Source organism: Hordeum vulgare, chromosome 6H, assembly GCF_904849725.1.
Source record: "Hordeum vulgare subsp. vulgare chromosome 6H, MorexV3_pseudomolecules_assembly, whole genome shotgun sequence".
NCBI classification, from domain to species: domain Eukaryota; kingdom Viridiplantae; phylum Streptophyta; class Magnoliopsida; order Poales; family Poaceae; genus Hordeum; species Hordeum vulgare.
The window spans coordinates 519538346-519610434 of record NC_058523.1 but is presented as its reverse complement, the minus strand read 5'-3'; the positions used below and the strand labels follow the sequence as shown (position 1 = coordinate 519610434).

The 72089-nt window shown below is 42.0% G+C and overlaps 1 protein-coding gene across 1 annotated transcript; it reads right to left on the bottom strand.

The window, feature by feature from the left end:
• Window positions 1–18753: 18753 nt before the first annotated feature.
• On the bottom strand, window positions 18754–49759 carry LOC123405733 (achilleol B synthase-like). The gene is made up of 18 exons (XM_045099311.1): window positions 49562–49759; window positions 32969–33154; window positions 32382–32471; window positions 32083–32268; window positions 31424–31508; window positions 30432–30598; window positions 29686–29874; window positions 28847–28960; window positions 25220–25342; window positions 25002–25121; window positions 24635–24733; window positions 23417–23473; window positions 23070–23116; window positions 22827–22970; window positions 22565–22742; window positions 19409–19483; window positions 19225–19308; window positions 18754–18894 (listed from the first exon to the last, which is right to left on the bottom strand). Exons 1-18 carry the CDS (start codon window positions 49757–49759, stop codon window positions 18754–18756), a joined length of 2283 nt encoding a protein of 760 aa, XP_044955246.1.
• Window positions 49760–72089: the final 22330 nt, after the last annotated feature.

Here is a 72089-nt window from a genome sequence, read left to right as displayed (position 1 = left end):
CCTAGAAGCGGGAAGTCTGGCCGTTGGACAAATTTTCCCAGATAAGAAATCTGCTAAACAAGCAATACATAGCTATGCAATTGCTATACACAGGCAACATAGAGTGAAGCAGTTTGATAAAAAGGAGTTGAAGCTCATATGCATCCATCGCAAAGCGGGTTGCCGCGGAAGAGTTATTGCTCGCCAGAAGCCCGGGGTATGTCAGCCATGGCATGTCACCAAAATAGAGCAACATGGCTGTGAGCAAACCGGCACTCTTTCAGAGCACCGCAATGTGACTGCAGAATATGTGTCACAGGTCATGCAAACCATTGTGCAGCAAAGTCTTAATATTAGTATTAGGGCTTTGCGTGAAACTGCATCTGATCTGATTGGTTTCCCTGTCAGCTACAGCAAGGCTCGTCATGCAAAGGAAAAGATATTTCAGAGGCTGTATGGAACCTATGAGGAGGCGTACTCTTTTGCCCCCAGAATGCTGCATCAGATTTCAGTTGCTAACAGGGGGACTCAAGTTTTCTAGAAAGAACGTCCAAATCCATTGAACCCGGACGAGCAAATCCTAGACCGCTTATTCTGGGCATTCGCCCAGATTATACAAGCATTCAAGCATTGTCGTCCGGTTGTATCAATTGATGGTACATTTCTCACTGGAAAGTACAAGGGCACACTCTTAGTGGCGATGGCAGCTGATGCAAACAATCAACTTGTTCCTATTGCCTATGCACTAGTGGAGAGCGAAAACAAACATAGTTGGCTATGGTTCCTGTGTTGCCTGAAGATGGGGGTCATCAAAGATCGGGAAGGGGTTTGCATCATCTCTGATTGCAATACCGGACTATTAAGCGCGCTCGAGATAATTAAGGCTTCACAAGATCCAGATTGGGGGTGGCCCGGTCTGGAGACAAGGTGGTGCATGAGGCATTTGGCAGCTAATTTTTATTCGAAATTCAAAAACAAAGATTTGTTCAAGCTATTCAAGAGGATGTGCATGCAGAAAACTGCAGAAAAAATGAATGCTATCTGGGCAGGTATCAATGGTGAGATCGAGCGCGCATCCCTCCCGGCGAGAGAAGACCAGAGGGGTCGTTAGACAACAATAAATTTGAGCCAGTGGATTAGTGAGAATTGTCCCAATTTGTACAAGTAGGCGCAGTCTCACGACACCGGCGCTAGATACGGTATAATGACAAGCAACATATCCGAGGTGTACAATGGTGTTCTTAAAGAGGTGAGGGCACTACCTATTACAGCACTAATTGATGAAACTTGGAACTGGACTGTGTCATACTTTGCAGACAGTCACCTTCGCCAAGGCACTAGTTGATTTAACAAGCCCTGGTCTGAGAAGATGCAAAGACACCTTGATGAGAAAGCAAAGAAGTCGCAAAGACATGGGTGCAGGAAGGTAGATGCACTTAGGAATAAATGGGAAGTTAGTGTGCGAGCAAAGTTTGTTAAGGGTCACTACAGGGGAGCAAAAAACAAGCTGTGACGCTTGGCACAACCTCGTGTGAGTGCACTTGCAACAAGCCCAAGCTTCTGGGATACCCTTGCAGTCACGTATTGTGGGCAGCTGCAGATCAAAAAATTAGTGTCGAGCCATACGAATCACCGTACTTCAACATGCACAATTTGTACAACACTTGGAACGGTGAGTTTTGGCATGGGGCATTGATATGAACTACAAGCAATTATGGCCAGAAGGGACCACATGGGTTCCAGATCCCGCATTGATGCGAACCACCAAGGGACGACGTCAGTCTAGGCGTCATCGCAATGACATGGACCACAGCCAGTTGGGAGAGCCAAGGCGATGCCACGTTTGTAGGTGTGCTGGTCACTCGCGTAGGGAGTGTCCGTATAGTAACAACAACACTGCATGATATGTAATCATGCTATGTATTTTAATTTCATTTCATCTTGATGTAATATTCGGAATATTTAATTTCATTTCGTCGTGATGTAATCTTCGGAATATTTAATTTCATTTCGTCGTGATGTAATATTCCGAATATTTAATATCATTTCATCGTGATGTAATCTCCGGAATATTTAATTTCATTTCGTCGTGATTGGAGGTTATGGCTGAAATGCCCCAGCTTTTGCATGGTTATCACGACAACCACCACCGTTGCCAGCTTTTCTTAAATCCAAATCATGAAAATCCTCCTCAGACCTTCCGGCTTCGAACCGTAAAGACGCCCTGGTCAATACATAGTCGTTTCCTTGAACACCTTGAGGCTTATGGACTCCTTCGTTTTGCAAACCTCGCAGCTCGTCCAGGTAGTTTTACTGCCGACCCATCCCTTTTGACATCCCTCGTTGATAGCTGGAGACCGGAGACCCACACATTTCACTTTCTCTGTGGAGAGCTTGCACCTACTCTAAAAGATGTGTCAATGATCACAGCTTTACCAATTAGAGGTGTGCCAGTGGTACATCCACAAGTTTCTCCTACTTGGCCAGCAGATGTCTCGGGCCGTCTGAGGCTCGAAATGCCCATATCAGATTGTTCTGGTCCGCCTCAAGGTGTCCCACTCAGCTGGCTTCGTACTAACTTCGAAATTTTATCTACCTATGTTGATCCTGAGACAACGAAGAGACACTTGTTTGCATATTTGTTGTGGCTATTTGGTGTGATGTTTCCTCATTCTCATGGGGAGGTAGTTTTGCCTGGTCTCATCTATTTTGCCGCAAAGATAGTGGACGAACCATTACCCCAAAATCCACCATATAGCTTTGGTTCTGCTATGCTTTCTCACACATACCGAGGGTTGTGTGATGCCAGTCAAAAAACTTCATTCACATCTAAAGCTCCATTACTTTGTGTCTCCTACGAGTTTCTACAGTTGTGGTCCTGGGAATACTTACCTGTAGGACGACCCCAGATAGTAGAACCGGCAACCCCATACGACTATGGTGCGGGCGTTGTAACTATGTCCCGCCGGTGGCTGCTGGGTCAAAAAAATGGTCTACTAAAATTGTAAAAAATTGTTACCCCATATACCATGATGAGTTTGAGCTTCTTAACGACTCACTAATAACATGGAACCCGTGGACTAAGGCACACATTGATATGGTATTTGGTTCGCAACGCATCCCAGTGGAATGCGTGAGAGATAGTGCCTTCTGGATGACTCGCTGCAATTTACTCTATCTGTAGTTTGTGGAACCGTACAATCCTGGCCGTGTCATGAGACAGTTAGGTCTACATCAAGATATTCCACCACCGGTTCCAAGATGTATCGACGAAGAAACTCATAAGTAAGTAAGATGTGACCTAGCTAAATAGATATTCCATCCCCGGTTCTTGAATTTTGTTTTGTTATCTAAATTTCAGGATGAGCAATATGGGCAGATCTGGTGTCGACTGGAATGCAGAAAACATTCAATGGATAAACCAGTGGAATAATGAAGCTCTACCAAATATAGTGCCTCAGCAACGGTAACTTTACTCATGTTAATTTAATTATGTACTTATAAAATACAGAATGTGATGTAATTATTTATTTATGCAGACCGTACGATGCAACTACGACAGAAGCGTACTATAATTGGTATCGCATGAGCACGCATACTAGACTGACGAGTTAACCACCTACGATGCCAACACATCCCACGCATATGGAACAGTTGTAGAGACGGATAGACATATCATCAGCTTACTATCGTGACTCCACGGTAATCATCAACATCTTGCTATTTAGGTCGATCATTTCATGAACAATTCAACCAACCAACAACGATTTTTTTCAGATTGATATTTGCACCCAAGTACAAGCGATGGCGAGGGAAGGAATGCGACCCCATGGAATTGATCCTAAAGGCAGGTCCTTCTTTAAAAGAATTAGCGAATTTGTCAGCACAAGGATTACGAGATGCGGTATAGAGAACGACGTTGCAACTGGAGCGTACAACATTCCGGAACCGAGGTCAGCTAGACTGAGTGCGGCGCCGTCGTCGTCCATGCGGTGGGGAGAGGGTCCTAGTACTACACCGACACTTCCACGACATGACTCGTCTCTACCACTACATGGGCAGACATCACAGGTACATGCTCCAGATTTAGGTTCGACGCCCGAACAGACTCATTTCGTGGAGCAGGATGCATATACAGCATATGACGCACACACTCAAGGATCTCAGCCATATCCGCTCACGCGAGGGATTAGGATGCCCGAGGAGAATCGTTGGGCTGATACAAGCGAGGCAGCACAAAGCTACAACAGCGGTCAGGTATGTACAATTATAATAAGCAATTACATAACTTCTATTTACAAATAATTTTTCATCTTACATAACTTTTTTTACACACAATTTTTCGATGCAGGAAATTAATGATCCATCATGGGAAGATGAACATACCCAGCGTGGCGTACACAAAGAAATACTCACAGAAACCCATGATACTCAATGCATGCTCCCAGGAATGCTAAATGATTTTTTCGGGGAGGACGTTATTGGTCCATCTTATATCAATTCTAAGTCACAGCCATTCACCTACAATTTAGAATCATCATCTCAATATGGATTTCAGACTCCACCACCTATGCATGAGTCACAGACACAGGAACACGAGGGACAGTATGGTCGTGGTCTTCGTGAACACAGACCCCCTGAACGCTTGTCACCCTCCGGTCGTCGGGCAAGGCCAGCTGGTCGTCGTCGCATAGGGTGATTCGTCTATCTATGTGTGCGAACTATTGTATCTCTCTATGTCAGTTTCAAACTTTCAGATGTACGTACAAGACATCTATGTAGTTTGATGAAATAAAAGTTCTCAATATATTTCGACGCATTTTTTCAATTTAAAGTTGCTTGCATAAAATAACATACATAAAATAAGATACATAAAATAACATACATAAAATAAGATACATTAAGATGTAGAGTTCATAAAAAACTACATAAAGTCGTCGTCATCCTTCGACGATGCAGAGCTCTCGCCCTTTGACGAAGCTATACTCTTGGCCTTCGTCGATGATGCACTCTTGTCCTTCGTCGATGATGCGCTTTTGGCCTTGGTACTCGGCATGAAGATATCGCCTTCGTCCTCACTATCGTCAATCCATAAAAAGGGATGTTTAACTCCACCTCCACCGCGTATGTGTTGGCCTTTCTTCTTCCATCTTTCATTCAACCGCAGAAGTTTTTTCCGAATCTCCTCATATGTCCTTGCAGGCCACCCCTTCCTAGCTACTGCATGGGCAACCTCATTCAGTAGCGTGTCACTACTGATGAGTTCGTCCCATGAAACTATTCTATTATCTATCTTGAAATTGCTAGCTAAGCGCAGAAGACACTCGTACATACCACTGTGAAAACTACGATCGAAAGGATAATGAGACATTTTGAGGACACTCCTTACCCACCTTGGTCTGGAGGGGGTTTTATAGGTGCAGCAGAGCGAGACGAATAACTAATGGCTGGAAAGAAATGGCGGGAAAGCGAGGCGGGAACAAAAAGGCGGGAAAGCAAGGCGTGAAATAAATGGCGGGAAAGCGAGGCGGGAACAAAGTAAGTCATCCCCTCATCGCCCCATAACATATGATTTCTTAGATTTCGATCGTTCTTTTTTTTCTAACATTCCGTGTTTTGTGCAGTGACACACATTGCACACTAATCCTATTAATCCCGAAATATTCCATGGCCACGTATTTCGACTCGGGCCGTCAGTCAAAGAAAGACTACACAAATATCAAGAAAGTTCTTGATGATGTCCTCCCCGGCTACGCCAAATCTGGAGGCACCTTTAGGAGGCCAATTCTTAGGTATGGCAAGCACGTGTTCACCCACGTAACGACGTTCCCCTGCGTCAAGCAGCCGCTTGGCAGTCAAAAGGATGCCTACTACGCCCTCCATCACATGCGGGCGATCGTACGGGACCAGCATCACCGTATGCTACCAAATGATCTCAAAGAATAGGCCGCACGCTTGTCGGCAATCTAGGACGAAGACATCAGACAAGAATTCTTTTGCATCCAGTCGGAGTTGGCGGAAATCATCTATCAAGATGTCCTTGCTAGATTGGGGCAGTTCTACCTAAACTGTCAACCGTCCAATAGTGAAATTGACACAATGCTACAAATGCAGGCTGACAACGACGACACATTCATGACCATCACGAAAGACGGCGGCTTCATCCACGCTCCGGTCCCTGAGTCGTGTTGAAAGTACTGATGCTATGTTGTAATTAAACTTTAATGAACTTGTATGTCTCTTTAGTTTGGACAGTCGTTCAACTTATATGTGTAGTCGATGCTATTTATTAGTAGGACCATGAATCGTGCTATTAATGTGTTGCTTTTCTCTTCCAATCCTTTGGTTGCATACTTATATATTGCTTATATATTATCTGTGAATTTCTACTGACGTTTTTTTGTCTAGTGCATAGAGATGCCGTCGTATGTCGTGTACAAGGGTGAGGTTCCCGGAGTCTACGACGACCGGGAGGAGTGTCATAGACAGGTTCACCATTTCAGCGGTAACAGTTACAAAAGGTACACCACTAGGGCGGAGGCGGAAGCTAGATAAGCGCGCTATCTAGCGGGAGAGAGGGAGCGGAGGAGGAACCGGATGAAGATCAGTTTCATCGCGATGATGCTCATCGTGACCGCAACCCTCTTCTATGTGATGGTAGTTTAGATATCGACTTCTAATGTGAAGACAAACTCGCTACTCGCAGTCTCGAGACTTGTAATGTTCTAACTTTGTTCGTTATTTTGAATTCGGAGACTAATATTATGAATTGTATTCATAGACTAATCTTCTATTGTATTCGATAAATCTGTTGTTTATATGTTGTGTTGTTTATATTCTGTTCTATAATGTATTTTGTAACCTGTACAAATATCAGAAAAGAAACAAATCCTAATATTCATAGTAGTGGCGCACCAAGTTGCACTCACGTGGTGCGCCATTAGTGTCTGGGATAGTAATGACGCACCAGGGGTGCGCCATTACTATTTATTAGTAGTGCCGTGATAATAATGGCGCACCTATAGTGCGTCATTAGTAGACAAAGTAGGTGCGTCACTAATAGTCCTTTTTCTAGTAGTGCTAAGAGAGTTTTCATTTTCTATGGACGAAAATTCCATTTTCCATTTTTTTAAAGGCCAAAATTAGTTTTTTTGTGAAGCACCTACCATATATTTGTTACAAAATTGGACAGAATAAATATTCTCAAATACCAGGACATATTTAGTGTACAATTTACCAAATGGTTGGGTGCCAAAAACTTTGAACCACCTCTCGTGAAAAAGACAAATTTCCACCGATTCAATTGGAAGGGGGTCAAATTTGAACTACAACCGCCTCATAGTTTGCTCTTTTTTTTCAAAAATCATTTTTAGGTACACAAGTATCTATTTCATCATAGAAACAAAAAAAGTCATTATTTTTCACACCTAGATAAGAATGGTTATACCAGCGAACTTGACGCATTTTGAAACTCACATAAGAAATTTAGAAAAAAATCAAAAAAATTGCAAACCTTCGCATTGTGTCATTATATATGACCTAGTATCCAGGAAAAATAACAATATTGGACTACGACAAATGTCTTAAAAAGTCTTCTCAGAAATGAGCTATCATGTGTGAAGATCCATGGCTTTCAAGGCAAATGACCACTATTATGGCAACATTCGTGGCATAGTTTCTTCAAGTGATATCATATTTTGCACAAAGGTGCATCTTGGAATGGAAAACAATGTTGCCTAAGAAAGTTTTCATTTTCTATGGATGAAAATTTTATTTTCCATTTTTTGAAAGGCCAAAATGAGTTTTTTTAAGGACCTACCATATATTTGTTGCAAAATTGGACAAAATAAATTTTCTAAAATACCAGGACATATTTAATGTACAATTTACCAAATGGTTTGGTGTCAAAAGCTTTGAACCACCTCTCGTGAAAAAGACAAATTTCCGCCCATTCAATTGGAAGCGGGTCAAATTTGAACTGCAAGCGCCTCATAGTTTGCTCTTTATTTTTTCCAAAAATCATTTTTAGGTACACAACTATCAATTTCATCATAGAAACAACAAAATATTCACAATTTTCCACACCTAGATAAGAACGGTCATATCGGCGAACTTGGACGCATTTTGAAACTGACATAAGAAATTTAGAAGAAAAAAAAAATTGCAAACCTTCGCATTGTGTCATTATATTTGACCTATATCCCAGAAAAAGAAACGACAAATGTCTTTAAAAAGTCTCCGCATAAATGAGCTATCATGTATGAAGATCCATGGCTTTGATGGCAAATGACCACTATTATGGCACCATTCATGGCATAGTTTCTTTAGATGATATCATATTTTGCAAAAAGGTGCATATTGGAATGGAAAACAATGTTGCCTAAGAATTTTTCATTTTCTATGGACGAAAATTTCATTTTCCATTTTTCGAAAGGCCAAAATGAGTTTTTTTAAGGACCTACCATATATTGGTTGCAAAATTGTAGAAAATCAATTTTCTAAAATACTAGGAAATATTTAATGTACAATTAAACAAATGGTTGGGTGTCAAAATCTTTTAACCAACTCTTGTAAAAAAAGACAAATTTCCACCGATTCAGTTGGCAACGGGTCAAATTTGAACTGCAGCTACCTCATAATTTGCTCTTTATTTTTCCTGAAAATCATTTTAGGTACATAAGTATATAATTCGTAATAGATACATAGTGTGGTGGAGATATATCATGGTTGGGATGGTTGTCGAGGGCCCCAACTCCAAAGCGCGTAAACTAGCATGTCAGTCGTGTGGTCACCGCATGATCGTGGCGTTGCCACGCGTTGTGGGTGGCTTAGGCATGTCTGATAGATTTGTCACTCCCCCGGTAGGTGTTAGGAAGAATAATACAACAGAAGAATATCACGAGGAGACTGGACTAAGCTCAAACATGAATTAGCGGCCAAATGTTTGATTAGTCCCGGAGGAAATGCACATGGCAAATGGACCTGATTTTTGGTTGAGGATTATCATATACTATGTAGACTGTCTTGGCAAATTTTCAACTCAAATGGAGGAGCCTAGGTGTCACTTGCTTTGCAAAGTACCATACTAGACAGAAATATGGGTGTTGAAGCTAGGCTCAAATGAATTAATGGATTGAGCTGAAATTTTGTGGAGGATAGTCATTTTGGCATAGGAAAGCACTATAAAAAAATGGATACCATTTGGACATGCTAAAGTGGTACTTACTTCACAATGCTCTTCTTTGGACAGAAACTTGAAAACATTACTGAGAGCAATTGGCTGAATGAAATGAGCTCAAATTTGTTGGAGGAAAGTTATATATGTACAAACATCCCTTGATAAAGTTTCAACAATAGTTAAGTGATATAAAATATAGTTGCTTCACAAACTGAAAATATGACCAGAATAAAATATTGTATGATGAGCTCACATGGATTGCTGTATAAAGCTCACATTTTGTGGGGAGTGATTAATTGAGCATATGAAAGATTTGAAAAAAATCTAAGATCAGTGAGATAACCCTAGATAGTACTTCCTTCAAAAAGCTTGTGTGTGGATAGAAACTTTGAAAATTTGCTGAGGAAGATTTACTAGGCAAATGGATCTGAATATTGTCATGTGGTAATGATTTGGATATGTAAGAGTTCCCAAAAAGTTTGAGGGCAATATGAGGGGTCTAGATAGCACTTGCTTTGCAACATGCCAATCTGGCCAGAAAATAGAAATTGAAGCTAGGCTCACATAGGTTATTGGATTGATTTGTAATTTTGATGCGGATGATAAATTGGCAATATGAAAGCACTATAAAATTTGCATAGCATTTGGATAAATAAAAATGGTGATTCCTTCACAATGCTCTCCATTGAACCAAAAAATGGGAAAAATATTGAGGGAAATAGGATACATTACAATGAGGTAAAATTTGGTGGAGGGAGGTTTTATGGGAAGTGCCATGCCTTGGTAAGTTTTCAGAAATTATAAAGAAATATAAAATATAGTTGCTTCAAAAAATGAAAATACTAAAGGAAACAAATATTGGATTGTGAGCTTAGATGGATTGTTAGATGGGGACCAAAATTTGTGGAGAGCTATGATTTGGGCATATAGAATATGTGGCAAAAATTCAGCCTATTAGGAGATGCCTAGCTAGTAGTTCCTTCACAAAGCTTCGAGCTGAACAAAAACTTTGGAAATTTGCTGAGGACGATTTAATAGGCAAATAGAGGTGATTTTTTCATGAGGCAATTATTTGTGTAGGAAAGATGCCCAAAAATATTGAGGGCAATCAAGAAATTATAATTCTGAACTTTCAACGTACTTATACTTTGTGGCCTTGTCAACACCTATATATACAAGACACGTAAGTGAAATTGTCGAGTTCTCTGCCTAGTCACCTATATTTAATCCTATGACCTTCTTAATTTTGTCATGGAGGACCTACAATGCGGGCATAAATAGAGCTACACATGCCGGTGACCATTTTGTGCAATGGGATTATGACCTTCTTGATAGAGATGGTCAAAATTTTCTAGGGTTTGGACCCTCTTAGACACCTCATGACCTTTTTGTATATTTTAGTCATAGATCTATGACCAATAAAACCACCGTCATTTTTTAGTCATAAACAAGCTTATTTCTTGTAGTGGATTAGATGCAATCATCCACACAAGATTGAACAAAATAATAGGTTTTAAAAGTTTGTTCATGAAGCACTTTTGCAATGGAGATATAGGCACTTAGATGATTCCTATAATTTGTGCAAATGATGCCATCATGTAGAGCATGAAGAGTATATCAATTTTCATACATAACACTTCTGACAATGATGCACGGTTTGAAAACTACATGCGGTTTAAAATGGTAACATGATGTTTAAACACACGGTTTCAAAACTTGGTCATCTCGTTCTGTTCGTTGCATAGGCTAGCTGGCGAACGGTTCACACAATACTCAAAAGTGCACGTTCACAGAACAGAATAAAGCAGTAAATGGGCGCACGATAGTGGTCTGCTCACCAACGAGACTTGGTTCGCTCGCGAGGATCGAGTTGGCTGGGCCCTGCTGGCGCTGCCCTCGCGGGCGATGGTTTTGGGCGACCTGCTCGTCCACCCAAGTGAGTCAGCATCCATGGCGGTGTTGTAGGGCGCAGCGATGGCGTCGATCCAGCAAGGGCGGCGACACTATAGGCGAGGGGAGGTCTCGGACGGGTGAATCTGGGTGCGGCTCATCAGATTTGGTGACCGGTTGGTTTGCCATCGGCAGGGCGAGCTTCACAATGGCTAAGGCGGGTCCTGCAATGGGAGGGAGAGAGAGCTTACTGGGAGAGGGAGAGAATAGAGAAGAAGGAGGGCAGGTGTTGCGGCGGGGTCAATTCATTGGTTGCCAGCGGTGGCTCATTGAAGTTGGGCCACGGCAGGGAATCGTGCAACGAGGCGACGCGTGCAGGAGCACTCGGGAGGAGGAGGAGCTTGGTCGACGCTGGTTGGCTCATGCGTAGGCTCACAGTAGCGGTTGCTCGGCCTAGACCAGACCCAGGGGCTGGATCTGGGCCCGGCGGGCCTGTGGCGGCTGGGGGCTGAGATGAGGTGGCGCGCGCTGATTAGAGGGTTGTAGCGACTTAGATGGCGGCTGGTGTGCGGCGGCACGCCACGTGGCAACCCTAAGTAGGGGGCGCACGGAATCCAAGGCTGGAGGTTAGGGAAAGGTCATTTTAGGCATGGGAGGAGGTGCTATTTATAGGCAGGGGCTAGCGTTTAAGGTTTTTTTTGCCTGATTTGAGTCGTTATTTTTCGCTCGGATGGCTTCAAACACAGGATAGTGTAGGCTGGACTAGGTGGGCTATGCAGGGAGGTTGGTCCAAGAAAGGAGGTAAGAATTGTGTCATGTGACAAGTTTTATGAAACCAAAATCGTCTGTGAACTAAACAGGTTGTGGTGCCGCTATAAGTTTAACGGTACGGGTATCAAACGACCTCCGAATGCGATGAAGTTTGGCACGTGTTCTACATACACTATATTAATACCGCATGCCAACTTTTGACCCATTCAGAGAATATTTTTCTTCACTTTTAAAATCAATATTCTAACAATGTCGAGGGCACGTGCGTGTGTGGGTTGTCTCGAAAAGGTCAACAAAGGAAACACAGAGAACGGAAATTATGAAAGGATGCAAGTTTGAAAAATGATGGTGACATATTGCTGGTGCGATGTGAATGATGCAGATGATGCGATGATGAGTGCGACAACTAGATAGATCACACGTGATAACGAAGTAAAAAACGAAATTTTCTGGAGCGTCGTTCTTGGGCTGTTAGGACTCTCCTCCACTAACAAGAGATCTTGTCCCGAGATCTTAGAATGAGATGAGAAATAGAAGAGGAAAGAAAGAGGTAAAACTTAGTCCTTCTCTGGAAAATGAGTGAAATCAACCAAGCTTGAAATTTGCAAAGAGATGAAGACTGACGCGAGGAACAAGCAAGAATTCAAAAGAAATTTGGAAGACACTTTGATTGAAAAGAGAAGCACAACTTGATAAGAGGGAAAGAAATTTAAGAGGGGACACAACACTCTGGTTAACTAGATAATCAAGGAAAGAACATGATCTTGATAAAGATATGATGATCGCAAGAGAGGAAGGTTCAAAGAATAAGATTATGACCTTCCACGATTTATATGAATCTTCGCGGTGAGATACTTGAGAAAACATGGAGCTCCAGAAAAGAAAAGATAAAGAACAACTTAGAATCGAGAATTTGACATCATGAATTATGTTATGCTTATCCTTCATCAAATTAAATTGATGACAAGCAATGGATTGAGCATGCCACTTATTCCTCTTGAAAGATTGTATAGAGATAAGAGAATAAACTTTAGATGTCTTCAACGAAACACCGGTGAAAATTCACAAATGAATGAGGATACCAAGAATGAATTGAGATACATGAGAACAAAGAGACCAAGATCCGCCTAGAGATATATTAAACAAAGCACCAGCATAATTGTGATACGAACGAATAGACAACAATTGAGAAGATTTTAGAATGAAAGCTAAAAGCTAAGAGGGAGGAAATCTTCAGAAATAATCGCCTTCAGAGGATCAAGAAATGAAACAACTCTGGAATGCACCAGATAGATATGGATAGAATTTCTCATGATCGAAAACAATTTAAGAGGATCACAACAAGCTCACATGATGAATCTTCAAAAGAATGAAAAAGGTTTAAGAGGAACTCTTCTTCAGTCTTCAATGCATAGAATGATGGCAAGAATCACCATGAAGAATCACTGAGACACTCCGAAATAATGAATAAAGAATGGTTGAGACAATGAAGGAAATAATTCATATCAATCTTGGAGAAGGAATATGACTAATCGAATCCATACTTACATCCCACTTGAAAAGATTTAGACATCTCCGAAAAACATTAGAAGAGCCAAGTAAGATCCTAGGAAAAACTTGTGGGTTATGGGCCCACTCATAGAAAACACCGTTGAATCGATTTCTTAGAAGAGAGATTGCACTGGTACACATGAAAACTTGGTGACGTGAGAACCTCAAAATAATGTGAAAGGATTTTCAATGAAAACACGAGTTTTTTAAGACATCTTCAGCACTCCGGATAGAAAAGAGATTTAAATAAAAGAGAGAGGCTTGGATAAGAATTTACAACACGCGAAAGCATTGAATGAATGAAAAGGATATGATGAGCACCGAAAGCTTGGATTGAATCCACTGGAGAAGAAAACAAGAATGAAGAATGGTCAACTTATCACTTGAGCATCTCCATAATGAATCGCCACAAAATACGGAAGTGAATATAATGGAAGAATCAATCAAAAAATACACTTGGATGAGAATTTATTCATTGAAGAAAAGGGCGGGATGTTGGGGGAAAATAAAGACAACTTGGGACACATGAGACGAACTCCAAAATGAAATATAAGGATGGATCTTGCAAATATTGAAAATGATTACATTAACTTGAAGAAAAGCACACCGGTTGAAAAGAATTGATATGAAAACTTGATTGAGCAAAGGATTAGCACTCCCATAGAAATATGAGAACACCTCTTAGTAAAGATATGAAATTAACACTTGACATCGAAGCAACTCGAATTACCATAATTCAACAAAGACAAAGGATGAGGCTTGCAGATAAACCCAGAAACAAATACATAACCCATTATGCATTTGTCGGAAGGACATCCTAGGTAACTACTTGAATTCCCACCTGAGAACTCCTGAAATCTTCCGATTATGCAATCGGGTCACGGATACAAGGAGCAAAACCTCACACAACTCTTAACATGATACTACGCTCCAATGTAACACATCCGTCAACACATAACCAGAGGTCTCGGAAACTCGTTTACCTAAGACCCTCGTAATCATAATGATACTAAACATGGTAGTACATCTGGACGCTCTCCCCAATACTGGGTGACGCAAAAATCCTCTCGCCACAATAGTATTGAAGCAATTTCATACATCTCCGTCCTGAGATACTAACGAAACTAAGCAATAGTGTTGTGTCAAGAACCCCCTCGAGCTCTACTCCTCAGAAATAGGAGGCTTCAAGTACAGAATTTTGTCACATCGACATCATAGAGATTCCAAAATACCCGCTTGATCCTGAAAAAATTGAGTGAGAAGAGGGATAGAATTAAAATTCTTACGTCAAGATTCCTCACCGGCTAGCATAGAAGAGGGGTAAAAATAATCCTACTCTCCATATATAACTAGACTCAAAATATATTTTACTAGACTCAACACGGCCAAGTTCGATCAATAAAGGGGGCTCCTAGGTCTGTATTGCTGTGATACCAACTTGTAACGCCAAAGTTGCGGTCCTATCCTTATTTTGTCTTGATGGCCTCGTCAACGATAGAAGCGCATCTCATCGTTTTGCAAGAATGGATATCGTTACAAGTACATGTAAAGAAGAGATGAGTATATGGAATTGGATTACACTCTCCATAAGCATCACTTTACTTGTACCTACAACTATTGTTGTAGTAATATGTGAGCCACACAAACTCAATAATCTCATTTCCAAGGGTATAAAGACTAGCAAATATTAACGAGTGAGGTATGGTTATGTGGTGAGGCTGCACCAAGCACTAAGAATTTATTTGAGTGGCTAACTTACGAGTACTAGAATAAGAAGAGTGATCTAGACATAATGGAGGTGAACTAGTAATGATCAAGAGGTGATCCTGAACATCTACTGACGAGTCAAACATAACCCCACCATTGGCCATTCTTGGTTCAAACCTCACAATAAGAAACGGTCACAGTTACACACATGGTTGGTGTATTTTATTGAGTTTACTTCAGGTTTACTATGACCAGATGTTAAACAAATTTCCAAGTTGCCATATAACCGTAGGCACGGATTTCTGAAGGATTTAACCTGGCACGGGTGCTCCAACTCATCCATCACAAACTAGCCACAAGTTGTGTGGAAAACCTCAACCACGGAATAGGCCGTAGTCTCCTCGGAATCCCAATTGAAATAAATCAACCTCGAGATAACCGAGGTATCTTTGGAATCCCGGTGCACAAGACAATCGAGGAAGGTAATACAAATCCAGCAAGGTCGCTCGATGTGTTGACAAACCCGATAGGAGTCGCGTATCTCGTTCTCAGGACATGACCGGATGGGACTAGCTACGAAGAAAACCAAACCCCGAGTTTCTTCGAGGCGGCCCCGTAGGCAACCCATTTGGCAACAACATCATCAGCACTTGCCCCCTGTATTATGTTGAATTAATCCACGGGTGCATGACACCTGACGCATTACTAACGGTGTTCAGTATTAGTATGTTGAGCAAATATAGTATCAATGTTGGGCCTTGTGAGAAGAGTTTTATCTCAAAAATAATAATCAATGGGTCCCCATAACAACCCCAAGAATGTTAGGAGCACTCGGTATGGGACACAATGCTGGTACACAAGTAACTAGGGAGACAAAGGTGGAACAAAACACTGAGAAAAAGGCCAAGCGTTCCAGCTTTTACCAAGTATACATGTGCATTAAATTAAATAGCAATAATATTGTGACAACCCCAGATATCCATGTTGTCACATGGAACCAACTACACCTCCAGCTAACAACGCTATAAGAAGGACTGAGCAAGCGGTAACATAGCCAAACAATGGTTTGCTGGGAAGGTGGATGTTAGAGGCTTATCATGGAATGTTGGAAGGCTTGACAAACAAGTGGTGGGTAGCGAGACATAGCAATTGAAACGAGACAACTAGCATGGCTTTGATAGTAGTGGTATCGATGAAAATGGTCATCTTGTGTGAGATCCCACTTGGAACAAGAACGAATCCATGAAGTAGACGAACGGAACATGGTCGAACGAATCCTTACACTCTGAACGCGTTCGGAACTCTATCGAGAAGAAGCAATCCAGAAACAAAGAATCAACACACACTAAACACCACAACATATTCATGATATGATGCGCAAAGAAATATGATGCATGTCTATTTAATTATGCATAACATGGCAAAGCACAATAATCAACTTCTACACATATAGACGAAGCTCCATATTTGAATTACCTATTTCACTCTTGTTTAGGTATACGACAATTTTAGATGTTATTAAACATGAAAAGATGTGAAGCATAAATAAACTATCTATCTAGGCATTTTAAATAAGGTCAGAAACAACTTATAGTATTCCCAAAACAATCACATATGTTAATTTCAAAATTGGTCTAGATCTACCTAAAACATACTTTAGATTTATAAAACTGGAAAAAAATGCATCAAGTGATAATACAGGTCATTCTACGCGATTTACATATATAGATCACTCAAAACGGAGTTACGGTCTAAAAGATATGACCAACACAAGATAATATGTCATGAATGCAAAATGTATGCAAATGAAAACCACAAACATTCCAAATCATGGATGCAGCAAGATATTATGAAACTACATGAAATTCTAGGCAAGTTTAATATTTGTCATGATCAGCACGGAGCAACGGTTCAACAACTACAACCAACACAAGTTATAGTAATAATCTGTCTAAAACAACAATATGGTTTTTTGCGCAGCCCAAAACAACAAGCTACAGGAATCTTAAATGCACAAACAAGACATGAGGTGGTAGTTTACATGATGCACAATAATTTATCTCATAGCAACAAATGGAATAGAAGCATGGATGAATAGGTAATGAACTCACAAGATGGCTACTTGAACACAGTTTCGGACCTCGTGAAAATACTAGTTTTAACATAGCAGCTTTATTCTGAAGGCATATTGGCAGCAAGAAAAATATATACTATAGGACTTATAATGTCATTAAAATATATAGCATGGTAGTAGGCATGATGCATTTCATTTCATTCCGTACTAGCATGGTCTAATTATGCACACTATCATAGGTAGCATCAACACAACATGGCATTCTGGAATAACCATATTATCGGAATTAGAAAAATTAACATGGTGCAAGAAACAAATGTTTTATCAGTTTGATATGCTTGACATCAAGATTAACTTGGATGCAAAACCTATACTTGGATACTAATGGCCCAAACTAATAGAGGGATACCATGCATTACAATTCACTCCATTGGACCAACCACAAAGGGGTTGTAAATTTATGGCAATTCACATGGAAACATAGCAACTAAATAGCAGATCGGGCCGAGCGGGTTGGATATGGGCCCGGCGGGCTCCGGCGGATGAGGGGCTAGGGTGAGGTGGCGCACACTGATTGGATGGGTGTGGTGGTGCAGATGGTGGCTCGCGAGCGGCGACGCATCAAGTGGCAACCTTGGGTAGAGGGCGCATGGAATCCATGGCTGGAGGTTAGAGAAAGGTCATTTTAGGAAGGGGAGGAGCTGATATTTAAAGGTAGGGGCCAGGGTTTGAGGGTTTTTTGCGTGATTCGAGCCGTTCGATCTCGATCGAATGGCTTCGAATGCGGGGTAGTGTAGGATGGGCTAGGTGGGCTGTGCAGGAAGGTTGGCCTAAGAAAAGAGGGAAGAATTGTGGCCCGTGATAAGATTTTTGGAACCGAAATCGTTCGTGAATTAAACCGGCTACATTGCCGCTATATGTTTAATGGTTTGGGTATCAAACGACCTCCGAAAGAGACGACATTTGGCAGGCAGTCTACCTACACTAGATTAAGACTGTACGCCAACTTTCGACCCATTCTAAGAATAATTTTATATACTTCTAGAATCAATATTTTAACGATGTCGTGGGCGCGTGCGTGTTTAGTTGGTTTCGAAACGGTCAATGAAGGAAACGGAGAGAACCGGCAATTACAAATGGATGCAAGTTTGAAAAATGATGGCGACGGAGTGCCGATAAGATGCGAATGATGTAGATAATACGATGATGAGTGGAAATAACATATAGATCACACGTGATAACAAAATAAAAATGGAATCTTCTGGAGCGTCGATCTCGGGGTGTTAGAGCCTAGCAATAGGTTTCACAATAAGATCGAATACTGAGTTTGTGACTGCCCAGTTACGGAGTAGCATTTGATTATCGTGAATAGGTCGATTCACACATGAGAATAAATGATGACCTCAAGTCTACGAAATGACATATACATGGATATATTTTTATCTATGTATCATTGGCATAAGTGTTATTGCAGTATGTCTTACATAATTCTAGTTTGGTTCTAAGTGCTATTGCCATGTTGGCTTAAGTGTTATTAACATATATATTACATAAATGTACTTTGTACAATATATTTTCTATGATAGGCACAATAAACCTAAACCTAAGAGATTGAAGTATTTCCCTCAATTTTCTCTGACGCAAGTAGGCGACAACGAAACTCTCCAAGAGCCCAAATGGGATATAAGTTGCAATAGTTGCCGTAATTGAAGTATATGGAGCAGTTGAAGCATCCAACATGTTCCTGGAATCAAATGTGAAAGTTGAAATTGTTTTAGGACAACAAAAATGATTTACAAAATATACGAATAACTACAACATGATACTAAAGTAAATGTAATAGTACATTAGGTGCACCACGGATGGAGGCGAAGAGGTTTAAGCTTCTTTTTTAATGCCAAGGGTTAATGAAAGATTTGATAATATCATGGTAGTGTTTGGGTCATGAAAATGTTTATTCTAAAGATTGTACGATTCACCCATTAGTTCAGAAGTACTATACTAGCTACACTGGAACTTTATGTAAACTATTGGTAATATAATACTTCTAGAGGCCCAAATTATCAATACTTACTTGCTGGGGAAACTCTCCAGTCTCTAGTTGCATATTCATAACCTCTTTTGCAGCATGATACAGTGGTGTGGGATCTCGTTCAACCTAAACAGAATGATAATGATAAGTAAAAATGTGAATTAGAATAATTTGAACTGATATTATGTTCATAGAGTCAAATCAAATGAATGTGGAATAAACATACCTGCCCTGCAAAAATCAAAGCCAACATTGCCCAAGCAGTGTTCACCGCATGAGGACTAATGGCTTCCACATAAGCCTGTTCAATATCAATAAAATTTTATAACAATTTTCACTAAATTTAACTCTCCAAAGAAGCTTTCATCCCAATTTATATAAAAATCATCATAGCCAACCGATACAAGGTGACCCTCTTACAAAGCAGATAAAAGTTAAAACAAGAATACATGCATGAGTAGACACACCCCACAAAAAGCAACGGAGATTACTAAGTAGATATGAAACCCCGCATCCTTGGAAAAATGTTGGATATTACACACAACAAGTTTCCACTAAAGAGCGTCGCTTGCCCTCGTGCTCTAGACCATAAAGAACCAATCCTGGATGCGAACAACAAGGATCGAGGGAGGTGGCCACAAGGACAGATATATACATCAGGAGCCTAGTGAGATAGCCCCAGGCCATAGCCAGGGAAGCTTCAAGGTAGGATCCAAGCTGGCCCACCGATAAAAGTGTTGCATGATTGTAAGGTTAATGAACTCCATGATGTTGGCCCTAGGAGGATGATGATACAATATGCACCACCACTAATACTGAAGAAAAGGTCAAGGATTTTCACCTGGAGTCCTAGCGCATCGAGGGGGACAACAGCGACACCCCAAGATAGATGTGGCACACGTGAGCATTGCGACCGCTGGCTATGGAGCTATGAGATCTCACCGGAGTCCCACCTGGACCAGATCAAGTTACCACGATAGCCTGCTCGGGAATAGGGTAGGTTTGCCGCCGCCAAAAGAGTCCTCCCGGAGCATGATATGGCAGCCCCGATTACAGAAGCACCATCAACATCAGTTCCACCGACCGCTACATCCCTCGCCACCCACACGACCAAATAATGGAACCACTGCCCGAAGCTCGACGAAGAGACAACCACATACACCGCCAAGCGGGACTGCCTCCTCAGCGTCTAGGACTCCAACCTCTCCCCCACACACCGCGAAAAATGTTTTAAACTATGGGCTATGCTCTTTAGCGGCAGCTCGGCCAGAAGCTATGAAAAAATATAAAGGAGCTATAGGGAAGTTAAGTCCCATTTAGTGTTTTTCTTAAATAATGAAATATTGTAAAAATGAATATACAATTAGGCATCATATATGATATATTGCATATACTTGACATACACACATATTTGCGCATCAAAACCCGAGCATCAATCAAGTATCCTCATTAAATAACCAAGCTTAGTAGCAATGCATCATATATATCAAAAACAAGAACAAAAATAATGCACAAGGATTCTTTTATATAGCAACTTAGGAGACTAAATGACTCCAAATTTAGTGCTATGGAGGAAAATAGCGAGCTATTAGCGTCATTTTTAATTTAGCACTAAAAATGCATAGCTTTAGGAAAAGAGCTCTCAAAGGCTATTGCGGATATTTAAAATATTGCCGAGTGGACTAGGATGAAGGAGAAGTTCGGGCCATGAGAGAGGTGAGAGAAGGGAAGATGTAGCACAAGCCCCGCCACTACTTTCCTTGGGGTCCGAATAGCCTTTGCCACCAGCGTCGTGTGGTTATCACAAGTAGGATGGAGGAGGAAGGGGAGAAGAGCCGGCAGTAGGAGTTGGACGACACCATAGTATAAAATAGGGTGTTATGTCTATTAGCGATGCATCTCTTCTAAACGCTATAGCGCGCTATTTAAAATGTTTTTAATGTGTTTGGACAAAAGTCCCTTAGCACAGGACCTCTTCTAAGTGTTATTGTGTGCTATAGTGCGCTATTTAAAACCATGATCGACGCCCGTGTTGTCCCATATGTGAAGTGATGCGGGAGCTTTGAAGATGCCAGGATGGCAAATCTTGAAGTTTTTTCTCATTACCAAATTGGACTTTGTGGGACAATATATTGATGGTTAATATAATAACATTTAATAACTGAGCGTTACAGTAATTCTAGTGGACAACCATTTCCTGATCAACCATACAATCTAATTACTCATGTTGGTATCTTCTATAGAATATGTGATTTACAGTGGAACATTCACCCCGGTAAGTTCAGTGCCATATTATCGACTAACAAACAAGAATACACCTTTTTTCACCATTCCCTATCTTTATGCCATCACATCCAATGTCATGACTTAATTTTTAGTCCGTGTGAAAACATCATTGCAAGTTGATTATAGACGAAGAGTGAGTAAGAATATTATATGTGGAAACTGCATTTATCTGAGACCATAGGATCTATGGAGTGCTCGAGTTGGTCTTATAGCCATATACAGCTAGTACCTAGCTATGAGTAAGCACACATAAACGGACAAACCATGATGACAAATGAGGTAGGGTTCATGTGGCAGGTTATCGGGTGTACCACAACGGACATTGGTTCCAGTCCCACGTAATGTTTCTTAGATGTAATTTAAATAGGACTTGAAAAGAAATGTGGCTAAGCAGAAAAGTGGATAGTTACAATGAAGGAAATAGTAACCGTCAAGGTTTTTCTAGTTCCATTTTCTAAATCTACACTGAAATAATTCCCTCCCTTGGAGAGCATGCTATTGATTAATATATATTTTTTTCATTTGTACATTACGAGACATATATTGACCATAATTTAGCCAACTACACTAAGAACTAGGCGCATCCAATTAATTTTTGGTTCCAAAATGGAAATAAATAACTACGCAAATACTTCTGAATACTAGTTTGATGGCATGAATAAACTGAAATAAGGTGGACCACCCAAGCTCTCTCTTGCCGTATAGCTGGCCTTGCGTTTATAATGTACTCCCTCCATTTCAAAATAAGTGTCTTTAAACTTGTTATAACTTTATACTAGAGCTAGTATAAAGTTAAGACAGTTATTTTTTGACACAAGAAGTATATAGAACTGGAACAAGTAGCAGGCCCAAGAGTTCCACCGCACACCTTTTCGCAATTCAGTTCCAATGAAGGGGTCAAAATTGGGAACTCTATGGATTTTGGGTAGGATAATACCAGGAGAGTGATAATATGACGATGAGGTTGATATCTTTCTCGGGCATATGGATAAGATTGAGTATCTGGCATATGAATCTAACAAGTACTCAAACCAAGTTTGACCTTACCAAACCCTAAATAAAGTGTGTGTTAAATAAATAAAGGAATAAGAATTACCTCATTTTCACTGGAAAGATAAGTTTCTCCCCATCCGCCTGTGCTTAGTTGCTTTGACAATAGAAAATTGCATGCTTTCCTTATAGAAGAACTATTTTCATAAGTTCTTCCAGAAGCAATTAATCCTTGTACAGCAAAGAATGTTCCATAAGTGAAACATATACCCCAAGTACCAAACCTGGTTGACAATAAATATTATAGTTATTGCTTGCAAATATTTAAAGTGCAAATAATTAACTACCAAAAAGATAAATTTAGATACCATGAGCCATCCTTTCGCTGTTTATCCTCAATAAACTTGGAGGCATTTTTAATACATTTTCCTATCTCTTCCTTGCGGTACCCCGGGTAAAGCTCTTTGAACAATATTAGAGCCTGAAGAACGGATGATGTACATTCGACAGATCTATCAATTGGTTAAAGAACATGAATTAGAATTCCAAGTTTATTAAAGAAACAAAATCAGTAATATTTTCTACATGAAAGGAGATATTTTCATCCTTACGGATAATCGACGATAATGTTTAGAAAATTTTCAGAAGGGTTTAAAACCTGTTGCCAAAAATAGTTCAGGTTAGTTCATGTATAATCATGCATAACCTAATAAAACAATAGTATCGACATTCTCAATTGATATATGAGAAAGAAGAGAGGAATAACCAATGAGGAGTTAAGTCAAAATTCAAACAAAATGAATCATCTACATTCATATTTGCAAACTAGAACTATTTGTCCTGGCTGTAAGATTATATTGTGTACACATGGTTTTCAAAATTTATCACACTTAGAGCTCCCAAATAATTGGTGTACATGGTTTTCCACAAAATTGAGGTAGACCCGTGTAATACTCACCTCTAGTAAAGGTGTAGTTCTCTTGCACTCATAAGTTGAAAATGTGCCATCTTTATTCTTCATAGGAGAAAAATATATGATCAGCAATAATATTTATGTGAAGTGAATATTAAGTAACGGAAATAATTTGATACCCATGATGGTAGCTATGCACTGCCCCAATTTTTATCTCAAATTATTGTGTACTATAAAAATAACTCTATAATTAAAATATCGTGACTTTGAACCAGCGAGCTAAGCAAACACGCAATTATGCCAAAAAGGCAAGCAAAAATAACTCTATAATTAAAATACGATGACTTTGAACTAGCGTAATGCATTCTTATAGTCTATTGGACTTTAAAATTGTTGTTCAACATCAATATGCACCTCACGTTAGTTCAATTGACAAAGATGCCCTCGCCAACAAACACTGGAAATTCTATTGTATGTCGTAAGCAATATGGTTGCAACATTGCCTTAAGCGGTCCAAGTTAGACCGACACTTATTTTCCTTTGTTTTTGTTTATTGCTTATTTATTTATTTACATGTAGTTTCTCTCCACTATCCTTCTTTTTCTTCTGTTTTTCTCATTTTCTTTATTTCAACATTCTTCTGTTTACATTGTTCTTTTTGTTTCTTTACTTTCATTCACGCTTGGGGTGGGAGCGAGGGGGATGCACAAACGTTTGTTCGAATGTATGGGACTATATTTACTTCTGCATGAACATTGTTTCTTGTAAACATAAGGAACACATTTTTTTGAACACATGAATATTTTTTGTACAAGTTTATAGACATTTTATCCCTCGATATTTTAAAATCTGGTTATTACTAGTATTTATTTAGAACCCGGTTAAAAAATTTACTTGAAATAGAAAACATAAAATTGTTTCTCTTTGTTAGGGCACACCCATATGGGCGTTATGGTGACTCATAGTCTGTTGGCACATATTTATTGGTCATGTGTGATCAATATAACTGAAGGTACAAATTTGCTGCAATTTACTTTTTTTCATACATAAAAGATTTTTCTCATGTTATCTTCAATCCAAATGCACCTTTATGTTCATTTCCAAAAATTGACCTCTAGGCATGAGTCACAACTATGCAAGAGCTTATCATTTCAATGTTATGAAGATATGAACTAAATGGATTACATCAAGTATCAACCATACATAGTAACTCATGAATTTGATAAAAGTAAATGATTAGAATGATTGAAATTAGAGTCATACCATAAAAGAAAGTAAGCAATCCACTGCATCATGCAACCTTTCTCCTTTTATGGGATCCCCAACAAGATGAGGAGAGATCTTTGACAACATAAGTAATGCCTAAAGAAGTAAGAGTTTCCACACATTACAACCAATATTTTTCATGTATACGAGCATTGGCTTCTTCCTTTCACATGTGTAAACATGAATGGGTGAAAAATGCAGCTAATTATTATTTAAATTAATGTTCTGATTGCACTCAATAAATAATAATTATTACAACGCACATATTAAAAATTACTATGCTTGACATATTGATTTTAAAAAATCAAAATACGATTTACCACATTTCCAGATTAAAATAAAATCATAAGCAACTTATCTCGACCTTAAGTGCTTCCGCAGTACAATCTGATACAGACCACCCATTATCCCTTGTTGAGAGTGTCCATGAACCTTTTGATCTATGGCGATAAAAAAATTCGCTGTCGGGATGGTTCTCTAGAATCTACGTGAAGTAAAAATCCCGTCTCAAAACTTAGTATACAAAGAAATATCATTTTGTTTACAATAATGTACAAGGCTATGAGTTAAAGAAAATTGAACCTGTGAATTTTTAATGAACTCGTGGGATTTTCGTAGTGTTGGACCAAACTCATTAGCAAGGCCAGTTGAGCAATATGCTTGAACAATAAAAGCTAGCTCCCAGCTTGGACAACCATCGTACACCTAGTGTAAAGAATTTAGGCGATAAAGGTGTCTATAATACATATGTTTTTTTACCAAGAACTCGGATACTTGATGCTTCTTCAAGTTTAATAATAAACACATGCATTACATGTGTTTGTAATGTGATGCTCTTATGAAATATATGGAAAATATGACCAAAGCATAAGAACATAAAAATAAGATAAATGAGCACAAGAAAACGTCGGCAAGTCGTTATCAAAAAGTAGTGTCATGTCTTTCTATTTTGAAACGTAGGAATATATAGTTTTCACTATGCAAGTTTTATTTATTTTATGTGAGGAAGGTTATTGTGTAAGTCAAAATATATTATGAATACAAACATAGGTGTATGCAAGAAACATAAAAGACATGGTCATGGTTCTTACTTCTAAGTGCATCTCATGGTACTAAAGAACATGCAAATCATCATAGGCATATGCATGTTGATCAATCCAACATAGCTAACAAACGTATTGCTACATAGCTTTGTGGAGTAGACAATCCAAATTCCAGTTGTAATAATGGTTTGATGTCCGCATTCCCTATATGGCTACATATGATTATGTGTTCCTTTTTCAAAAAAAATAGTTCATCTAATTGTTTCACTTTTTTCCAAAGATTCATGTACTGGTAATTTTTTATTATAATTTCCATATATATATATATATATATATATATATATATATATATATATTTAGTTACACTTTGTTCCATTAGTCACCATTAGTTTTTTATAGAAAGACGATACAAGAAAGCCTGGTGGTTGGAGTAGTGCCCGGCAACTCCACGACCGCAGCAAGAGGTGGTACTCCTAGACACCATCAATTGGTCTATACTAATTGTAGCTTTTGTTCTACTATTTTCCATGAATAAATACATGAACACTTTGCCTCAATCATTCATTTATTTCTCTAAGAGTCATGATTCCTTGGATGAACACTTTAGCTCCACTCATTTATGCTTTTTCATTTGTTGTCATGAATCATTTTAATTTATTTCATGCAGTGTTGGTTTTTGTTCCGGTAGCATTCATGAATAGTTCCACAAGCACTATGGTTGCTCCAACTATTGATAATTATTTGTTCCGCTTGAGGTATTCATATGTTTCAGAACCAATTCCATTATATTTTGTCTTCCACTAGAAGCCATGAATTGTTCCACAAGTACTTCAATTATACAGATTAATTTATAATTCATTATTCCACCCATATCAATGAATTTTTCCAATAGGAATTTATTTATTTATGAACTAATAATTTATGACCCACTAATAGTTATATATTTTTGTTAGTCAGCACACTAGAAGATTTTTCAATACCATGTTCGATCAACATGACTATTTGTTCTGGACTAAAAGATCATACAGTTGCATCTGACACAAAGTAGTATTCCGGTTGGTGCAATAATTTGTTCGGGGAACATCAAAAAAATTGAGCAAAAATTTGCATTTTCCAGCATAGAGATTAGAGGACCCCTGAAGCCAATGAAACTATATCTAGTGGTTGCTCCGTGGAGTACATATCTTGGTAGCAACGAACATCATCACATGGCGATGGATGTGCAACGGCTAGGAAAACCAATATGTTGTTAGATGGTTAGAAAGACGGTGTTATCTTCAACCCACTAGGATTCAAATCATGGTGCTTGCATTATTCCTGAATTCATTACAGGATTTCTGGTGATACGTTTTTAATGGAAGTAAACGTTTTCCTCGACGACGAGGCACCTACGGTGACTTCATAAGTCTCAAGATGATATGACGGCTCAGTCTCTCGGAGGTGTTCATAGAGATAGACCGGGTGTGCATGTGTGCTCTTATAGGAATGAGTGTATGCGTGTGTATATGAGCGCTTGTGTTTGTACTGTGTTAAAAAAGTTGTACAATGGCTAGTATAGTTCTAAGACATGCTACAATGCTCTCCTCGAGGGGGCAACTGATTCGAGGCCTTGGACGCTACAACGCTCTCTTTTAACGGTTAAGTTCTCTGTATGGCTTGCTTCGTAGTATATTATTATATTACTAGCAAAAGGGCCCATGCGTTGCAACGGGAGAAAGAAATACCACATGGCACATGCTCTTAATTTATAAAAAATGTCTATAATTTAAGAATTTATAGTTACGATACAAATAAAGATGGTTTTATCCTACAAAAATGCAGTTCAAAATTTCACAGGTCTTCTATTTTAACACGGCTTGCATGTAGATTTAATACGTACAAAGAATCAGTCAAGTGACCTTCAGTTTCATCTCTAATCCTGATTTTTGTTGACGTGTTCATTCCCAACCCGGATGAGTACCGGTAAGAAAGAAAGACGAATAATGACTTATTTATTAAGATTGCACCCTAGATAGTATTTTTATTAAACGTTTAACAGATAAAATAATATCATATTTAAATTCTACATATTTTTCTAATCAAATTCCATGTATAATATGTTAAATTTGGAGTTACGGTTTAAAAGATATGAGTATTTTAAAAAATATTTAATATATACTATGAATTTATTGTCATAAACAGTAAGGGCTTTTTTGTAAAATCACCTCGGTGGGTTTTCCGACGAAAGCGATAGCCTCTTTATTATTAGGTAAAGATGTACCAGCTTGCAAGGTTGTGGGATATAGCACACGCTATGTGACCAATCCAAGAAGACGATGGGTCATCTCCTCACCGAGTATTCCCTTTAATGAAGAATTTGGGACGAGGTTTTTTCATATACTCCTTCCGTCCTAAAATTCTTGTCTTAGATTTTTTTAAATATGGATGTATCTAGTCACGTTTTAGTATTAGATATATTCATATCTAGATAAATCTTAGACAAGAATTTTAGGACGAAGGTAGTATCTTATACACAGTTTATGCCCTTCCTCTCTTACGGAAAACTTTGTGGATTGCTGACAGCATGTCGTCCCCTCCACAACACTTCCTCGAGAAACGCCACCTCTTTTGTGATCATCACGACATGGTGGATCTAGAAATAACATAATGCGGTCATCTTTGAAGAGGTCCAACATAACATCACTATCCTTCTCTGCATGATCGCAGTCGAGGCCTGGATGTGTGTATGAACATGCAATGCCCCTAGCTAGTACTTAATGGCGTGACACTGTAAATTTGGGTGTGCCCCACACCGAGTCATGTACATAACTATCCATTTCTATCAATGCATCAAGACACAAAGCTTAGTGTTTTTCCGAAAAAAAATGAATTAAAATGAGTCTATCTCATGTAAAAGCTACAACAGGGAAACTAAGTACATCCTTATAATTATTTAAAGTACTAATATCATGTGACATTCCTTTCTCATAATTCACTTCCACTCGTAATCAAACATTCAAGGGACAACAAGATCATAAATAGATAACCTACGGGTGGTAGGGATATCCACAAATGAAAGTGGGGATGTTTAGTTAAAGCTTTCTGAAAAATGGTCCTCGACAACTCCGAACCGCAAACAAGCAGGTGAAGAATAAGTAGTGGAGTAGATAAGGAAGAATGGTGATACCTGTGCTTTCATGCCATCTTCTGCAAGCCAAAAATAATCATAGATCCTTGGAATATGCAACTTCAGTGCATCTGAATTTGGATCCTCAACCCAACAACAAATCATATCTAGTGCCTAGCAATCAACAAATGAATCGGGTTGTGAGATTGATTGGTAGCTACTGGATATAAAATATGAAAATTTCAGTCTATTATTTTGATTGTAAAAATACAAATAGGGATGTTATAACATCCAAAGAAATTTATTAGAAGTTAATTTTTAAATAATATTCCACTTTCCAGAAAGGAATTCTAACTTGACATAGGAAGGAATAAGAAACAAATGCAGTTAGTTTGGGTTTCAAGGGTAGAATCATAAAGACCACTTGACTTGTCCGATACGAAAAATACATTGCTAAATAACACTACATTTGTCATTGTGCTCTTCATTTTGTATGCAAAATTTAATACAATAAATTTACTATGGTTATTGTGCTATATAATTTCAAAACGACTATGGAATTTTTTTATTGTTGTGAGTGTTCTTGTCTATATAGGTGCCTCCGAGAACCCGTGGAGTCAAATAGGAGTGAGTATGAGGATTTTTTTTCAATGATATTGTGTACTTTTGCAAAACATAAATTAGGGCGAAATGCTACATGGATGGACAAATCCTTCAACACAATGCATGATCTCGAAAAATACAGTCCTATTTAGCTAAGGTCTAAGCCAAATATAAAGGTTGGTCCTTTGGAAAACAAATAGGTCTGTACCAAAATAATTTTCCTTGCAAACATCATGTATGCCATCCACTTTTTGGTGATACAACAAGAAGTAAGACACTACACTTGCTTCCATTACCTTGTTTATCGGACATGCACCAATGTATTTAGTACTTTCATCTTCATAATGTATATGTTTCATGAGGTTCTTCAACGCCATATCTCTTAACTTGTTAATGGGCCAACAATTCAGTATTGGTTCTACAAATTTATTAAGACAAGTCCAAATAATATTTTGCAACAATGATCGTGGATAGCGAAGGTCTTCCTGCATGTAGCAGAACATAACAGACAATCAAGCAGTAAAACGAATATATATGACAAAGAATTTAAGAAAATTGGGATTTAAATTAGATTAGTAGTTATTGTGTCCAAAGTTTTATAAGCAGTTTCACCAGCTATGTAGTGATTCTTCAACATTGTTTACACATAGTTATATTTCTTGAAAGGTAATTGTCGTTTTGTTTTTCAAAAAAAAATGCTACAAGGAACAGGAGTAAAAAATTTGACTCAAAATGAACTAAAACATGTTGCGTATATATACAAATAATTTCAAATCCAAACTAAGAAAATATAATGAGGTCACAAGAGATATATAATGTTATTTTAATTTTGTAATGAACTAGCTTACACATAACTATAAGCTATTACATACACTGTGATTATACGCTAAGTGTGAGATGTCAGCCATCAAAAAGCTAATGATGTAGCCGGTTTGCACTCTGTAGTATGATACATACATTTCAACAAAAAATATGTACTATCCATTATATGCTTCTAAAACAAGTGTTGGTTTTAATGATATAAGAGTCTTGCTGAACGAACCTTAGCACATGTATCACGTGCTTTGTTCCAATCAATGTCACGGTATGGTACACTATAGAGCTCATCTCTTATTGCTAGTATCTTTGGTGTAATTGGCCCAACGAACTTCTTTCCATAAAGGTAAGCCATTGGCATATAAACCAACCGAGTAAGGCACCAGAATCGTCCTGTAAAAAATAAATTTCAGTTGGATAAGGAAGATGATCATAAAAAACTAGACCAACCTCGGACTAGGAGCCAATGGTGTAATTTAAAAGAAGTATTACCAAACACGAGTCATTAGACAACACGGAATAAATTATGGCTCATGCGGGAGTAGAATCCTACTATGCTCTATTTTCAAATCATTATTGAAATAACAATTCAAATGCATTTTCCTTGATCATAATTATTGAACTCCTTTTATTTCACTACTTTCTAGGCACTCAAACAATACCTCCTAGCACCAAAATTATAGTTTCATTGCTATGTTACTTGTTAGCTCAGAATCATCATCAGCCTATCCATGTTATTAACTTATATAATATCCATAATGTTGCATACACTAATAAAGTAGTCTTGAATAATTGAGGAAATTTCATGAAATTACAATTGTTGTGTCAAGGATAGAAAAATACCAAAAGAATTTAGCATTTGATACCTTTTGTTTCCTCTTTAACAGTTAGTATACCACCAATCAGTGTTACTAACAAATGGACGCAATAGGTGTGACTACTAAAACGTTTATGAAACATATATGTCGTTTACGAAAATGCAAATTTCACAATCAAAATTAAATAAGTGGTTAATGGTCAATACGTGTACAAATGAAAATGTCAATGTGCTCACGTACTGTGTTAACAAATCATGCATTTAGTGTAGATTTGATAAGGAGAAAACCAAATAGTTACATGGTAAGATAAAAAAGTGGCAACCAATGTGCATTTTTGTCATGAGGATCATTACACATGCCAATGACTTGACATTATTTACCCGAAAAAGGACGCAAGTACCTGGATGAATTGGAAGAAAATGTGGCACAAGCCATAACTCGGGAATGATTGAATTGTTTCCTGGCCATTCATATAAACCAACCACCTTCAATTAAAAAAATATAGATTGTATAAATTTCTAGACAAAATAAACATCTGCAACTAGAATTTTGGAAACCAACAGCTAATAATTGCAAGTTTTGAAATTCATACCAAACAACCCTATAAATTGTGAAGCTATTTATATTACCCAGGATTACTTACACTATATTGAAGCATAAATAATATTCCCGAATCAGTTTTAGTCACTGAAATAGAAACAACAAGTAGTCGAAAATTCACTTCAATGTGGAAGGAAATATTAGCTGAGTAAATACCATTCGAAATTAAATATTTTACTAAAAAATGTTCATGATATGGTTCTTTAACAATCTAGGCATACAAATAAAAAATTCATATAAACAAGAATTAACTTTAAACTTCACAAAGAATTGTTCAAGCTAGTTACGGAAATGGTTGTTAACACGTTGAGGTTCGACAGAGAATCCATGCACGATACCTATAAATTTATAAAATTAAGGTCAAAGAATACATGGCAAAGGACCCCCCCCCTCTCCTTTAACACACATGCAAGCATACACATGTTATATTTAATAATTGTTTACGTCTCAATGGCATACCGAGAGCCATATCTTTCCCCATTGTGGTATAGCGGTTGCACTTCCACGTGATAGAATCCAAGCACGCCCGTTGATCAATGCATCATTATCCACCTCCTCAAGAAGCCTTAAGGTAACATAGTTTAAGCAGGATCCAAACATGGTGCTCTGTCCCAATACTTGTGTTCCCCAACCGCCATCTTCATTCTACAAACATTCCATTGCATACAAATTTTACATCATTTTATATACCTTCGGTTAGTAATGCACATTTAAGAGATGAATACTATTGCAAGTAGCAGGACTCGAAAGTTGCATGCCTGGTGGTTGTAAATATAACGACAAATCTCACGTCGATGTTCTCTTGATAGCACAATATTTAGTGTTCCGGTAACATGTAGAGAAAATATCTGCAAGAATCACCAAATATTGTCTATACACCAACTATGGTATGCAACTTGTGATAAAGTCCATGACTATGTATAAACAAAGATCAATATGAACTTTGGAACATTTGGAACCATTAGATTAGCCTCGTAAAAATCCAGTTGCATCTTAGGTATGGAGTAGCATAGGTTGCCTATTTTAGATAGTTCTAAGCACTTCAAAAACTTAGTCAAATGACAAAGCTTCATAGCATAGGTACATCAACTTTTAGTACATAATTTAATATGTCACTAAGACCATGTATGGAAGCTACATAAAGACAGTGTACACAATACCAACTTGATGGTAAAACTTCAGTAAAAATTCAATTAACTACAAACAAAAATTTGGCAAACAATCTGATTCATCATCTATTGAGGCTTATGGTTTCTCCTGGCAATATCCACCTATTGACTATAAAATATACTCGAGGAAGTAAAGTCAATCAAATATAGTGTGTCATAAGTAATAAATTGTATACCAGGATAGGCATAATGAACATAATTCCACTAAAGTCGCCAACCCAATGCCCATCGTGTGCTTGCAAAGCAGAGTGATGACAAAGTGATCGCCTCAATGATGTTAATAAAGTCTGTTCCGTGACTTGTGCACTATCTACAAGCTTGAGAGCTTGAAGATCCACCTGAAGATGCTTTTTTTCTCCATACTGCAACACACAATAGCCTAAGTGAGAGTTTTATGTGGGATGCTATAATTATTGAAGCCCATATTTTATATTTAAATGAAAAATTGTAGAACAGTAAACCAAAAGTTAGCTAGAGCCTAAGTAATTAAGCATTCTGAAGATTGTCCATTATCTTATATGCCTATAGAAAAGAAACATTCGCCTCACACTAACTTTCACGGACTTGGGGATCTATGCATATGGAAAACAAACTAGTGCTTGGTTTGGTTTGGTCAATATTTTTATACTCGTCAGCCGAATCACGAAATGGTTCCATCGACGAGTTTCCAGTCTAAGTTTATTTTCTGAAAGATCCAGCATCGTTCACATTCATTGATAATAGCAGGAAGCAACGAAAAAAAACAAAGTGATGAAGGTCCTAGGACCAAAAGATTCGAAGATTAAAGAAAAAGAAAAATAGCAGCTCTAAAAGTTGCATCACAACACTTCATACAAACCAAACTAGACAGCGCAGCTCCGACTCCGACGGTGAACTATAAAGGAAATTAGGCAAGGTTGGCGTCACGGAGTGTGATACCCCGGTAGTTAAGCTAGAGTAATCACACGCTAATGATGCCACGTCATCAAGATTAACTAAGCCAAATTGCCACTTGATAAAAAATCCAAAATTAAATTCAAAATTAAAATAAATTCAAATAAATTATTTCTTCAAAGTATATAATAAAAATCTTGGTTGGGTTCTAAATATTCTTGAAGTGTTAGTGAAAATTGAAACCAACATTTTAGTGAGTATCTAAGTGCCTCAAAAGAATTAAAACAAAGGCCTAAATAATATTTTGAATGCTTTTGAATTATATAAATTCCAAAGCACTTCAATTAGATCACAAACTTTTTCTCGCATTGTGTATTAATGCATTATAATTATTGGTGAAAGTTATATATTTTATAAAACTAAAATACTCTTGTTTTATAAAAGAAAACAAAAAAAGAAAAGAGAAGGGAAACTTTATAAAAGAAAAAGGATAACCACCACCACCCCCACTTGGCCTCGGCCCAGCTGGCCAATAGGCCGGGCCGACCGGCCCACCCCGGGGTCCACTCCCACTGACACCCCACCCCTATCGCCCCACTCCCCCACTCTCCTCTTGCCCCCCATCCCCCTCGTCCCGATTGGATCGGGACAACGTCCGGTGCCGTCGACATTCCTCATCGGCCATTGCGCCCCTCTGCCGGATCCTTCTCGCCACCGGCCTCCCCCGCCTCTCCCTCGAGCCTTCTTCCACTCCCCTCCAAATGGGGGTGAGATGTTCCCCCTTCCTTCCCCACTTCTCCCCCCTTGGTCCAGCCGTCGCGCCGTCGTGCGTGCCCCACCCTTCGGCACCACTCTGGTGGCCCCTCCCCCTCGCCGCACCTAACCCTCCATCGCGAGCCCGCCCGCCTTCGCCCCAACGTAGAATGCTGCTCCCCGTGACGTCCACTGCGCCGCCCGCCACGCGCCCCGTCGCTGGCCCCGCGCCCCGCACCCCACCCTCCTCGGCGGCTGCTAGTCCTGCTGCCGGCCATAGCCAAAGCCATGGTTAAGGCTGCCGAGCACGCGAGCTAGTGTGTGCGCGTTGTGTGAATGTGTGGCCGGTGCCACTGCGAGGTGGGTCAACACTTGTTTAGATTAAGACTACTTTAGTGTAGACTAATTAAAACACTTTAGTTAATTAGACCGGGGCACTCATTGGTGGCCCCACCTAATTAACCTACTAATTTAATTAACTAATTTAATTAGTTTAAATTTAATGACCCACTCATAGGTGGGGCCCTATTAGTTAATTAGATGTTTTAATTAAATCAAACTCTGGGTTAACAGTATGTCTATGATAAATGGGCCCCATAGGTCAGTTTGACCACTAAGCAGTCTTGTTGACTGCTAACGTCATAATGAGTCATTATAGTATTTTCTAACTAAATTAAATATGTTAAATCCTAAAAATAGTAAAACATTAAAAAATAATATAAAATAGTCCTTAATCCGTATGAAAAAAATTTGTACACGAAAGTTGATCAAAAAACGAGAAGAACCCCGATACGTTGTCCGTCCGTGTGTCACGCGTCTCTAGCATAGCGAACATGGAACTTTTCCCTCATTTTCGCATGTCCAATAGTAGCGAGAGACCCGGGAAATATCGTCAGATATTTTTCCGATCCGTCTATAACGTGTAGTACTACGTTAGCTCATACCTAGCGCTGCATATAGCCATGTCATGTTGTGTGATGCATTTGATTGCTCTATTATTTATTGTGTTTCCCCTATGTTACTTTCTTTCCGATAGACCCTGAGGTCGATGATGATCCGGTGATCGATTATTTCCAGTTGAGGATCCGTTTTTGTCTGCAGAGCAACCAGGCAAGCAAACCCCCCTTATCATTTCTATATTGCTTATTCTTTCTCCCTCATGCTTGCATTAGATTTTGCCACTATTGTCGATAGCTCCTATTCTGATATATAGCATGTTTTTTATGAACTCTTACTTTACTCTACCGCACTTTAACCGTTTAGTATAGGTGGGGCAGTGATCCCCTTTGACCCCTTAGTCCAGTTGCCCCACTTTATCACCAAGTCTCAATCTTCTGATCGACGAGTCAAGACCCGTCACATTACTCACACCCCCTTAGTTGTATGACTCTGCGGGGCTACTATCGAGTAATGAGGGTGACACCACGTTACGTACTACGATGTTAGCGTTGTAGTGTAGTTGACCGGCGGTGGTTCGCGGAGGGTGATTCCTCCTTGACGACCCCCGATAACGACTCTGTCATACAACCCATCAAGCATGGTCCATCGAGGGTGATTCCTCCCTGGCCACCTCGACGATTACATTGTTCGGAATCCATCGAGGGTGATACCTCGGATCCCTCTCATGTTACAGCTGCATAGTTAAAATGACCTTGCTACTTGGGTTCATGAGGTGTGTTGCGGGTGGATTCCCGCGTGGTTGTGACGACGCATGGCCGAGCATTCTTGGCCCTTGCCACAAATCCTCGAGACGGGGTGACAGGACGACATATCGTGGATTCTTGATCGTCGCCGTAGTGTTAATTAAAATGCTACTGGGATTAGGGTATTTGATTTGAGTTGGTTGGGAGACCTTTTCGCACTAACCTTCACGTGCGAGAAGTTATGGGTATTCGACGTCATGGTATCAGTCGAAGCTCTTCAGACGTGAGCAATGGAGCGGCGCGCGCCTGAGTGGTCCGCGTAAGCATCGTTCTTGTATAAGAGGTGCCAGGACTGACCTCGGCCTCCCATGCATGGTGTAGGAGCACAAAGGGTGATCGGGCCATGACCCCTGCGCGCTTAGGATTTAGACTGGCGAGCTGACCTCTCTATTTAGCCTAGGTAGGGTCGCGACGTGTTGATGTTTCGAGGCCGAGCATGACCCATGAAAGTGTGCCCGCCAGAGTTTATCAAGTGTGTTGGGTACTGTGGTGCACCCCGTGTAGGGATGAAAATTAACTATTCGAATAGTTGTGTCCAAGGTTACAGGACGACTTGGAGTTGTGCCCCGATATAATACAACTACAACTGTTACTTAACTGGAATGTTTGCTCCGAGATTGCTTTCTCGCAGGGAGTCGAGGAAGAATCTCTAGGCATGACCTTAATTAAATTTGCTCCAACAATATGACTATATATTTGTGTTACTTTCTCTACTCTCGTCTATTGCTACAAGACCCTGAAGATGCTAGTCTTCGATAGGACTAGGCCCTTCTCTCTATTCTCGCATTACAGCAGTCAGTCCACATATAACCCCGTTCCCTTGATTTTGATGCATACTTAGCATAGTTCTGATGTCAGTCTTGCGAGTACTTTGGATGAGTACTCACCGTTGCTTTGCTCCCCCTTTTTCTCCTTGATGTGATTGCTACAACCAGATGATGGAGCCTAGGAGATGGTGTATCCCGCCGATGACGTCTACTACCCCGACAATGCCTACTACTACCTGAAGACCGCTGACGACCAGGAGTAGTTTAGGAGGTTCCCATACAGGAGGCCTCGCCTCGTTAGATCTATGTTTTCTTTTATGCTAGCCTTCTCTAAGACATCATCTTGTTTTATGTGTGTACTCACACATATGTTGATTTCGCTGACTCGTGTGTTTCTCGAGTTTCTGTATTCGAGCCCTCGAGGCCCCTGGCTTGTAATATGAAGCTTGTATGTTTTTATTTGTGTCTAGAGTTGTGTTGTGATATCTTCCCGTTAGTTCTTAATATTGGTCGTACACATTGCGTGTATGATTAGCGTACAATCAAATCGAGGACGTCACACGGAGATTCACCGGACGAACCACTGTCATGCGTCATCGTATACCATCGGCACCCCCACGATGGCTTCGACATCGCAGCAACAAACGGTAGAGGCACACCCACGGACCCGTCGGAGAAGAAGAGCCGACTACCACAACCAAGACACCCCATCATTGGTGATTTTTTGCTGCAACCGTTGGTGATCTTGCTACATTTTGTCCACTAAAAAGGTTCCATATACGTTTAGTTGCAACCCGAGCTCGTTCGATTTTTTTGCTACAACCGGTATCACTTTTTGCTACAACCGTTCACGAAAAAAAGCTGCATGCACGTTCGTGAAAGTTGCAACCCGAGTTCATCGGATTGTTTTGCTACAACCCATATTTTGTTTTGCTGCCACACATCATCAACATCGCTTTTTTGCTACGACCACGTTGATATTTTTTGCTACAGCCATATTTTTGCTGCATCCATGCCCGAAATTTGCTACATCGTTGCTTATGTTTGCGACGGTCGAGGATTTTTGCTGCATGGACAGATATGACGGTTAAACGGGATTCAATCTGACGGATCACGCCGCTCTCGTACGGTCGACCGAAAGTTTCGACCGACGCGCCGGCGTAGACCAGCACCCTATTAATAAATTATGGAGCATTTTCGCCCATCCATCATATGTCTTATAAAAAAGGAAAACCCTATTTGACGCGAGTTCCGGCAAATTGTCGTGGCTTCGCGCACATAAACTTGAGCGAGGGATGATCTGGGCCGGTCCATTAACAGTTGCAGGGATGCCAGTTTTGGGAAACTTCTAGACTTTCCCAAACGGGTTTTTTTGGTTTTAGGAACTTTCTAGAACATTCCCGGAACCGGTTTTTTCTTTTTTTTCATTTCCCTTTTCCTTTGTTCTTTTCTATTTTTTCTGTTTATGTTTAAAAAACATTCCGAATTTTCAAAAAATGATCTGGATTTTCAAAAAACGTTCGGGATTTTCAAATTTTCTTCTTCAAATTCGAAAAATGTTTTTGTGTTTCAGAAAAATGTTTTGAATTTTGAAAAAATGTACTGGGTCTTAAGAAAATGTTCTCCAAATTCAGAAAATGATTGTGCTTTCTTTAAAAAAAATGTTAGGGATTTCCAAAAAATGTACTTCAAAGTCAAAAATGTTTCTGTTTTTTAATAATAATATTCTGGATTTTCAAAAAATGTTTGGGATTTACAAAATTTATTCTTCAAATTTGACAATTTGTTTTGTACTTTACAAAAATGTTTTGGATTTTTAAAATATACACTAGGTTTTCAAAAAATGTTCTTCAAATTCCGAAAATGTTCCTGCTTTTTTTAAACAAATGTTCCAGATTTTCAAAAAACGTTCTGGATTTCAAAAAATGTTAGCGATTTTCAAAATATGTTCTTCAAAGTCAGAAAATGTCTTTGTTTTTCAGAGTACGGTTTTAGATTTTTTTAAATGTTCTCAAACTTCACGATTTTCAAAAAATGTTCTGGATTTTCACAAAAAAGTACTTGGTTTTCAAAAAATGGTCTTCAAATTCGGAAAATGTTTCGGCTCTCTTTCAAAAAAATGTTCTAGATTTTCAAAAAATGTTATGTATTTTCAAAAAATGTTCGGGATTTAAAAAAATTATTCTTCAAATTCTAAAAATACTTTTACTTTTTACAAAATTGTTCTGGATTTAAAACAATGTTCCAGAATATGAAACAGTGTTCTTGATTTTGACAAAATGTTCGGGATTTTTGAAAGTTGTTCTTCAAATTCGTAAAATGTTTTTGTTTATTCGAAAGCTGTTCTCAATTTCCAAAAAACAAATTGGGTTTTCAAAAAATGTTCTTCAAATTTTATTTCTCCTTTTTTTCCAAAAAAATGTTCAGTATTAAAACATTCTGCATTTCGGAAAAAAAAATTGATTTTCCAAAAATGTACAGGATTTTCAGAAGATGTTGTTGATTTTCAAAACATTTACTGAGTTTACAAAAAATGTTCTTCAAGGTTTATTCCTGTTTTTTTTCAAAAAAATGTTCTGAATTTTTAGAAAAATTTCTTGATTTTCCAAAAAATATACTGGGTTGTCAAAATTCAAGTTTTTCTGTTTTGATAAAAAATAAAAAAATAAAACGGGAAGAAAAAGTTCTTAAAAAAAACAGAAAAAAAAGCTACAGTTTTGCGTGACTGTGCGTGGGACCAACTAGTTAGCGAGGGCTCCCTTGCGAGCCTTAAAGCAATCGCTCCCGCGCGCCGCCACTTGGCGCGTTTCCAGCCGTCGCCACATGTCGCGCTCTGAGTGTTTCCTTCGGCTTATTTATTTCTTTATTTTTTTCACGCATTTTCGCCTTTTTTGAATGTTTTTTTAAAAAAATTTGTGTGTTATGGTTTTTCATCGGACTTTTGTAACTTTTGGACAAAAAATATCATTTTTTTCGCGAAAAAACGTGTTATATTTTTTTTACGCGGAAAAACTCGTTTTCTGTTTTTTTGCGAGAGGGAAGGTTTTGCTTCAGCAAGAGGCACAATTTTACCTTCGCGTGCCTCTCGGAAAAGAAAAAAAAACGTGTTTTTATTTTTTTGCAAGAGGCACGGTTTTGCTTTCACGAAGACACAGTTTTGCCTTCGCAAGAGGCATGCCCGTGTCTTTCGTAAAGGAAAAAAACGTGTTTTTTGTTTTTTACGAGAGGCACGGTTTTGCTTCCGCGAAAGACATGGTTTTGTCTTCGCGAGAGGCACGCCCGTGCCTCTCCCGAAAAGGAAAAAACGTGTTTTCTGTTTTTTTTTCGAGAGGCTTGGTTTTACCTTTGCGAGAGGCACGCCCGTGTCTCTTCCGAAGAAGGAAAAAACATGTTTTTTGCTCTCTTTTTTTCCGCGAGAGGCACGATTTTGCCTTCGCGAGAGGGCTCTCTTTTTTTCCGCGAGAGGCACGATTTTGCCTTCGCGAGAGGCACGACCCGTGTCTCTCAGAAAGGGAAAAAACCGCGTTTTCCATTTTTTATCGCGTGAGGCACGGTTTTTTCGTCCGATTTTTTTCATAAAAAAAAAGATCATCAGAACTTATCAACATGGGATCTAGTTTTGAAGATCTCGACGCGAACGATAAAAACGGTTCAAGATTTGAAAGCACGGTTTAGAAGATAAAACATTTTTAAAATATGGATATACGAAAAAAGGGAAACTCCCAGGTTGCGACAAGTGACATGCATTGAGTGCGTCATTTGTTACAACCTGTGAAGGTAGGAGTAATCGTTAAAAAGTGTATTCGTTAATTAGTGATTTCGGAAGAATTCCCTGCCGCAGTGAATGGCAGGTAGGAGTTCCCATAAAAAAGCCCTTGATTTTTTCTTTAAGTAATCCGCCATCCAACATTAAGTGCCAACTACGGTAACCCCTATCTCATGCGCCGGGACGTTGGTTGGTATTACTGTGTTCAGCTGCAGTGCACTAGGCCCAATTCGTTATGTTTTCAGCCCGTTTAGGTTTCTGAATTTTATTATTTACAGAGAATATGTTAGACATGATCATGTTATAACTTTGCAACCGTAACTCGGATTAAAATATTTTATATAAAAAAAATTATTACAAAAATGCGTAGTTTCCAAGGATGCTATTTTTTACCTGTGAGCCACTTTAAAATGATGTTTGTGGCATAAAATTAATTAACCTAATTAATTGCTATGTTGTGTTTTGGAAAATGCTAATACACAACATGACATTTGTATATAAAATGATGTTAGGAGGGTCTACATATATGGGTCGGAGGGAGTGTAAAGTATAAGTTTTAATGGGCATATAGGTGTAATAAAGGAATAAGAGAATAAGGTATGTGAGCCATTTTTTATTAATCTTCAAGCGTATGCAGAGATGACCCAAAACACATTTAATAGAATCCTTTTACAGAGATTTTTTCTCATGACTTGGTAAAAAATTCGAGCACTGCTTCAACTTACAAATAATACCTTGATTTTTTTTAAAAAAATAGCCTCTTTAAGGCCAGATTAGTCACACAAAAATTGTGCCAAAAGTATTGTATGCATGCTTGTTAATATACTATCGATGCAAATTTGTGCTAGTGGTCAGTGTGCGCGTCTCTGCTGTGGCCAGGAATTGGCCAAGAACAATTCGAATGTTATTGGCTCAAGGTGATGGTAAGTTGACACGTCAATTGTCTCTCCCATTGCAACGCATGCGCATATGTGCTAGTCTTTACCTACTAATACAGAGGCTAAAGCTTTTGCCCGTTCGTCACACAATTTTACAAAAAAAACCATAACTTTTTAATAATTAAATGCGGTGCACCCTTTAGTACACAAAAAACAATTTGTTTTCCTTATTTTTTAGAAAACCCCCTCCCTTTCCTGCTAATAAACCTGTAGTACATCTTTAAGTGTGAAAACAAATTGTTATTTATGCTTTTGGGAAAACAATTTCCATTCTAGACAATTAACCCGTAGTCCACCTAGAGCAAATACTACTCTTCTTAAAATATTCATATCTTTTAGATCATAACTTCAATTTAAACATATTATGTGAAATTTAATTAGAAAAGTATGTTGAATCTGAATCGTATGTTATTTTACATGTTAACTATTTAAACAAAAATATTTAGGATGCAACATTAATCAATGGTGCACAATATGTCATCCGTTCTTATCGACACCGGTTTGGATTGCAAACGAACACCTTAGCAAAGTCAGATTGGAGACCAAAGAAACCACCGATAACCAAGCATGCACTCCTCGGCAAAAGCTTGCATGAAAAAGAAAGATTTCTAAGCCAAAGACGACATAGAAACGCCTCGGCAAGGTTATTGGGTCTTAAATCATGGTTATACAGTTAGGGCGTGAGGTATTTTTTCTGTTGGAACGTACTCGCTCTTTTTGTAGTAATCTTATAAGACTAGAAGGGTTTGATGCGCTTTGCGCGTATTTGGTGTCGTTGGTTTTCTGAAAAAATAATCACTCTGTTTTAAAATATAATATAAATTATTTTCCAAAAGGTAAACATTTTAAGTTTATCAAATTTCTAGTCAAATATATCAAAATTCGTAATATCAAATCGGTATTTCTTAGACTCGTTCTTAAATGAATTTCCGTACTTTTTTTATTAATATTGGGATGTCGATGTTTCTGCTTTTAACTTGGGAGAATTAGGGAACCTAGTGAATTAAAAGAATTGAATGGCCGGATAACCCAATTTTAAATTGAATACCTCAATTAATTATAAAGATTTATAAATTTAAAAGTATAGTGCATAGTATATAAAAGAATTGAATGAAAGGGCTTTAAGAAATTATGAACTCGATCAGCTGCGTACCCAGGATCAACTGACGACCCGGGCCAACATCACGATGTAGTAATGAAAGTTGGCAAATAGTTGTTGCAGTATCAATAGTTAGGGTGTGTTTGTTTTTAGAAACTTTTTGGTGTAGGAATTAAAAAAGTCTTATTTAGTCCTATGTGAAACAAACATGAGGAACTTTTAGGTACTAAAAGGGAGTATTTGAGACTAAAGGAAGAAGTCCCTATGGGAGGGTCTTTTTATACTTTTTTGACACTTTTCAACAGTATCCCTACTTTTAGCATGTCATTTAATATCTTTTAGTACATTATTAGGGGTAACATGGTCTTTTGCATGTCATTTAATGACCTCTAGTCCCTGTTAATTCATGAAAACAAACGAATTAGGGATAGGAACTAGGGACTTTTTAGTTAAATCAATTTTCTTTTTTGAAACTTCTAAAGCAAACAGGGTCTTAATAAAGGAACTTGCTGTCACGTCCCGGGCCATGGCCAGTGTTGCCTGGGGCCTGGCTACACCTCAGAACTCGATCAAAATCAGATTGTCAAATTCTCATTAAAGATCTTAGTTGAAATTAAGTGATGTGATGGCCTGCCGGTTTGTCACCTACGGCTGGTTGTAATGAAGAGTATCATATACTAGTACTCCCTCCGGTCCTTTTTAGTCTGCATATTAGTTTTGTCTGAAGTCAAAGTATCTTCACTTTGACCAAACTTATAGAAAAAATCATCAACATTCACCATGCCAAATCAATATTGTTAAATTCTTTATTAAATGTAGTTTCATAATGTATATATTTGGTATTGTAGATATTGATATTTTTTAATATAAATTTGGTCAAACTTAACAAAGTTTGACTTGACCGAAATCTAATATGCAGAGTAAAAAGGACCGGAGGGAGTATCATGCATATAATATTAATGTATGATACTACACCCGTAATATATAGTATCATATGTTAGTATCATAGAATATGTTATTTATTAGCATGCATGACACATAGTAACACAATATTTAATATAATACTGTATCATGATATGATACTCAACCATCTCTTTCTTCATTTAATTCTATGTCATCTCATCGAAATTGTCTACGTAGTTGGCATGCATGATACTATTTATGATACGTACTCCTATTACGACCAGCCTACTACCAAATGAAATTAAGTGATGTGATGGCCCGCTGAACCTTGCACACGCATGCAATTAAGGAAATTTATGGGGCACGCATTATCTGATGTTGTGGGCACGCTTCAACAAGAAGGGATCGAAAGGTTGCAGTAGTGATCGTCAAGGGCAGGAACTTCTGTGGCGTCCTTAATCTAGAACGAAGAAATCTAAAACTAGTCGTTGGCGTGTCGTGACTTGTTAGAAATAAGGAGCCGACTACACAGGGCCTACATAGATATTTCCGTACGACGGCTATTAATTTAGGGCGATGCTTTGTGAAAGATTCGGCCGGCCACGCGGCCAGCTGCAGACGGGCCGCGTCGTTAGATCTTTATACAATATTTTTTCTTCGATGCAATAAATTTTAGTGCTATGCAGCAATTTTTATCAACTGTTGCAACAAAAAAAATTGTAATAAAAAAAATATCTACATAATCGTAATAAAAAACGAAAAAGATGATTCGTGATAGCAAAAGTTAAGCGCCGGTTGTAGCAAATATCTACGTGAACGTGTATACAATTTTTTTAGTGAACAGTTACAGCAAAAAAGATGCTGGTTGTAACCAAGCGTGGATGCATCTTTTTTACTGGACAAATGTAGAAATAAAAACGCTTGTAACAAATGTAAACACTAATTGCAACAAATTTAGACGAAAAAAATTGCATACCAAATCAGCGGGTCGTGTGCGGCCGACCGAACGGTTTCGCCGATGCATCGGCCAAAAACGTTTACCATTAATTTATTGTAAAATTCGTGTTTTAACGCTAGCGCCTCTGTCACTCAACGCTCTAGGCTTCAACATGCAGTGGCACAGCGCACATGCATCGGCATTTCTCTTAAGAAAAAGGGCACCTGCTGACAGCACATGCAAGCTGATGCATTGATGCATGTGAAGCGTGGGTCGTAAAAAGCCAAACAAAAAAGAATGCATGGCAGCACATTAGGTACAAATGTACAGTGAAAATATACAGTCAGTATTTATAACATGGCTCAGCTTCTTAACATGCATGTCTTACCAAATACCAAGTACCGATAATCTGGCAATTAATCACCTGTAATTCGATAACTGAGTGCTTGTAATATGGAAATTAAGTATTTTTAAACTTAACAAAGTGCTACCTCCGTTCGTCAGGGATTTCTTGTCGTTGTTAATGTACAGGTGATTAGCCACCAGATTACTGGTACTTGGTTGCTACGTTAAACATGTTAGTCGTCGGATTATAAAGTACTAAGTTGGCAAAATTCTAAACATGCTTAGTTACATTATATGCTGGGAGTTGCCACAAATACAAGATCTGATTATACCTGATTGCCATGTTTCAGCAGATGTAATTACCAGATTAGAATGGATGTATTCGTGGGATATATATTCACATGTTTATCAGGTTAAAAGATGCCGTTGTCACGTTTGAAAAGATGCAGTTGTCGGATTTAAGCAAATATGAGTGTATTTGCTCGATGGAAAAAATAGGATACTATCTAGATAAAATCTCGTATTAATTATCATGATTTTTTGGCTAGCTACTATTTTTCGTCAGCTGGATTTAGTAATGAGTAGAAGAGGGCGAGAGGAACGTGAGCACTGTAAACTTGCAAAAATAATGATGTAGCAACTGGTCCTTATAAGAAGAAAAAAGTAACCTAACACGCGTGGCCTAGAATCGCCTCCCATGGTGCATGCCCATGTCCACGAAGCCAGGCTTAGTGTATCCAAAGCCTTTTCAAAGCCGCCGCACGGGACGACAGCCATGCACAGTATGTAATATAGATTTTTTTTCTAGAAATAATCTTGATAAAACAAGTTATAAGTAGAAGAGTCAGGTAATACCCTCTAGTTTTTATGTGTATATTCACCTGATGTGGAAAAAATGTCAAAGAAGTTTATAACGGTGCAACTTTTCTTCCTGTGAGCCACTTTAAAATGATGTTTACGACATAATATTAATTAACCTAATTAATTGTTACGGTTTTGCTAAATCACATCTAGATGTGCCACTATATCATTGATCCAACGTAAAGATTGGTGTGGATATTATTTTTCTATTTTTTTCTTTTTTATGCTTGATTTAGTCATTTAGATGTGCAATAACTATGTCACGTCTAGATGTGTCATAAACAACCCTAATTATTAGGCTGGTTGTAATGGGTAGTATTATATACTAGTATCATGCATATGATACTAGTGTTGCATATGATACCAGTATATGATACCACAACCGTAATGCATAGTATCATATGTTAGGATCATAGGATGGTTCATTTATTGTCATGCAAGACACATAGTAGCACAACATTTAATATGATACGGTATCATGATATGATACTCAACCCTCTCTTTCTTCATTTAATTATATGTCACATCATCAAAATTGCCTAGTTGACATGCATGATACTGCCTATGATACTCCCATTACGGGCAGCCTTATGGTGTGTTATAGAAAATGCTAACATGCAATATAACATTTGTATATATGAAGAATGTTAGGAATGTCTATATATATATATATGAATTGGAGGGAGTCTAAAGGATAAGTTTTAATGAACACATAGGTGTAATAAAGAAATGAGAGAATAAAGGGTGTGAGCCTTTTTCTTATTAATCTTCAAACTTATGCAAAGATGACCTAAAACAAATTTAATAGAATCCTTTTACTAAGATTTTTCTCATGACTTGGTGAAAATTTCAAACACTGCTTCAACTTACGAATAATACCTTGATATATTTTTTTTGAAAACATTAGGCTCTTTAAGGTTAGATTAGTCGCACAAGAACCGTACCAAAAGTATTGTCTACGTGCTTCTTAATATACTACTGACGTGAATTTCTGCTAGACCTCAGCGTGCGCATCTCTATTGTGGCCGGGCACAATTCGAATGTTATTGGGTCATGCATGCTAATGGTAAGTTGACACATCAATTGTCTCTCGTGTTGCAACACATGGGTATATGTGTTAGTCTTTACCTACTAATAAAGGGGCTAAAACTTTTGCCGTTTGTTACACAATTTTGTAGAAAACCCCCTTCACTTTGTAATAATTAACTCGCGGTCCACCCTTTAGTATACAAAAAACAAATTGTTTTTCTTATTTTTAGAAAACTGCCTGCATTTTCTGCTAATAAACCTATAGTACATCTTTAAGTGTGTAAACAAATTGTTATTTATGCATTTATGAAAAAACCTGCCTTTTTAGATACCTAACCCATAGTCCACCTAGAGCAAATACTATTGTTCGTAAAATATTCATATTTTTTAGAACATAACTTCAATTTAAACATGTTATATATGAAATTTGATTAGAAAAGTATGTAGAATCTGAATCTTATGTTATTTAACATGTTAACATTTAAAAAAATCTATTTAGGCTGCAACATTAATCAATAGCACATGATAAGTAATTCATTAATGTTGACATCGATCTGGATTGCAAAGGAACACCTCAGTAAAGCTAGATTGAAGACGAAAAAAATCATTGATAACCATGCATGCATTCCTCAGCAAAAGCTTGCATGAAAAATGGTAAACATTTTAAGATTGATCAAATGTCTAGAGAAATATATCAAAATCCGTAATTTCAAATCGGTATTTTTAAGGGTTGTTATTAAATGAATTTCCATACAATTTGAACTTGGGAGAATTAGAGAACCTAGTGAATTAAAAGGATTGAATGGGAGAGTTTGAGAAATTGTTGACCCAGTCAAAATCGAATGACACGGTTCTAAATTGAATAGCTCAATTAATTGAGAAGACTTAAAAATTAGAAAGTATAGTGCTTCTTCTGGCTCTGCTGGCTCCACGGCCTCGATGGGTATCTCGGTGCAGCCCACCTTGGAGAGGTAGGCCGAGCTTCTGCGCTCTGAGCTCCTTGGTATGGCCTCCTTCCGGTTTGAGGAGACGGTCCAACCTCTGCGTGATGTCGTTGACTCCATGCAAGGTTGGATGTTGAGGATGGAGAACTTCATGGAGCGGGCAGAGGCTGCATTGGGCGCGATCTCTCTGGCGTCACATGTGTTGTAGAACGCTCATGTGTTGTGCCCTCTAGTTGTGCCCGATGACAACTTCGAGATCGAGAGGGGAGCCGAGCTTCATGGTCGTTTCTCCCCTCATGCTAGAACCAACTCGCCGTCGTCAGCCTCTTAGAGACTTAATAATGACGTGGTTGTAACTCCAGTGATGTAGATCATGCGTGAGCTTCGGGACCTGTGTGAGGGTCCGGTTTAACGTCTGTCCGTCGAACAACTGAAGGTAGACCTCCCTGTGATCTCGAGTGTGGCTTTACTGCCAGCATCACCCGGGGAGTCTAGCCAAAAAATTGATGTTGAGGAGTGTGGTGACTTGGATGTTGCAATCCCTTACTTGCCTAAGTCCGTTGGGTGTCATGCGTCAGCCATCCTACCTCTTGATGTCATGGAGCACAGATTTTTGGATGTTGCTGCCCTCCCCTCATCCACGACCATCGAGCATGTGATGCCTCTGACTCGCATGACCATTGTACGCCAAGTGTGTTGGCACCTACTCCAAATCCAAATGCTCTCTTCGCGAAGGAACTTTGTGACTTTGCTGCCCAGTGTGGAGGTTGCTGGACCTGGTTTCGGCAGGTCGATTGCTTGCCTCTTGACGGGGATGCCAATAAGAGGCAAACAAAAGAAGGTAGGCAAAAGAAAGGGTGATGCCACAAGCAAAGCGTCTTCGGGTGCTTGATGGATGACCTTTACTCTCTTGGCCCGTCCTTTTGGATTGGGTTTTCATTGTGGTTCGAGAGGTGCCTGATGTCTTATGTCGAGGTGTTTTTATTAGGGGTCTCTTGGCGTAGTAGCAATGTCGGAGTTCGTGGAGGTTGTGTATTCGGAGAGTACGACGGGGGTCGCATGTGTGGTTGTGGGGTTTATTACCGTGTGAGCAGTTAGTGCATGCTCCGTTTGTATTGGTTTTGGTCTGATTTTTCGTAAATTAACTGGGTAATTCTCTTCCTCTTAATTAATCGATGAGGCAAAACTTTTACCTACGTTTCGAAAAAAAGTATAATGCATTGTAATAAAAGAATTGAATGGGAGGCCTTTAAGAAACTATGAACTCGATCAGTTGCATATCCAGGATGAGCCGACGACCTGGGCCAACCTCATGCTGTAGTAATGAAAATTGGTGAATGGTTGCTACAGTATCAACAGTTAACAAAGGAACTTGCCCCGGGCCATGACCAGTGTTGCCTGGGCCTGGCTACGCCACTCAACTCCATCAAAATCAGGTGACCAAATTTTAATTAGCAACCTCAATTAAACGTGGATTATTCAATACTAAGAAACTTAGTGTTATAGAGGATTACTATGAAATACTCCCTTCATTTTTAAATATAAGTTTTTAAAAAAATTTCATTAGAAGACTACATACAAAGCAAAATGAATGAATCTATACTTTAAAGTATGTCTATATATATTTGTATGTGGTCTTTTAATAAAACCTTTAAAAAGATCTATATTTAGAAACCAAGGGAGTATATGTCAGTTTCATTGTCAGATATGAGTAGTGGTATATACTCCGATGCATAGTGGTATATGTGTACACGATCGTGTACGTATATAATGTGTACGCATAGTGGTAATAGTACAATAGATGTGTACGCATAAGAAGATCGTGCGCCTTCCTCTTGATCGTCCATGTACCTGCATGCGCATAAGAAGATCCTGCGACTCCCTCTTCTCGAAGCGGCGCTGGGTGAACTCCCGGCGCACCCTCTCGACCTCGGCGCGCTCCGCCGGCGTGCCGTAGTCGGGGTCGAACTCCCACACAGCCCTGCCGAGGAAGTTGTTCACTGATCGCAACCACGGGCCGCCACCCTCGGACACCTTGAGCCTCCACATCTCTTGACCGGCGACGTGTCGTACAATACGGCCAGTGAGTTGATCTCACAAGGTGCTGGATAACTATCAGTAACCCAATACAATCTAGGATGGAGCCAAGCAGCTCATCGGATTTTATATACAGCGAAATGCTCATATGCCTGCCTGTCGGTCTGCCACCTATATACTGTACCAAATTAAATTAATTGATGTGACGGTCCGCCGATTCTTGCATACGCATGCAATTAAGGAAATTTATTGGGCCGCATTATCTGATGCTGTGGGCACGCTTCAACAAGAAGGGATCGAAAGGTTGCAGGAGTGATGGTCAAGGGCAGGACCTTGCGTGGCGTCCTCAGTCTAGAAGGAAGAAATCTAAAACTGGTGTATCAGAATGATTTGGTCTTAGGTTCAACCTTGTGAACTTGACCATTCGATCATGTGATGTAATAATTCGGTACTCGGATGTAAGACTCTTATTATTGCAGTATCTGTATGTTTAGTGAGCATTGATCTCTGGATCACTGAGCACGACCGTTCGGTGATATCGACTTGTAAGTCGGGGTCCCCACACTTGAAGACTGGAGTCCCCGGCAACGGCGCCAAAAACTTGCTCGACGACGAGTTGATGAATATACTTCTCGCCCCTCGTTGGTTACCCCAAGTGGAAGGTGGAGATGTTGTCAGCATCAAGTTTCCCTTACACGGAGAGTGTAAGGTTTATCGACCCAGGAGGACTCCGACGATCAACAAGTAGGTGTCCGCTGCGAGTACAAAGAGGTTGTCAATCTCTCCGGTCTTGCAGTTTGCAAAGGATCAAAACACAAGCGGGAATAGTGATAGTGATTGCAACGGAAAAGTAAATGAAAGTAGTAAATGATGGAGGTGTAAGCAATGGTGGTGATATGGACCGGAGTCACATGATGTTCACTAGTGACGTCTCTCTCCCAAAAGACGATAAACAATTATCCTTGGGTAAACAAATTACAGTTGGACAATTGAAAGAATTATAAACGCACCACAATGCTAATTATGCTACTTGAAAGTTAGAGGATCAATAATAATGTGTAGTATGCCAAGACAAGTAGACCATTTATTCATCAGCATCTACTTACTAATCATCCACATTGAGATATCTATCCACAACATCTCGCTGGTATTAAATTGCGAGCCCCACCCAAAGTGTAAACTCAAAGCAACGGACAACTGCATTAATGAACTATGTGTAAGGTAAACAATCCTTGCAACCGCGGTCACAAGCACCGTTGTTTTCTCCCTGGTGGCAACAACACATCCCCTAGTCTCATGTTTCTGTCACTCAAGCTGGACATCAAGGGGCATGAACCCACAATCATGCATAACGCTCCCTCTTGGAGTTACAATCTATTACTCGTCCAAAGCAATAAAGAGCAACGGAAAACATGCATGAATCACTAAAGAACATAATATAAAAGGATACTCAAATATATAACTCATCAAAATCTGAACATAATCTCATAATCCATGTGATCCCAACAAACCAAGCATAAAAATAGCAGGTGATGGGGTTATAGTCCTAGGGTAGGGTCATAGGCCTGCCCTATGAGTCCTACCCAAGGACTACCCTTCATAAGGGATAAGGCCCTTAGTCAGTTCCGACTGAATTAAGGACTTCCCATCATCCAGTCGGTGACGAATCCTCCATCATCCAGTCGGAGATGAGCATTCGGAGCGTATCAAACTTACCGACTGGATTCCACTCTGTGCATCGTAACCCCCCCTGGAGGGCAACGGTCATACGTTTTCATGTACCTTTATTACCATTTAAGACATACGTTACCTGTAACGTAGGCATTTATTCGCCACTACTCCACCCCTGTGTACCGAACCGTTGTGAAGGGCAGCGCACTCTATATAAGCCGCCCTTCCCCACTGGTGTTGGGGTTAGGAATTCACTGTAATCCATATTCCACTCGACAACAAGCTCCCAAGAGCACTGAGACGTAGGGCTTTTACCTCCACCGTAGAGGGGCATGAACTCATACAACCTCGCCGTAGCTAAGTCTCTGCCCATCCTTTCGTACCTACACATCTACTGTCAGACTTATACCCACGACAGTTGGCGCCCACCGTGGGGTAGGCGTCTAAGCGACTTCCCGCGAGTTTGCGACTACATCTTTTCGTCATGTCATCCGGTGGAGATTTGAGCATGGGTCACGAGATCCCCTTCGGCGCTCTCTCCTTCATCGTCGACGATTCGGCATGGTTTCGGGATGCCCCTCTCGACGTCGAGGCGCTCCCCAGTCGCGGGGCTACGCACTTCGGTGCCGGTGCCCGCGGTATTCTTCTTCTCCAGCAGTCGGCTCCGGTGTTGACCTACGCCGCCGTCGCGTGCCGCAACAAGCGGTCCCGCCGTCCGCGGCTCCAGCGTTGGGTGCAACACGCCCAAGCGCGCCAGAATGCGTCCTCACAAGTGGCGGTCCTAGAGTCGGTTGTGGTTGCGCCGCCGTCCCAGTGCTCGGACTCAGTTCCGACTGAGTTTCCTTCCGAGTACTTGGGTCGCGGGCCTGCGGCTGAAGTGCACATGGCCAACTCCCATGAGAGTCCCCGCCAAACTGGCCGGAACGAGCACGAGGTCGGCGAAACATCCGGCGCTCGCCGTCAGCCCCGCCGTTCTGCCAGTCGGCACACTCGGCGGAGCAACGTGGAGGTGTTCCGCACACCCGTCCTCAACCTGGCTGCCACCGCCAAGATAGCCGATTCCCTCCAGCCGACTGATTCAGAGGCTGGCAGGGGGATCAAGCAAATCCGCGCCCTGCTACACACTGCGCAGCAGCAAAATTCGGCGGTTTTCCAGTCACACAAGAGGATCCACAATAGTTCTGTTCATGCGAACACGCATCGGTCAGTTCACAGCCCCGGTTCTCATCAACGACATAGGGGAGGCAGCCGTTCCATAAATCCCGAAGATCGTCGCTGTTCACGCACCCCTCCGCGGGGTGGGCCCTACGGGCCCCGACATCATGATGATCGGCGTTCAGTCGGTGACACTTACGATCCAAGGCCCGATGCGAGAGGGCATATCGCCTAGAAGAGGGTCGACAGGGGCCGAGCCCACCGCGATGGTCACGATATGGACCGTCCGAGTGGAAGCAGGACCATCGTCTCTGGTCCCGAGTGTTTCAGTCGAGCCATCCGTTTGGCTGACATCCCTCCCAACTTCCGATTGGCGACGAGGATCAGCAAGTTTACAGGAGAATCCAAGCCAGAAACGTGGCTGGACGACTACCGAGTGGCAGTCCAGATCGGAGGAGGGGACGACCACGTCTCCATGAAACACCTCCCTCTGATGCTCGACGGCTCGTCACGAGCGTGGCTGAACCAGTTGGCTCCCTCAAGCATCTACAGCTGGGCAGATCTGGCCCGAGTCTTCATCAGGACCTTCGAAGGGACGTGCAAACGCCCTGCTGGCCTCGTGGAGCTCCAACACTATGTCCAAAAGCAGAATGAGCCCCTGCGCGATTTCATTCAGCGTTGGACGACCCTCTACCACACGGTGCAGAACGTCACAGAGCACCAAGCAGTCTGCGCCTTCAAGGCAGGCGTGCGGTACAGAGATTTGTACCTTAAGTTCGGTCGAACAAGCGACATCTCCATGAGTAAGATGATGGAGATAGCGGCACACTATGCAAATGGCAAAGAAGAGGACCGCATTCGTAGCGGCAAGCACAAAGCAGTCGCCAATGGAGATGGAAACATCACTCGGAAGCAGAAGCAGAAAGCTCCGTCCACTCCACAGGCAGAGGCCGCAGCCGTTACCAATGCCAAGTTCAAGGGCAAGGGGAAGGCTCAGTTCACCCCCAAGAAGAAGAAGTTCGGAAACCCCATCCTGGACTAGCCATGTCCGATTCACACGAAGATGGATGAAGAGGGCAACGCCATATATCCGAAGCATACCACTCGGCAATGTCGCCTCCTGATCCAGGGGTTCGGCGAAGGGCAACCGAGTGAAAAGGGCAATGAACAGGATGAGGTGGACAAGGAGGATCCGTTCCCCCCAAGTCCATGCGACACTGATGATTTTTGCTGACTTTGAGAGCAAGAGTCGACTGAAGCTGGTGAACAGGGAGGTGAACATGGCCACGCCGACCAACCCCACGTTCCTCAAATGGTCTCAGACTGCGATCACCTTTGACTAGTCGGATCATCCAGCACATGTACCCACCCCAGGGAGGCAAGCTCTAGTCGTCGACCCGGTGGTGGAAGGAGTCCGACTGCGCAAAGTCCTCATGGACGGCGGCAGTGGTTTGAACATCATGTACGCTGACACTCTCAAGGGGATGGGCATTCCGATGTCCAAACTTAGCGAGAGCAGCATGCAGTTCCATGGAGTCGTCCCTGGACGAAAGGCCAAGTCACTCGGCCAGACCGCGTTGGACGTCGTCTTCGGCTCCGACAAGAACTTCCGCAAGGAAAAGCTGACGTTTGAGGTGGTGGACTTCCAGAGTGCGTACCACGCAATTCTGGGCCGCCCGGCGTATGCGCGTTTCATGGCCCGTCCATGTTATGTGTACCTGAAGCTGAAGATGCCAGGCCCGAAAGGTGTGATCACTATCACAGGCAATTGACAGCGGGCCGAGGAGTGTCTGCAGCAGGGATCGAGGATCGCCGATCAGCAGATGGCTGTCCTCGAGCTTGACGAGTACAAGAAGATAGTCGACCCTGCTGACTTGAAGCGTTCGAAGAAGCCATCTTCGGAGTCCGCTTTCCAGTTGGCGGGAGAGACGAAGAAGGTCAGCATCCACCGGACGGACGACACCGCTGCCCCGACGAACATCTCCACCACCCTTGATCCTAAATAGGAAGCCGAGCTCATCCAATTCCTCCGTGAGAACTGGGACATCTTCGCATGGAAGCCCGCTGACATGCCAGGTGTACCGAGGGAGTTGGCTGAGCACCGACTGCATGTGGATCCCGCCGCTCGGCCTGTCCGAGAACGCCTGCGTCGGTCCGCCGCGCACAAGAGGAAGGCAGTCGGGGAAGAAGTGGCCAAGCTTTTGACAGCCAACTTCATTCGCGAGGTTCACCACTCCGAGTGGCTCGCCAATGTTGTCATGGCGCCCAAGAAAGACAAGTCGCTCCGAATGTGCATCGACTTCAAGCATCTCAATAAGGTCTGCCCGAAAGACCATTTTCCGCTCCCCCGCATCGATCAAAATGTCGATTCGACTGCGGGTTGCGAGCGTTTGTCATTTCTTGATGCCTACTCGGGCTATCATCAGATCCGTCTGTATGGCCCCGATGAATTAAAAACAGCCTTCATCACCCCATTCGGGTGCTTCTGCTACATCACTATGCCATTTGGTTTGAAGAATGCAGGAGCAACCTTTATGCGCATGATCCAAAAATGCCTCCTCGACCAGATCGGTCGGAATGTGGAGGCGTATATGGATGATATCGTAGTCAAGTCACGCAAAGGTTCCGACCTGTTGACTGACTTGGCAGAAACATTCGCCAACCTTCGTAGGTACGATATGAAGCTCAACCCAGCCAAGTGTTCATTCGGAGTTCCCAGCGGAAAGTTACTCGGTTTCTTCGTTTCCGAACGAGGGATCGATGTCAACCCCGAAAAGATCGGGACCATCGTCCGAATGGAGCGGCCCATTAGAATACACGATGTTCAAAGGCTCACAGGTTGCCTAGCGGCTTTGAGCAGGTTTATCAGTTGACTCGGCGAGAAGGCGCTTCCTCTGTACCGACTCATGAAGAAATCAGATACTTTCGAGTGGACAGACGAAGCCCAAGTCGCATTCGACGACCTCAAAGTCCTACTTTCCACCCAGTCGCTTCTTACTGCTCCACTCAGTAAAGAGCCCCTTCTTCTGTACATCGCGGCTACAAATCAAGTCGTCAGCACTGTTCTCACAGTCGAACGGGAAGAAGAAGGCAAAGCATACAAGGTTCAGCGGCCAGTGTATTATGTCTCCGAAGTCCTGACTCCTTCCAAGCAGAGGTATCCCCACTATCAAAAACTTATCTACGGGATTTACATGACTGCGAAGAAGGTGGCTCATTATTTCCAAGACCACTCGGTGTCTGTCGTTTCTGATGCTCCGTTGTCGGAAATCCTCCACAATCGGGACGCATCGGGTCGAGTGGCGAAGTGGGCAATGGAGATGTTGTACTGCGACATCAAGTTCGAGGCCAAGAAAGCTATAAAGTCTCAAGCTCTGGCTGACTTCATAGCAGAATGGGTAGAACAACAGCAACCGACCCACATCTACTTGGCTCATTGGACAATGTTCTTCGATGGGTCCAAGATGTTGAATGGCTCCGGCGCTGGAGTTGTGATTATATGGCCAAAGGGTGACAAACTCAAGTATGTGTTGCAGATACACTTTGATTCCTCCAACAACGAGGCAGAGTATGAAGCTCTCCTTTATGGACTGCGCATGGCCATCGCACTCGGCGTCCGCCGCCTGATGATCTATGGCGATTCGGATTTGGTGGTTAATCTAGTGATGAAGGAGTGGGACGTCAGGAACCCCACCATGACCACATACTGCAATGCAGTGAGGAAGCTCGAGAAAAAGTTTGAAGGTCTAGAACTCCATCATGTTCCACGACTGAAGAACCAAGTAGCTGATGAGTTGGCAAAACTCGGATCCACTCGGAGACCAGTCCCGAGTGACGTCTGCCTCGAGCACCTCCACCTTCCCTCAGTTAAAGAAGACCCTTTCACAAAGGAACCAGTACAACCAAAGAGCTCGACAGATCCGACTGAAGTCGAAGTACCTGCTGTGGTTGATTTGATCATGGAGATTCTTGCTGTCATCCCCGATTGGACTGTGCCGATCATTGCATACATCCTGAGGCAAGAATTACCAGAAGATGAAGTCCAAGCCAGACAGATGGTCCGCAGGTCAAAGTCGTTCACTGTCATCGATGGCCAGTTGTACAAGGAAAGCGTTTCAGGTGTCCTTCAACGATGCATCTCCCCTGAGGAGGGACAGTTAATCCTAGAAGAAATTCACTCGGGAACCTGCGGTCATCACGCCTCTTCAAGAGCAATCGTCGCCAAAGCATTCAGAGCTGGCTTCTTCTGGCTGCAGGCGAATGAAATGGCGAAGGATATGGTCGACCGATGTGAAGGTTATCAGTTCTACTCTAACAAGTCCCACAAGCCAACATCTGCGTTGAAGACAATCCCTCTTGTTTGGCCGTTTGCGGTATGGGGATTAGATACAGTCGGTCCATTCAGGACCGGTCAAGGAGGATTCACACATCTGTTGGTGGCAGTCGACAAGTTCACAAAGTGGATTGAAGCCAAGCCCATCAAGAAGCTCGACGCCCTTACGTCCATCAAGTTTGTCAGGGACATCATCTCCGGATTCGGAGTACCTCACAGCATAATCACTGACAACGGAACAAACTTTGACTCGGACAGATTCAAAGGTTTCTGTACAGGCCAAGGTATCCGAGTGGATTTTGCATCCGTGGCGCATCCCCAAACAAACGGGCAAGCAGAGCGGGCGAATGGACTTATTCTGCAAGGTTTGAAGCCTCGACTCCTGCGAGAAGTGGGACATGCCGCTGGCGCATGGGTCATCGAGCTGCCTTCGGTGCTTTGGGGTCTCTGCACAACCGCAAATAGATATATAGGGCGATCCCCATTCTTCCTCGTTTACGGAGCAGAGGCAGTCCTTCCGAGTGACTTGCTTCACAATGCTCCACGAGTTGAACTCTTCTCCGAAGCTGAAGCAGAGCAAGCAAGGCAAGACGGAGTTGATCTTCTGGAGGAGGAGCGCGAGATGGAATTGACTCGCTCAACCATTTATCAACAAGATCTGCGGCGTTTTCACGCGCGACACGTGAGGAGTCGTACATTCCAAGCAGGCGACCTGGTGCTCCGAGTGGATCATGAGAGACCTCACAAGTTGGCTCCCGCCTGGGAAGGACCCTTCATCATCTCCAAGGTGCTGAACAACGGAGCATATCGACTCTACAACCTCGACAGGGAAACGGACGAGCCGCGAGCATGGAATGGAGATCTCCTGAAGCGATTCTACACGTGACCGTCGACTGAAGCAATGTAAAGAACAAGTATCGTTGAAGTAATACAAAGCAGATTGAGTTTTTGCAGATTCAAAATTCTTCCGTGGTCGCACACTCCGGACTAAAAAAACAAAAAAAATCCTTAGCTGCGACCACGAATCGCCTAAGTATTAACTTTCTCCGAGTGTGCACTAAACGTCGCAGTTGGGGACTTAGCTGCGATCACAAATCGCCTAAGTATTAACTTTCTCCGAGTGTGCACTAAACGTCGCACTCGGGGACTTAGCTGCGATCACGAATCGCCTAAGTACAAACTTTCTCCGAGTGTGCACTAAACGTCGCACTCGAGGACTTAGCTGCGATCAATAATCGCCTAAGTACAAACTTTCTCCGAGTGTGCACTAAACGTCGCACTCGGGGACTTAGCTGCGATCAAGAATCGCCTAAGTACAATCTTTCTCCGAGTGTGCACTAAACGTCGCACTCGGGGACTTAGCTGCGATCAAGAATTGCCTAAGTACAAATTTTCTCCGAGTGTGCACTAACCGTCGCACTCGGGGACTTAGCTGCGATCACGAATCGCCTAAGTATTAACTTTCTCCGAGTGTGCACTAAACGTCGCACTCGGGGACTTAGCTGCGATCACGAATCGCCTAAGTACAAACTTTCTCCGAGTGTGCACTAAACGTCGCACTCGGGGACTTAGTTGCGATCAAGAATCGCCTAAGTACAAACTTTCTCCGAGTGTCCACTAAACGCGCACTCGGGGACTTAGCTACGATCAAGAATCTCCTAAGTACAAACTTTCTCCGAGTGTGCACTAAACGTCGCACTCGGGGACTTAGCTGCGATCAAGAATTGCCTCAGTACAAATTTTCTCCGAGTGTGCACTAACCGTCGCACTCGGGGACTTAGCTGCGATCACGAATCGCCTAAGTACTAACTTTCTCCGAATGTGCACTAAACGTAGCACTCGGAGACTTGTGTGCGATCAAGAATCGCCTAAATAGAAAGCTTCCTTCGAGTGTATCTCCACGATCCACTCGGAGGCTTAGCAGACCCTCATTGAGGCTCATGTAGATGTCAAGACAACTGACAATTACATGAGTAGCAGAACCTCATTGAGGCTCATGTAGATGTCAAGACAACTGACAATCACATGAGTAGCAGAACCTCATTGAGGCTCATGTAGATGTCAAGACAACTGACAATTACATGAGTAGCAGAACCTCATTGAGGCTCATGTAGATGTCAAGACAACTGAAAATTACATGAGTAGCAACTCGCTCCGAGTACGACCTTACAGTCACACTCGAAGACTTAGCCGCGATCACAAATCGCCTAAGTACACAATTGCCTTCGAGTGTATCCTACAGATCCACTCGGAGACTCAGCAGACCCTTAGTGAGGCTCATGCAGATGTCAAGACAACTGACAATTACATGCTCCGCATGTTTGCCATTGGCTTCACCAAGAAACGCCAAACAAAAACCACGAGCCAAAATCGTGTCAACAACTTTTTGGCAAAGGAAGAGCAAAAAGATTCGGTTCAAATTCAAAGTTTGTCTAAAAGATAGTTGGTTCGGTGTAGATCAAGCTTATCCACACCGAACCACGAATGTGACGGCCAACAGCAGTGGCCAAAGTTTCATACAACTAACACTTGGCATACCGAGGTAAAAGTTTTCTTAAACGTCGTCAGGACTGGCACTGGGGCTGGCAGGCTCCACGAAAGTGTGGAGGTCGATCCCGTCTGCGATGCGAGTGGCGCTCTCAAGGAAGGTCTCCATGAAATCTTCGAATCGAAGCTTTTTGGTGTTGGCGACTTGCAACGCCTTCATCTTCTCTTCGCGAGCCTCCTTGCAGTGCACTCGGACCAGCGACAACGCCACGTCCGCACCACAGCGAGCTGCAGACTTCTTCCACGCCTGCACTCGGTTCGGGACCTCCTCCAGCCGAGTCATCAAACCTTCCATCTCTTGCCGAGACTCGTCTTCAGGCCAAAGCTCCTTGTCGATTCGGCCGACGACCTCTCTCAGCCGACCGATGAAAGGTCCCACTTTGCCCAGGCGAATGTGCGCTCAGAGTAGGTCTCGATTGGCGTCCTCGCCGAGTGGAACATTCAGAAGAACCGACCACTCAACGTCAGCTGCCTCAGCCTCAGCGTCCATGCAAAAATCTGCAAAGACAGGACGAGCAAAAAGTAAGCACAGAATGAAATATACAGTCAAGAAGCACTCGGAAAAACAGAATTTACCACCGAGAAGCGCAATCATCTTCCTTGCCCAGTCAGTGACGTAATTCTCCTGTGCTATGCACCGCTTGTTCAACACCTGCATCTGTCCCATCAGCTCGGTTCTTTGTTTCCCCATTTTCTCCACTTCAGCCGCCAATCCCTTGTTTGCCTCACGGGACTCCTCCAAGGACTTCTCTTGTTCAGCCACAACATCTTTCAGACCAGCCAAGGCAAGCATTGCTGCATCCAGTTCCACAGCAAACTGAATCTTTTCAGCCTTCAGAGTCTCGTACGCTGATCCCATCTCGCAAGTCTTGTGCAAGTCAGCGCCAAGAGACGATCAGACAAATTCAACAAGGACAACAATAAAAACTCGAAGTTCTTCAGACCCCTGCCGACGCAAGTAGTCGACAGCGGTCTCGGGGACTACATCCAGTGGGTTCACTAAGAGTGACCCCACTGGCATGATGCTCAAACAGGTCCGCCCTATTGAGATACATGACAACAAACAAGCCTATGAGGTTACTACTACCCGACCTGAGTAAAATTACTCTCGGGGACTCATCCAGTAGGTGCACTCGGAGTGCCCCTAGCGGTAACATTCGAACAGATCAGTTTTGATCTGATCAAGTTAAAGAAAATGTATATAAAGACAACTGCCGGTGCAAGCACTCGACAGAAGTCTCGGGGACTACACCCACTGGGTTCACTAAGAGTGAACCCACTACAAAAGAATCATACTGAATCCGAGTACATTACTTAAACACCCACAGGGTTACAAGGGGAAAGTAAATACTTACTAGCCCACTTACTCGGATATCGTCCCGGAGTTCCAAGCTTCGCTTGTACACAGACGTGATGGAGTCGTACACTCTCTTGGCATCTCCCGCCATCAACTCCGCCTGCACCATGGCTCCCTTGGCAGCTCCCACCTGATCTTCCGGGAGGCGCTGGACGTCGTACTGGACAGTCGACGGACCTGGCACCACAGGAGGCTCCTTGGGCATCCCAAGTCCTGCTCCAGTCGGTTCAGCAGTGATAAGCGCCGTTTCAGTCGGCAGCGCGTCCATGGCGGGAGTAGTAACCGGCGGAACGGCCTCAAGGACAGGCACCGCAGCTTGCTAGGACCTCCTCTGGTCGCCCTCCTCCACATAAATCACCTCTGAGAGAAACCCGACTGAACGGCGTGAGACCACAGGAAAAAGGCAAGACCAAAGACAGAATTCGTGATGCAATAATGTAAACTCTCGGAATCGCCACGACGCACCTGGCTGGGATGTGACAACATTGTCCATGTCCATGGGATCGTCCCCCTGGCGTGGCGGATAGGTGGCGGAGGTGGCAGCTCTGTCGAGTAAAATTCATTCGACCAATAAGCATGAGTTCAATCAAATACTGGAAGAAGGTAGAAGAACAATGCACTTACGTCGAGGTGACGGGAACTGTGACCCTCATCCGCGGCAAAGCCTTCCGAGGCTTAGATCCACTCGGTTTGGCCACCTTAGAGGGCTGGCCCGTAGGCTCAGCAGCAGAGTCCCTGGTCCTCTTTGTGCTCCGAGCACTCGGGACCACGGGAGCGGCTGGCGAGGCGCTCGGAACCACAGTTGCAGCTGGCGGGGCACTCGAGGCCGCTGGAGGAGCCGACGGAGCCACGGGTTCGTGACGGCGTTTAGTTCGAAGCTCTGGCGGTGGTGGTGGCGAGTTCTGCTCCTCATCTTCCTCCTCTTCTTCTTCGGACTCCTCCTCCGTCTCCTCACTATCGAAGACGTACTCGACGCTGCCCTCCTGGCTACCTTCCTCCTCCTTGGCCGAATTCACGTTCGAGACAGGAGAAAACCAGTTAGTCCACGCCTGCACAAGATACAGTCGACAACATCAGACGTCAGACAGTGATTCAAGAAAGCGATAAATCTAAGACAATTGTATGCACTCGACAAGTTATACTCACCTCATTCGGAGGAGGGTTGTCTGCGCGGAAGGGCTTCACTCGCCGGGCTCCTCTAGGGTTATCGCAGGCGCCTGTGATGTTGAGGACCCACGACGCCACCATCTCCCCGGTCACGCACTCGACGTTAGTCCGAGTGGAGTCCTCAGGCCCGGTGTAGTGCCACATAGCATGGTGTCGAGCTTGCAGAGGCTGGATACGCCGACCCAGAAAAACCTCCAGCAAATCTATGCCGGTGACTCCCCTTCGGATGACCTCTACAAGCGCATCGACCAGAGGCTGGATCTGGATCTTCTCCGCCTTCGTGAGCGCGAGCTGCCTAGGCGGAGCCGGTCGGTCTAACCTAAAAGGAGGCAGTCCAGTTGCGGCATTCGGGCAAGCAACGTCCTGGCAGTAGAACCATGTCGACTGCCAGTTCCTAACAGATTCAGACAACTGAAGAGAGGGATAACTACTTTTACTTTTCTTTTGGAAGCCTAAGCCTCCGCAGAGCTGAAGGAGGTGAGTTTTGTCACCCGACTGGTTGAGTCTTTTGATGGTTTGAGATCTAGCAGAGAAGATGTGCTTGAAAAGCCCCCAATGGGGAGGACAGCCGATAAAACACTCGCACAGCACGACGAAGGCAGAGAGATGAGCTATTGCGTTGGGAGGAAAATGGTGGAGCTGCGCCCCGAAGTGGTTCATTATACCTCTGAAGAAGGGATGAGGAGGCAGAGAGAAGCCTCGGTGCACGTGGCTGAGCAGCAAGACACGCTCCCCCTCCCGGGGCGCCGGCTCGGTCTCGCCCTCCGTCGGCAACCTCCACGTCTTGTGCACGATCATGCCGTGCTCCACCAACTCCAGCATGTCCCCCTCCGTCACCGTGGAGGGGAGGAAATCCCCCTGGATCCAACCCGCCGGCAGTGCTCGCTGCCTCCGCTGAGCAGGAGCCGCCGCCTTCCCCTTCTTTTTTCGTGCCTCGAGCTTGCTAGTCTGCCCCTTTGTCATGGTGGAGGCTGCAGATCCGCGAGGGAGAAGGAGAAGGGAGGAGCTTGAGATGCGCGGGAGGTGACGAGAGAAGCGGGGCAAGTGCGAGCTATCAGGCGAATGCAACGAAAAACCCTCGCTGTGGAGGTTTAAATAAGGTTCCGACTGGGTCACTAGCAGGTGGCCTCGAAATCTTATCCCCCGACCGGTTGCTGCGATATTAGTGGAGAAGATGAAGGCGCGGAAATTGAGGCGGCAGATACTACTCGATTACGATGTCGTCATCCCCGCTGAGCGCGCGGCAACCGAAATTTGAGGATCCCGGAAAATCCGCTGCTGTCAGTTAACCGGTCACGTCAAAAGATACCACGGAAGCACTCGGTCCCTGACGGTTCGTTTCACAAATACATCCACTCGGATCATTGCTCAAAGATGATAAAATGGATCGAGGCAAACAACGCCAAAGTCGCATCCGTACCAGTCGGATCCGTACTCCAAGCATCGCTTCGTCGTTCCAACCCCAATCCATTCGAGGACTAATGATGGGGTTATAGTCCTAGGGTAGGGTCATAGGCCTGCCCTATGAGTCCTACGCAAGGACTACCCTTCATAAGGGATAAGGCCCTTAGTCAGTTCCGATTGAATTAAGGACTTCCCATCATCCAGTCGGTGACGAATCCTCCATCATCCAGTCGGGGATGAGCATTCGGAGCGTATCAAACTTACCGACTGGATTCCACTCTGTGCATCGTAACCCCCCTGGAGGGCAACGGTCATACGTTTCCATGTACCTTTATTAGCATCTAAGACATACATTACCCGTAACATAGGCATTTATTCGCCACTACTCCACCCCTGTGCACCGAACCGTTGTGAAGGGCAGCGCACTCTATATAAGTCGCCCTTCCCCACTTGTGCAGGGGTTAGGAATTCACTGTAATCCATATTCCACTCGACAACAAGCTCCCAAGAGCACTGAGACGTAGGGCTTTTACCTCCACCGTAGAGGGGCCTGAACTCATACAACCTCGCCGTAGCTAAGGCTCTGCCCATCCTTTCGTACCCTACACATCTACTGTCAGACTTATACCCACGACAGCAGGAATATTACATAGGTGCCTTGATCATGTAGGGCAGCTCACAAGGGCTAATCTTTGAAGCACAAGATTAGAGAGAGGACATCACATAGCTACTGGTCATGGACTCATGGTCCAAGGAGAACTACTCACGGCACGTCCAAGAAGTGTCCATGGTCGTGGATAAGATCCCGGAGGTCAATCCTCCCTCCGGCAGGGTGCCGGGAAGAGGTCTCCTAACGCTCCCGATCTCGGAAGTGCTGCGGCGGCGGAACGATGGAGAAATTCGCGATTCTGGATATGATGGAAGGGTTTCCGATCGGAGGGGTAAATATAGGCCAAAGGAGGGCATCAGAGGAGGTGGGGCCCACCCAGGCGACCTGTGGGTGCAGCTAGGGGCCAGGCCGCCTCGGCAGCCCGTGGCTCCCCTCTAGCCCATCTTCGGTGATGTGGAAGCTTCCGTCACACTGATTTTTATATATTTTTCTCGGGATTTTTGGGGCTCTGGAAATTTGGGTAAAAGTCCCTGCAAAAAAAACACATCAGCACACAGAAACTGGCACATTGTGCACTGAGTTAGTAGGTTAGTCCAAATATGTGTAAAAATATATAGAAGTGTAGCAAAACATATAACAATGTCACCCAAAAGATCATGGAACAAGCAGAAATTATAGATATGTTTGAGACGTATCACCCAACACCACCCACCTAACCCTAACCCCCCGGCTTTTGAACCGTTTGATCGGAATCGAAAGATCCGAAACGGGTGGAACTAGCTAACCCTAGGACTACCTGCTATAAATAGCAGTCTAACCCTGCCTATTTTGTTCTCACCTCTCCTCCACGTCGAAACCCGCTACCGCCGCCACCTGCCACCTCTCTCTCCTCAGCCCAGCTGTCAGGGCCCGCAGAGCCCGGAGCAGGCCCGTCCGGCCCAAAACCAGACCGCGCCGCCACTCGCCCGCACCAACCGCGCGAGCTGCGTCTGCCTCGCTGCCCACCTCCCGCGCCCGATCCACGGGCAGTCGTCGCCGCTGAGCTCGTGCCGCCCCGCCGCATCTACACCTCGTCGGACCACCGCCGGAACCAGGCTGGAGCCCCGTGGAGCCCCTTTTCCTCCCGTTTCCCTCCTCTGATCTCCCATCTCTCTCGCTCATCTCTGTCCCTCGGTTCAGTCTGCAGGAACCCCGTGGCCGGCGTGAACCTCGTCGCCGGCGCCGGATCCGATGAGATCCGCGCCAGTCCATCCTGCCCAGGCCTGAATCTGGCTTCCCCCAGGGAGCTTGTGTCGCCGGCCTCCACGTCGGTTACGCGGGACGAGGGCATTGCTTGCTCGCCTGCCTCGGTCGCTCCTGCCTCGGGCCTCGCTAACGCCCAGGCAGCCCAGCAACCGAGCCGGCCCAGCCTCTAGCCGGCCTGCCTCTTCTCCCCCCGAGCCGGCCCAGATGGGTCCAACGGCCTAGCGACCCCGTGGCTCCTCTCCAGCTGGGCCTAGCCCGCTCTGGTAAGCAACCCTATTCCTCGCCCCGAGCGGCCTAATGTATTTTGCGCTCACCCGGTTAGGCCCGTGTAGCATCAGATTTCGGCCCATGTAATTTTTTCCCGGTGGACGAATTTAGATATAATGAGGGATTTCAGAAAAAAACATTGTTTTTAGAACCCGCGTAAATTTTAAACCGCGCGTCGGATCACACTAGTTTATATATGTACAACGTGTAGAATTTCGCGTAGATTAATATTTTTCAACTCTCATGCATATTTAAAGCTGTTTAGTGTGTTGTTTGCATCAGTCTGCGTGTCGACGTGATAGAGACGGTTTAGGTCGTAGTTAATTAACCATAGCTCCGTTGGAGATGAGACATATATGTAAATGGACTAGAACGACGAGTAGAATCACGTGAATCACTTTGTTTGGCCGTTTAGCAAACATAAAATGTGATTAGTACAAATTTAGCGTGTGGGGTCAGTTCAGAGATGCTATATGTCATTTCCGGCCTCATTTAAAATGCCTAGATAAGTTGATTCTTGTTTCGGTTTGCTTCGTCTCGATAGAGTTCCGCAAGCATGTCGAAATGTGAGGATCCGTTCAACTATGTCGGTCCGTCTGCTTCACAGAGTCATTCTTCTTCCAAGAGGGATCTCACGCAAGATGATGATTTCCCTAGATACCATTACTATCAATGGCATGCTAGTTGTCTCATTTCTTTCGTAATGTCTTGTTGTCTACCACCTGTTAAATGTCAGCCTCTCAACATTGCCATGAAAACCTTTAATGTGATCACAACCTAGCAAATCACTGATTGGCTATGTTACCGCTTTCTTAACCATGTGTGAGCATTGCTAGTTGCAGGAGCAGTTGCTTCCATGTGATAACATGGCTTCCTTTTAAATCACCCTATTAATGCTATTTAATTCAAGGCACCTATATACTTGGTAAAAGGTGGAAGGCTTGGCTTTCTATCCTAGTGTTTTGTTCCACCTTTGCCACCTTAGTTTTGGCTACCGGTGTTATGGTCCATAAATAAGCGCTCCTAACATGCTTAGGGTTGTTATGGGGACCCCCTAGATTCTCGTTTTGGGATAAAGCTCGTCTGGCAAGGCCTGACATTGGTACTTCATTTGCCCAACATAATAATTATGTTAATACTGAAAACATAGGGAGTTAGCGCTACCCGAGGATTAATTCAACATAATACAGGGATGTCAAGTGCTGATGGTGCTGGTCCTAAATAGAGTCTTGTGCGGGGCCAACACGGGCCAACTCGGGTGATTTCTATAAGGCCACTTTACGCTGCGGTCATCCGATTGTGCGCTGAGAACGAAATACGCGGCTCCTATCGGGATTGTCGGCACGTCAGGCGGCCTTGCTGGACTTGTTTTACCTTTCTCAAGCGTCTTGTGCGAGGGATTCCGAGGATACTTTGGGCTATCTCGAGGTTGAGGTTTTCCAATAGGAACCCAAGGAGATCACGGGTTTGCCCTGATCGAGGTCATTCCGTCGCAACGTGTGGTAGTTTGTGATGGACTAGTTGGAGCACCCTTGCAGGTTTAACTCTTTTGGAAAGCCGTCCCCGCGGTTATGTGGCAACGTGGAAACTTTGTTTAACATCCAGTTCTAGATAAATTGAAGTAAACTTAATTAAAACTTGCCAACTGAGTGCGTAACAGTGACTGTCTCTTTCGTGAGCTCCTTCTCCGATCGAGGACAGGTGGGGTTATGTGTGACGTAAGTAGGTGTTCAGGATCATTCATTTGATCATCAGTAGTTCACATCTGATTATGCGTAGATCATTCCCCCTCTTATTTTTGTAATCGTAAGTTAGCCACCTCAAATAAATGCTTAGTCGCTTGCTGCAGCCTCACCACTTAACCTTACCTCACCCATTAAGCTTCAGTAGTAGAAAACAGGGCTTCGTCGAGGGCTGAAATCCCATTAGTCCTAATTCACTCATGAACCAGGACCCATGGTGGCATCAGTACCAGTTCGTGAGCCCAGGGCGCCGGCCGGGCATCGTGGGCCATTGGTCCCAGTTCGTGTCACCCCTTTGGTCCCGGTTCCATACACGAACTGGGACCAATAGGTCGGCAACCGTTTGTATCCCCCTTTAGTCCCGGTTGGTGTCTCAACCCGGGACTAAGGTGTGGTGGCAACCGTTTGTCTCACCCCTTTAGTCCCGGTTGGTGGCTCAACCCGGGACTAAAGATCCAAATAGTTCCTCTCCTGCATTTTTTCCAGCGATGAAAAGCACAACCGAAGCAGAGTCTCTCGCCATTCTCTGTTCTTCTCCTCTCTTGTTTCTCTATTCTTCGCCTTTCTTCTTCCCTTCTCTTCTTCCACCATGACAACAACTCGCTTCGGAGAGGTGCTCGCACATGGCATGCCCAAGCTCGATGTCGTGTACAAGAATGACAGTAGGGAGGTGCCGCATTTTCTTTGATGGTTGCAGGGATGGCTTGACGCCGCGGAGGAGCATGAGCATTTCTTGGGGCTTGATCTGGAGTACACAACTAATAAACAAGGTGTTGCCATCATCCAACTATGTTTCAAACTCCATGTCTTGACCTACCAGTGGGCGAGGTATGTTTTGAGTCTTTCTTTGATCCAGGGTTATGAAAATTGCATATAGTAATCTCTCTAGGTTCCATTGGATAGAAATATGTAGTTTCTATATATGTTCCATTGGGTAGTTAATTGAGGGTTTCTTGATCAATTCATAGGAAATAAAAATTGCATAGGATAGAAATATGTTCCATTGGAATCCTATAAATATCAATTTATCTTTAGTTGTAGTGAAACAATTTTCCGCGGCGTTCTTTGATCCAAGATTATGAAAATTGCATATAGTGATATCTCTAGGTTCCATTGGATAGCAATATGCAGTTTCTATATATGTTCCATTGGATAGTTAATTGAGGGTTTCTTGCATAGGATAGCAATATGTTCCATTGGAATCCTATAAAGATAAATTTCACTTTAGTTGTAGTGAAACAATTTTCCGCGACGTTCTTTGATTCAAGGTTATGAAAATTGAATATAGTGATCTCTCTAGGTTCCATTGGATAGCAATATGCAGTTTCTATATATGCTCTATTGGATAGTTAATTGAGGGTTTCTTGCATAGGATATCAATATGTTTCATTGGAATCCTATAAAGATCAATTTCTCATTAGTTATAGTGAAACAATTTTCCTTGATGCATATTTGCAAAACTGTGGGAGAATATATATATATGTCATAGTTAATTTACGGTTTCTTGATCAGTTCATAGGATATGAAAATTGCATAGGATAGCAATATGTTCCATTTGAATCCTAAAGATAAATTTCTCTTTAGTTGTAGTGAATCATTTTTCCTTGTTGCAGTAGTATGTAACATTTGTTCCATTTTAATTTGTTGTTGTTGCAGTAATGACAAGCATTGTCCAGAACTCATGGAATTCCTTCGCAGCGGCATAAATTTTGCTAAAATTGTCATAAGGAACGACAAGCTGAAGATGAGGCGCGGCTTCGGTATTGAGATACCAGCTGACTGCCACATTCATATCGAAGAAAAATTCAAGCTTGAACATGACAGGACTTCGATGGCTCATATGGCAGTTTCTTTGATCGACGAGGAGTACACTGATATAAAGAGAAAATTCCCAAAGCATCATCACAAACAGTGGGAGAGGACCCCCACTTGACCCTATCAACATTGAGTATGCATCAAAAGATGCATACGTTTCATACGAGTTGTACCACAAGATTGGAATCATGAACCATGGCTAGCGTCACCTCACACCAGCTTGGGGACAATCTGATTCGGACGAGTAGTGTTCACAACGGCAAACACTTGTATATATATCTGTGCTAGCTATTATTATGTACTGCTTGGACGAGTATTATTATGTACTCCTTGGACCAATTTATATCTGTCTAGTTTCTGTTTGTGCCATTATCAATTTTGAATGGTTTAGCCCTTTCTAACTTCATTTTCTAATTTTTGTGGTATCATGCATTTCGACCACACACACACACACACACACACACACACACATATATATATATATATATATATATATATATATATATATATATATATATATAGCATGCTTCATTTCGACCACATGCATGGTTTTCAGAGTTCATTTGTAGTGCTTTTCAATTTCTGGGTCATTTAGCTCAAAAAAAAATCAGTAAATGCATGAAAAATACCAAATGAAGTTAGTAAGTGTTGAAAATTGATGATGTGGCCTTAAATGGTTAATTTTGACACTACAAGGAATATGCTAATACACGACGCTATTTTTTCGTCGCTACATCGTCACGGTTTTTAATTTACGACGATCTCATGACGAAAAACCAAGCGTCGAAAACGGAGCGTCACAAATGAATAGCAGCGACGTTTTGTTCAAAATCGTTGTAACTTTTACGACGATTCCTGGATTGTCGTAACCTTTACGACGATCCTAAATCGTCGTTGGCAATCAAATCCAGTCCTATGTGGGAAAATTACAACAAAATCAAAAGGTCATGGTTGATATCAGCCCAACCCATTTCAATTGATCACATGGGCTGGTTTTATTTTTTTGGGCTTTTTCTTATTGGGCTTCTTTTTGGGCCTTAGCCTATTTACAACCACTTTAGTAAAAAAAATTCGAATTTTTTTATCATTATAATTTGAGCCCTCGCCTTTTAGTGCCCAAATACATTTGGTCCACTTTCAGTTTTGGCCTTTTTTCATTTTTAATTCAGCAACTGTTTGTTCCAAAACTTGGTTTCATTTCTATTTGTTGGGCCTTTTCAACCCAATTATTTGTCTAGTATTAAATCCAACACTATTTCATATTCAAATCAAGAAAACTCCAAGTCGAATTAAAATGATCCATCATATAACATCAGAAAATACATATCCCAGGTTTACATAACACAATAAGTCATCTCATGAATACATTTTCTTACACAGGAATTTAGCAAGAATGAACAAAATTGCACAACAGAACAATGGCACATCTGCTACTATCCCAACAGTACAGTGGACTTCATTCCGCTCTCCCATGAGGCATGCTCGAGATGCAACAACTTGTCATCCTACAAGAACATTACACTGCACATGAATCAATCAAAAGGAAATAAATATAAAAAATACTAGAAATAATAAAAATTATTATATATCCATGCTACTCCCTCTATAAGAAATACATGACATTTTAGATCACTACTTTAGAGGTCTAAAACGTCCTATATTTCTTTTACAGAGGGAGTACAATTTAGGCATGACACCTGTGAAAACATATAATTGGATCAAGAGATGCTAGAATTCATGAAGAAATATGTTGTCTAGGAGACAAACTAAATACTGCAGGGTATTTACATGATCTTTCAGAAGTTCATAGTGCTTGTTCTATCACATCCACGATCAAGTATAAAAAGAATGCAACTACAATAGTTTGAATGTTTTCCATCTGAGAGGTGAACAGATAGTGGTGAGCAAATAAAGCTAGGCCATTGACAACAAATAGCCTACCACGAACTTGAAGGAAGAACAAAAAAGGACAACGAGAACACTGACTTGTTTGGTTCTGCAAGCAATGCACGCTGTTCAGGCATTTTATCAGAATCAGATCTTCCATCATTAGTAGTATAGCTGTATCACAACAGTCACAACAACAGTAAGGGATATTAAACAAGTCAAATCTGCACAATAGAAAGCTTATGTTGCCAGAAAAACAACATCACTACCAGAAGCCATCGTCAAAATTGCAAGCAAAAAGTAAGGTAATTACAAGAACAGGAAAAAGACTATCTTATAGAGTACTAGTTAAACGAGCATTTTCTGTATATACCAAAAGGGAGAGGAGTTGCTCTACGTAAATCCGGAAGTCAAGAATGAACAATAAATGTTTGATTATGCATACCAAACTAGATCCATCAGTCAGAGAAAAAAATGTCAATATAAGCCAGACAACATCCCTGCTAAGGGTTGTGGTATCAGGCATGATTTCCCATGAAAATTAGTTAGGTGTAAGACGAGAGAATGACAGTTGATACGTCTCCAACGTATCTATAATTTTTGATGGTTTCATGCTATTATCTTATCAAACTTTGGATGTTTTGTATGCCTTTTTTTATCTTTTTTGGGACTAACTTATTAACTCAGTGCCAAGTGCCAGTTCCAGTTTTTTCCGTGTTTTGACCCTTTTCAGAGGGGGATTTTGAACGGAGTCCAAACGGAATAAAACTTCCGAAAGATTTTTTCCGAAACAGAAGACGATCGGGGGACTTGAGAACCAAGGCAGAGGGTCACCAGGGACCCCACAATCCCTCATGGTGTGGCCAGGGGGGCCCGCGCCTCCTAGGCTTGTGGGCTCCCACGGCCTCCTCTTCCCTAGCTCCTTCGCCTATATATTCCCTAAAATCCTAGAAAAAATCAGGAGATCATCGAAAGTACCTTTCTGCCGCCGCAAGCTTCTGTCTCCGCAAGATCCCATCTGGGGCACGTTCTGGTGCCGTGCCGGAGGAGGGATTCGAATATGGAGGGCTTCTTCATCAACACCATGACCTCTCCGATGATGCATGAGTAGTTCACCATAGACCTACGGGTCCATAGCTAGT

Bases quoted from the DNA above. Each gene is read 5' to 3' on its own strand.
- LOC123405733 (XM_045099311.1), bottom strand. From the start codon at position 49,759: ATGTGGAGGCTCAAGGTGTCCGAGGGTGGCGGCCCGTGGTTGCGATCA. The intron at 30,599-31,423 runs GTACTTGCGTCC...TATTTTTTACAG, and splicing joins TTTTCTTCCAATTCATCCAG to GACGATTCTGGTGCCTTACT. The intron at 23,117-23,416 runs GTGAGTATTACA...TTTTGGCAACAG, and splicing joins GAACTACACCTTTACTAGAG to GTTTTAAACCCTTCTGAAAA.